General features: G+C 40.0%; 4 protein-coding genes across 7 annotated transcripts; 2 read left to right on the plus strand and 2 right to left on the minus strand.

The window, feature by feature from the left end:
- The first annotated feature begins 3,699 nt into the window (after positions 1 to 3,699).
- znf710a (zinc finger protein 710a) lies at positions 3,700 to 10,704 on the plus strand. 2 transcript variants are annotated; one of them, XM_005928682.3, is made up of 5 exons: positions 3,700 to 3,790; positions 5,805 to 7,331; positions 8,084 to 8,275; positions 8,370 to 8,544; positions 8,947 to 10,704. In XM_005928682.3, exons 1-5 carry the CDS (start codon positions 3,746 to 3,748, stop codon positions 9,114 to 9,116), a joined length of 2,109 nt encoding a protein of 702 aa, XP_005928744.1. In that variant the 5' UTR covers positions 3,700 to 3,745; the 3' UTR covers positions 9,117 to 10,704. The 2 variants fall into 2 exon arrangements, with proteins under 2 accessions (XP_005928744.1, XP_005928745.1); XM_005928683.3 differs by having other exon boundaries at positions 5,805 to 7,301; positions 8,947 to 10,702.
- A 70-nt stretch (positions 10,705 to 10,774) lies between these two features.
- LOC102297907 (isocitrate dehydrogenase (NADP(+)) 2) lies at positions 10,775 to 28,389 on the minus strand. The gene is made up of 11 exons (XM_005928681.2): positions 28,171 to 28,389; positions 23,306 to 23,397; positions 19,975 to 20,140; positions 16,622 to 16,782; positions 16,386 to 16,529; positions 13,728 to 13,864; positions 13,349 to 13,500; positions 13,121 to 13,233; positions 12,812 to 12,909; positions 12,633 to 12,725; positions 10,775 to 11,178 (listed from the first exon to the last, which is right to left on the minus strand). Exons 1-11 carry the CDS (start codon positions 28,286 to 28,288, stop codon positions 11,094 to 11,096), a joined length of 1,359 nt encoding a protein of 452 aa, XP_005928743.1. The 5' UTR covers positions 28,289 to 28,389; the 3' UTR covers positions 10,775 to 11,093.
- A 50-nt stretch (positions 28,390 to 28,439) lies between these two features.
- LOC102296999 (retinol dehydrogenase 13) lies at positions 28,440 to 42,639 on the plus strand. Of its 3 annotated transcripts, none has more exons than XM_005928680.2 (7): positions 28,440 to 28,535; positions 33,683 to 33,823; positions 33,907 to 34,098; positions 34,221 to 34,382; positions 34,528 to 34,644; positions 34,748 to 34,952; positions 38,360 to 39,111. In XM_005928680.2, exons 2-7 carry the CDS (start codon positions 33,712 to 33,714, stop codon positions 38,454 to 38,456), a joined length of 885 nt encoding a protein of 294 aa, XP_005928742.1. In that variant the 5' UTR covers positions 28,440 to 28,535; positions 33,683 to 33,711; the 3' UTR covers positions 38,457 to 39,111. The 3 variants fall into 3 exon arrangements, with proteins under 3 accessions (XP_005928742.1, XP_005928740.1, XP_005928739.1); XM_005928678.3 differs by lacking the exons at positions 28,440 to 28,535; positions 38,360 to 39,111 and adding exons at positions 31,247 to 31,477; positions 42,349 to 42,639; XM_005928677.3 differs by lacking the exon at positions 28,440 to 28,535 and adding an exon at positions 31,247 to 31,477.
- Positions 39,215 to 42,349, minus strand: ankrd34c (ankyrin repeat domain 34C). Its single transcript, XM_005928676.3, has 2 exons — positions 42,216 to 42,349; positions 39,215 to 41,322 (listed from the first exon to the last, which is right to left on the minus strand). Exon 2 carries the CDS (start codon positions 41,270 to 41,272, stop codon positions 39,683 to 39,685), a length of 1,590 nt encoding a protein of 529 aa, XP_005928738.1. The 5' UTR covers positions 41,273 to 41,322; positions 42,216 to 42,349; the 3' UTR covers positions 39,215 to 39,682.
- Positions 42,640 to 67,121: the final 24,482 nt, after the last annotated feature.

The following is a 67,121-nucleotide window of genomic DNA, read 5'->3' on the forward strand; positions in this document are numbered from 1 at the left end:
CAGACTGATAGGCAACAACAATTTCTTCCTAAAGCTCATTGCTGATGTTGTTCTTCCTTGCCATTGTGTTAACACACACATGAATGGTCCATACCAGCAAACCTGCAAAACTACAGCTCTAGTAGAGGTGCTCATACTTCATGATAATCAGTTAATCAAGTACATTTGATTAGTAACTCCTTACGCTCTTTATTTTTTTTAATATGTCATGTTTTTACTTTATCTGAGGTTATTTACCTAATTTTAAGATGTCCTCAAGGACCAGGTGATTTGTTTGATGCCCTGATGTAAATTTTTCAATTTAAAGAAAGCATACTTTTTTTCCCCTCTGGGTCATACTTTATTTTCTTTTCTCACAATAATAAATAAATTAAAAAATGTCTACATAGGAAAAAGGGAAATGTGCTTTTAACAAATTGTTCTACATCTCACTTATTCCCGTATCAACAGTAAGTGGGCGATTAAAATAGGAATAGTGCTTAGTTCTCAGCCTTTACCTTCTGCAGGAGTTAACTCTGGTCACCAGCACCACTGATGTCTTGGTCAAGAATCTGATATCGGGTATCAGTAATACAATCTGTAATTGAAAACACTGACCTTCCAGCTCTAGCAAAGATGCATGTGACAAACAATAATAACTGTATGGGCCAATATGAAAGGCCATTTAATGAGGGAAGACGGCTACGTGAACCGCAGTGTGGGTATGATTTACATTTCATTTCAGCATCACCCTACATGCATGAGTGGTGAGAATGCCAGAGCTGGTGAGTTTATTTTTTACATTGACTCTGTAAAAATAATCAGTACGGGGACAGCTTCATTATGGTCCATCTGTTTATATTATTGAATTAACAATCTGTTGTCTATCTAATGCTATCAGATTATGTGGGCAAGCATTTCAAGTCAAATTATCACGAGTAATTACAAGTACAAACTGTATAATGTCTCAGTGGCTCTCTAGAGCAACATTAGCAGAGCATCAGTAGAGCCTGGGTATAGTAACAGTACTCCTATTATTATTATTTTTTAGATTTATAGCTATTATTGGACCTAATTAGACCTCAAAGCAATATTGAGATATTTTAGTCTTCATTTTTCACATTGGTCGATGACTATTTTTGACCATCAGGCAGATGTTGCAAATTTTCAAAAGGCATCTGCAGGCAGCAAATATTAACCTCAGAACAAAACCACAAGAAGCTGTTTGATGTGTGTTTTGTATTGTGTATTGATTAGCTTTGTGAGTACCCTAAGGCAAGTGTCCCGACAGTGTCCGTGAAAGCTGTTTCTCAGCAAGGCTGTTTCCTTACCAATGATAGCCATGCTGCTTTTGCTCAAATTACACTTTGAGGCACATGCGCATCAAGTACAATGCAGAAAGAAACCAGATTAGTTGTACATGCCAAGAATCATTTGAAAGATTCTCAAGTTACCAAGCTCTGTGTCTTTAATAAGAAAAAATGTCATACAACAAGCAGAATCCTTTTCTAAATAAATAAAATGCTAAATGCAGTATATGTAAAAGAAGAGAATGATAACATACATTGCTGAGCTTCTGCATGTTGGTGATAGTGTATGCACACTAGTCTAAGAGTGATTGTTGAATGTGTTTCCCAGTTAAAGCTACTTTTGTAATGACCTATTTACATAGTAGTGACTTATCTGTTATTTTAAATCAGTCTGTCAAGTCTCAGATGTAACTACATATTTATAGTCCTAAGATGACATCTGCATGGGCATTGTTTGGGAGATTTGATGTGATGTCTAAAAACCATGTGAAAATTGTAGAAACATGCAAGCTGGTGCCTCGATCCTGCTTTTCTTCTTAGAAATTATATTCACATATCTTCAACAGCAAATACTTATTAAACAAAACCATGAAATTGATTACATTTGTTAACATCATGCAGAAAGGTTTTAATGAACAGTGCACAGTGGGCAGTATTTCAAAAGCTCTCCTAAAATATTCAAAATCTTGCGAGCCTCTATGAAGATGGTTATTTCCAAGCTCTGTAGCCTATTCCATCTGCCAATGGGAGGCTGGGTACACCCTGGACAGGTTGCCAGTCTATTGCTGGGGTAACACATATGCAACCATTCACACTTTCATACCTACAGCCAGTTCAGAATCCCCAATTAACCTAATGTGCATGTCTTCAGACAGTGGGAGGAAGTTGGAGTACCCGGAGAGAACCCACAAAGGCACAGGGACAACATTCACCCTGACTACAGTCCTGCTAAATGCATACAATTGTATTTAGACTGCAATTATCTTTACAATCACCAAGTATTTGGACTGCATTTACAGAGCACCACTGTGCCTAATTGTTGCCTTTAGTTTTGCCGAGTATAAGATTAAAAATCCACTCTTGCAAATAGTAAATGCTGAAAACGAGAGTACAATTACCAGTCCTGCCCTGGTGTACTGTTTGTGTCATAGCAGAATTGCCATAATTACCAGTTTCCCACTTACTTGTAATTATGACTGGGGATGTGTCATTTTTCTGAAAACTCTGACATAGTTGAGTTGGTGTTAAAAAGTTCAGAAGTGCAGGCAAAAGCAAGCAAAATGGATGTCTGGAAGTAGTATGACTTTTAATAAAGAGCTAACGTTTGAATCTTTCCGTTTTCTTTGTTAGCGTTTAATGATTGAGGCAGCTGAAATCTGTAGTAATAAGTGACAGACAGTAACACAAGCTAGCTGCCACTTAGAGGTGTCCAGTAACCTGAATGCTCACGACTGATAAATGAGAAAACAGTCATTGTCAAAAAAGGGCTTTTTACAAACTCAAAAAGGTCTCCCAAATCCCCCCCCCCCACCCCCCCAAAAAACAACAAAAAACCAAAGGAAACCAAAAATTTAATAAGTAGGCTAATAAAGGGGGCATATTAGGCATATAGGGGTTTAGTAGAGCAAAATTACACACAAAGGGTAAACAAAAATGAGCTACAATTCATTTAAGATAAATACAATTTCAGGGCATGGTTTGGTACAGCGCTGGGGCTGAATAGCTGGAAAAATATTTGGGAGAATTTTGGGAAAATTTCACGAGGTCGAAGGAAGGAGAATTCATAGGTGCTCCGAGAATCTGTGGAGTGTTTGACTTCAGAGAAATACAGCGTAGAAAGAAATTATTGATGCCGCGTTTCGTACAATGGGAAAAATCTCTTTATGAAGGACAAGAAATATTCACACTGGGTGGAAATTTGAATCATGGGTCGCGAATGAGTAAGAGAATGTACCCGATTATGATGAGGATGCTACCGAGAAAGAGTATAGCTTGGTCGTTGCCTGTATGTTATCCACCACCAGAAAATAGAGCATCCGAGCATAGTACACACGAGGCATGACCTCCCATAGCCGAAGTGTTGAGAGAAATAGCTAGGCAACGGAGGTCAAGGTGAAAGATAATGATTGACGTAGATAAAAAGGCACATCGAACATCCAACCTCATTTTTGTTGTATTAAGTCTTAACGTTTTGTGTTGTTTCATTTAGGCCCTAACGAAATTGATGTTTATAATAAATGTAGAATGAAGAAATGGTTGTGTGGTGGGAATATACCAAGTTGGTTGTTATAGTTAAAAGAAATCGGGCTGGAGGGCTGTTGGAAGTGAGGGGGGGCAGGCACAGTCAGTTCTGATAACAGCAACAGTAGGAGGAGGATGAGCCGTGGGACCGCCCCACTCTCCCACAGATATAAATAGGAGGTGGATTTTTTTACTCCACTCATTTCTCCTGAAGGATGAGATCCCTGAAACACCTTAAACATCACTCAAGGAACAATGTGGTGAGTTTGTAACCGAAAGATAGGGGAAGATTTTAGAGGGGAGAGGGGTGGCGGGGGGGAGGAGGAGGTGGCGATTACTTGTTTTGCAGTTTGTTAGTGAGCTGTTTGCACTCTTGTCTGTCTTTGTGTGTTTTGAGGGGAAGCAAGATTACTTTTCCCCCCTCCACATTCACATGAGTGCTGCAGTAGGAACATCCTTCTTTTTTAAAAAAAAAAATATCATAATAATAGTTGTGTTTCTATCTCTGTGCTGCACGCTTCTGCTTCTGCTCTGTTTGTCCTTAGGTGTCTTTCAGTTGCAACTTTAAATGTGAAAGTACGGACTCTTGCAATTATTACCCTACCTTCTCTGTCTACTTGTCATTTGTCTTTTTCTCTTTCATTTTGTCAGCCTTTCATTTTGCTGTGCTTTTTCTTCTCTCTACAGCTCCCCCCCGCTCCTCCTCCTTCCCCTCTTTCTCTCTCACTCACTCACTCTGTCTTTCTGTCTTTCTCCGGCTCCCCCCTCGCACACACCCCCTCCCTATCCTTTTCCTTTCTCTCTTCCCTCCTCTCACATGCTCACTCAATCTCTCGTTACCCTTCCCTCCCCTCCCTCCCCTCCCCTCTTTCTTTATCTTTCAGCCCCTCCATCTCATTTCTCTCTCTGTCTCCCTCCCTCCACTCCTCCCCCGCCCACAGCTCTTTCTCCTTCTCTTCAAACCTCCCTCCCTCTTTTCTCTCTCTCTTTCACACACACACACACACACACACACACACACACACACACACACACGCGCGCGCTTTCAAATACACACCCAGTCTCTTTCCTTTTCTTTCTCACAAACACACAGTCTGTCTCTGTCTGACTACTTTAAAAGCAGTAATTATAAATGACGTGGTTATCAGGGCATCCAGGTCTACTCCCCTCTCCCAACACACACTCACTCACACATACACCTTTATTCCTGCTCTCTATCTCCTCTTCCTTTCTCCATCCACTCTTTTCTTTTCTCTCAGTATTGTGTCAGGAAAGGAAGCAGCTCTTATTTATATGGCAGTGTGAAGGCTAGAGTGCTGTCTGCAAAGAAACCAGGGGTCAGCTTCTCACTATACATTTTCCTACTCGTCGGAGCCATGCTGAGAAATAACCTGAAACTAGTGGCATGCAATACCCGCTTCTCTTTTACCACAGAGGGCCAATTCTGGTCATACCACAATTTCTTCCCCATAGTTTCACTGTTCTGCTTTTACAGGCGGCAGGATAAACATGCGCGTCTGGGTCTGAAACACATCCGAACCATACAATTAAGTTAGCGAATCTTATGCATTGGTCTGGAATACAGAATGAGCTCTAAGCTCAATCGAATGTCTGTTATGGATATGAGACTGCCTGCCGGCATATATCATCTTGTTAAAGAAGCCCAGTGTGGCAGGCATTATAAAGTTGGGATCTCTTAGTATAGAGTTGAGATACTTTTCACCTTTATGAATGGCAGAGATAGCTCCAGTGATGAGCTAACTTTGGTCAGCAAGGCTGTCCCAGGACCCCACAGGAAGTGCTGAGGACAGTCCACGGAAGTCAACATCCTGGCTGGACCTGCATCCCTTGTTGTGTTCTTTGTTATTCTAAAGCCTGTCAAGGAAGGAAGCCGGGTGCTAACACAGATCTGTCTTATCTCCTCAATCTAATGTTCTCTGGATTCAGAGCAAAGACACAAGGCGTAGTCCGAACGCAGCTTTCACGGAGTAGCACTGAATCCTTCTCTTAATACTCTCCCCTAATTCCCAGCTAAGGAAGACTCTATAGCTGCTGGGGTCAGTCTGACATGCTGAACCTTAAAGGCTAAATTGTATGGTTGCGTTACCTTTGACCTGATAGATTGCAAATGAGGAAGCGAGAATATGCGAGGAGAAATTGTGCAACAGGTTTTGTAACAATGGAATAATAGAAAGCACACAGAGACACAGATGCAGTTTTGCCTCTAGTTCATTTTGACTTATGGTGTATGTCTGTGTGTGTGTTTTCTTCCAGGAGGAGGAGAGTGGCCGCTTGGTGCGGACATACCCAAAGATGACTGAGGGCCAAGTAGATGTGGGCACACAGACGGAGCCTGTGGTTGTGCTATCTCTGGCTCAGGCTGCCGTTCTTGGCCTCATCTCCCAGAATGAAATATTTGGGGCGACTATTGCTCCTAATGGCTTTTACACAGGGGAACCCAGAGAATGCCCCCCTCCACCACCAGAGTCAGTGGAGTATGAGTATGCTGACCAGCTGATAGGGGCCAATGGGGACTACCTGGCTGAGCCTGCTGGGGAGCTAGAGCCGCAGCCCCACTGCAGTGAGAGAAGACGGCCCGGGCCCCGTGGGAGAACCAAAAGGCCCAGGATTGATGGGGAATTAGAGGGTCATCCGCACAATGTACCCAGTCCACAGCCTCAGGTTAAAGGTGAAAGACTTGACTCTGATACCCCTCCTTCGTGTATTCACATGAACAGCAGGGGTAGTCCTGGCAAGTCAGATGATCCAGTCATCCAGCAAGGTACTCTGAAAGAGGAGCAAGCCTGTGGAAACTGTCCTTCATGTGTGAGAGACACATCCAGGCCACAAACAGATGGACAGCCAGAGGCTGAACAAGATGAAAGCTCTGGTAGGGAAAGAGTGAGGAAGGAAGAAGAGTTAGTAGTAGAGGAAGAAGAAGAAGAAGAGGAGGCACTGAACCTTAAGACCACCGGAGAAACAAGCAGTCCTGTGGAGAATCGTTATTATGATTCCAGTGAGGTGGCCTATGAGTCTGCAGATATGGCAATGCCAACAGAGTATGAGGAGAACAACCAAGCCATGCTGTGGTCAGACCCAGAGGGTCTCGCAAGACGAATGCAGATTGACCGACTGGACATCAACGTGCAGATCGACGAGTCTTACTGCGTAGACGTAGGCGAGGGCTTGAAGCGCTGGAAGTGCCGCATGTGCGAGAAGTCATACACATCCAAATACAACCTGGTAACACATATCTTGGGCCACAATGGAATTAAGCCTCATGAATGTATACACTGCGGAAAGCTTTTCAAGCAGCCAAGTCACCTCCAGACTCACCTGCTCACGCACCAGGGAACTCGACCGCACAAGTGTACCGTCTGTGAGAAGGCCTTCACGCAGACGAGCCACCTGAAGAGGCACATGCTGCAACATTCAGACGTGAAACCCTACAGCTGTCGTTTCTGTGGCCGTGGCTTTGCCTACCCCAGTGAACTGAGGACCCACGAGAACAAACACGAGAACGGCCAGTGCCATGTCTGCACTCAGTGCGGCCTCGAGTTTCCAACCTATGCGCACCTGAAGCGTCACCTGACCAGCCATCAGGGACCCACGACGTACCAGTGCACAGAGTGCAACAAGTCCTTCGCCTACCGCAGCCAGCTGCAGAACCACTTGATGAAGCACCAGAACGTGCGGCCTTACGTTTGCCCCGAGTGCGGCATGGAGTTCGTCCAGATCCACCACCTCCGACAGCACGCTCTCACTCACAAGGTACTGGCAGCGCACGCCCTCCCACTTAAGGTACTGAAACCCAATGATGTGCCTTCGTCTACCAGTTGATGCGTTCAAAATACACTCAGGAGTATGCTAGCTTCATGCAGCAACACATCACTATTTAAAAGCAGAAAAATGTGATTATCAACATGAGCACAAAAGAGACTTATGGGTTAAAAGGGAAGTATTTTGGACTCTTTCAATAAGAGTCTGCAGTATGAATTCTCATGGAAAAAAACAGGGTATATGGCATCACATCCTTTTCTCCAAAACCAGTTGCTTTGTAAACACAGCCTTCAAAGACCTTGAGTTTTTGTATGCGTCTCAACCCCCCACTAGCATGTGTTTTGTGTCGTGTGTCATTCGCAAAGCTACTTCCCTTTGTGTCAGATGAATCACTCTAGTCTTTCTCTCCATTTCATTGTATAGTCTACTTTAGACTAAATTTAAAAAAAAAAAAACCTTCTATTCATAAAACACGCTTTGTTGAATATTAAAATAAAAGTCAAAAACATGGTAAAAAACTTTTAGTTTATTCTCCCCATTGCCAGGGTTTTTCATCTTTGTCACTCAACAAGTGGGGGTGGGGAGAAATATAATCTACACGAGTAGGATCAAAAAGCCAGAATACAAATGCTCAATTGCAGCAAACAGGCACACATGTGAGCGCCTTGTGCTTTTTTTTTTTTCTCTCTGTGACTCATTATTTATTTTCCAACCGACCATATATTTAAGCCAAATTAATTAAAAGGACGCAAACACTTTTTTTGTGTCCCCAGGGCATGAAAGAATTCAAGTGTGATGTCTGTGCCAGAGAATTCACCCTGTCTGCCAACCTGAAGAGACACATGTTGATCCACGCCAGCGTGAGGCCCTTCCAGTGCCATGTCTGCTTCAAGACCTTTGTCCAGAAGCAGACCCTGAAAACGCATATGATTGTCCACCTGCCGGTGAAGCCTTTCAAATGCAAGGTGGGGGAAGCAAGTGGCACCTTTCGCAAAATCACCTGGATCTCGCTGGGATGAAGCACGGAGCGATACTCACTGTTGTACTCGTGTCTTTCAGGTATGCGGGAAGTCGTTTAACAGAATGTACAACCTCCTCGGCCACATGCATCTCCACGCTGGCAGCAAGCCCTTCAAGTGCCCTTACTGCACCAGCAAGTTCAACCTGAAGGGCAACCTGAGTCGACACATGAAAGTCAAACACGGCATCATGGACACCACGATAGATGGACACGGTGAGTGGCTTGGTGACTTTAATTAAACTCTGAATTAAAACAGATGCTATTTGAATTTGTTGATGGGTGATGTGTGGCAAATTTCCCAGTGGGACTGTTTGGGGTGAGCTTCATGTCGCATTATTGTCACTCAGTCTGTCCCTAATGCACTTTGACTCAGCATGTACTATAATCTAGTATTCGAGCATTTTGATGTTTCTGTCACTCTCTCCTCGTGTGCTCAGTAAATATAGCAGTGCCTGGATTAGACATGCCCGTCTCTATCAGTAGAGACTGATACCGAGGAGGGGCAATCTACAGGCTGTCCTAAATGTGGCCATATGTCTTTAGGAAGAGCTCCGCGTGTGTGTGTATGTGGTGAAACTAGAATTATATTTGTATCCTCCTTTGTCCCTTCTTCAGAGCCCCCCCAAGAGACAGAAGGCCAGGAGGACTACGAAGAGGAGAGCTTTGAATTCAGTGAGCGAGAAAACCGGGCCAACAACACCAACACACCTGACATCTCTAAACTCTCTCAAATGGAGTATTACAGCACCTTCGGAAAGGGCGCCGGACGCTTCAACACTGCGTGAATTATTAAAAATGACCCAAAATTGAATATAGGTGTGACCTAATGAAAATAGGATTGCTTTTTGTTTTGTTTTATTTTGGTTTTTTGCTGTTAAAGGCAAAGTGCTTGGGCTCCTCTTCAAGGACGTGAAGAAGCCTAGCAAAGCTGCACATCAGTATGCACTGGAATCTAAAAAAAATATATACTTTTTTAATCTAATTACATATTTTTCATCTCTAAAACATTTAAAAATAATTACAGATAAATATATTTGAAAGAAATGGACAGCCTAAAATAGGAGCAAAGGATTTAAAAAATATATATATATCTACACACATTTGTATATGTTGTGAGTTGTTTAACAACAGCTAAACATCATCTGAGCCCAATTTGAAAAGCACAAGCTTAGCTACAGGCATAGGTGCATATGTTGATGTCTCACTGCACGTCCTCATTCAGACAATCCCGGTCCCCCTCTCTGTGGTCAGCTCATGGGTTAAAGAAGGAAACAGGTGTTGCTGTTCATTTCACTTGCCAAAGCTAATAAAGTTGCAGAACTTAATGATTCACTTTGATTTAAACTGTGACAAACTGCAAAACGACTGAAAATGCCACTGGATTTGCAATCTGTGTTTTATTGTATATTATTGTACAGAATGTATCAGCCCTCTAGTACGCTGGCTGGTACTGCAATCAGTGCGTTGCACTGAGGACCACTGTGTCTACTTTTTACATTACTGCATTAACAAGCGTCACCCTGTATTGATCTCTAGTCTATGAATGTAACTGTTTATGTGGAATGTTTTAAGATGCTAATAAAAACGTGAAGAAAAACACTTTTTAAAAAATGGTTGGATCCCTTTTACCAAAGAATTAGATCAAAATCTCAGAGCTACTGGCGCCATTGGATTCCTTTCCTTGCTGCTGTGTTGAGCTGGGACATTGAATTTCTAGGGGTCCAATCACAGACCTCCAGAAATTACATTCAGGTTTCCCTCCCACCCATCTGTAGATCTTTTCAAAAGATTACCACAGAGAACAGACTGTGGTGCAGCATCTCTTTCAGCAAAACCTCACAGTTTTCCCTGATCCAAGCCTTCACAGGACTGCAGCATTTTTCAAAAGCAAGCCCCGCATTTGTATTGCAGTTGTGTGGTTTTTTTTGTTTTTTAAATGGATGAATCTCAACAAGAATTGTCCTCCCAAAAAACTCGGACAGAAATATTAAGTGCCCTAGTGTGTCTACACGAGCATGCCATCCATCATGCTGTACACTGGTCTCGAGTGATGAACGACAACCTCCCAACATGTGACAGGGCCACGGACCTTGTGCAAAATGATTTGGAAATGCTCAATATATTCAGTTTCTCCAGTGTTTAGCTTTTCAAACTTGTAACCTGCGAATAAGGTATCCATTTGCAATGTTGATATAGTGCATTTAAAAGAAGAAGAAAGCTCATTTTTGAGTTTTTCAGCTGCTGTGTTCACTCCATCACTTTTTTGTGATGACACAAGAAAGACACTCATCTTAAATGGCTTTCTGTATTAGACATTAGTGTGGAGATAATGTTGATAGAGTTGTATGTACAATGTTGTGTACCAGGCAATACTGTAAGATAATAAATTTATTTACCTTTAAAGTGGGAGAGCTCTCGTTTGTACAGATGCAAAACACAAACAGTGGTTTAAAAGATTTATTGGCAAATGTGTGTGACACAGGCTTTAGTCTTGCCCAAGGCATTACATAGTACTGAATACTTCACATTACAAAAATAAAACCCTGCAAGTAATGGGACAGACAGTAAGGGAGGCATGAGGTTCAAAGGACAATTCTCAACGATTTAAAAACCTAAGAGAACTACGTAATCCTATAGACAGTACTTTCTTCTCCTTCTGATTAAATTGCGAGTGGATTTATTGACCTTTAAGTTAAAAATGAGGTACAAAAACAGAAGAGTGACATTGCCATCTTCGTGCTTATCATATTCTTTCAAGTCCTTCACTTTCCGAGGGCCTTATCCAGATTTGTCTTGATGGCGTCGAGGAAGTCTGTAGTATTGACGTAATGCTCGTTCAGCTTGACACTGAAAAGACAGGACGCGGCACATCAGAAAAGTCAACAGAAAAACAAAAGCGTAAAAACATGCAAGCAACACAAACAAGATAATGCTGTTGGTTAGTTACACAGGGATTATTAAAATAATACATTTTACATATCATGATTAAACAGACTACAACTGAGTACTACAAGGTTGTGCCCGTTTCATTTTGCATGTAGCTTTTAGACAACAGCGTATTATATGAAGCATTCATTCAGCGGCAGATGAGAAAACCGCAATGCCTTCAAGCAAACAAATGAGTCAATGCAACAAACAGATAAGTATATACACTAAATGTGCACGAAAGCGTGGAGGAACTAGATGACAAGGCTACAGAAGTCTTGAGTAAACATTTTACAAGCTCGATATAAATCATTCTTAAGCAGATGCACTTGGAAAATCCTGCGTTACATGTGAAGTTTATTTTGTTCATTACAAATCAGAAACGTTCACTCAATTAAAACACACTTAATATTCCCTTGATTGACTTTAAAAGCCATCCTAGAAAAAATTAATAAATCTTGCTTTTTGTCAACCTTATAAGTGAAATTTAAATTGTGTTTTTCTTTTTAAATAAGTTGCTGAAAAATATATAGTAATGAACACTGGCAGAGGCCTAAAACCTCGCAAATATTCCGGAAGATGAGGACAAGTTTATATAAAGTGCAGGTCAGAATCAGGGCAAAGATTAAATGCTGTCTTGGGTTTAACTTGAGGTTAAATCCACACGATTATCAATAATTAAAGATTAAAGCCATAGCGTCAAACCTTATTCATTTTCTAGCTGCCATCATAGGCTTAATGTCCCAAAACATAAAGATGCACCAAGGCCTGAATGGCAGCATCCTTCAAAATCAATGCAGCAACTGATGACTTTTTGTATGACTGATGAATCTGCAAATTCTCCTGTGAAAATTTGTGTGTTTTATAAAAATGTCATCCAGCGGTGAAAAATGGATGCCACTAGTTCTCAAAGCTCAAGATGATATCTTCAAATTATTTGATGCAATAATAAAAATAACAAGCAGCAAGTCCTTAGATGCTGAAGATGATACACGTTTGGCATTTTTGATTTAACAAAATTAAAAATGGCTACAGATTACTTTTGTTGATCAACTATTTGTTAGGGTAATCAAGACTTCCTTCAATCCTATTCCGTTGTTACATAATAAATGTAAAGGTTAAGCAGTAAACCCTTAATGTCACAAGGTTAAAGTAAAACTAGTTGATTAGATTGGATGATTTATCAATTAAATGTGTTCTGCAGTGAACGTGGTAATGTTCAAATATATTACTTAATATTTCCAGTGTTCTGAAGCAAAGCAGAACTCCAGCAGCAAAAACTATCTAACAAAATGATTATTGAGTATATATACTGTGATTTCAGTAAGTCTGCAACTACACTGCAAACTAAGGTGTCAGCAGGGAAATAAACTTACTTGGACAGGCCGTGGATGCAACCTGCCAGGTCCTTGGTCATAGTACCACTCTCTACAGTCGCGACACACACCTGCTCCAGTGTCTGGGCGAACCTGCAGAAAAATGCAGACATTTATTAAAAAAGGTCACATTTCACATTAGCATGAGTAAGTTTCCTGAAATATTAAACCTCTCTTACTTTATGAGGTCAGGGTTGCCGTCAAGTTTCCCTCTGTGCTCCAGGCCTCGGGTCCAGGCAAAGATGCTGGCAATGGGGTTAGTGCTGGTTGGCCTACCCTGAAAGCAGAGATGGAGACACTGTGTGCATTAAAAACTACTAAACATATCAACTGCAGCATCAAATATTTAATAGATCTGAGCATCTGCAGACACTTGTCATTACATCCTTCACCACAAGATGGCAATGTAGCTCTACAGATGACACTGCCTATACAAGCAGAAACTTGAGATTACTAACACAGACCCCACAGGGTTGGTGGTTACTAACCTTCTGGTGCTCACGATAGTGCCTGGTCACAGTGCCGTGGGCTGCCTCAGCCTCAATAGTCTTGCCATCAGGACAGACAAGAACTGATGTCATGAGTCCCAGAGAGCCAAAGCCTAAAACAGGAAACACACCATCTTCTTTTAGTGCAACTACCCAAAAACTGGCACGCGCCTCATATGCTTGCAGGTTTCAGTGTTTTATGACAGTGATGTTTTCCGAATATCTCACCCTGCGCAAGGATGTCGGACTGAACGTCTCCGTCATAGTTCTTGCAAGCCCACACAAAGGCTCCGGAAGACTTCAGCACCTGGGCGACCATATCGTCGATAAGCCTGTGCTCATACCAGATCTTCAGTTTGTCAAACTCTGGCTTGTAATTCCTGCAGAAGACAACACAATAAGATAGTTTTTTTCTTTTTCTTAAAAAGAACATTAAAGTGATAAAATGGTTATAAATGTTGGACCAAATACTAATTAGATTAATACTAATTAATTTGAGCTTAAATTAAATGCATTTGTTGATTTAACAATAATTGTGCAAATGACACTGGACAAATGGGTCATTGATAAATGTGCACACATAAGCAGAAAGCTAGAAGACACTCACTTTTCAAAGATATCCTGGAAGATGTCTTTAAATCTGCCGTCGTAGGCTTTAAGAATGGTGTTCTTTGTGCTCATGTACAGGGGCCACTTCTTGCCAATAGCGTACTGGAAGCAGCTGTGTGCAAAGCCTGTAATAGACTGATGAAGGGAATAAAGAAACAAACAGTTCATGACTGCTGAAGGCTTTATCAGTTGAACAGGGGCTAACAACCTTCCCCTTATCAAGTTGAAAGTCATCTGCGATGACCTCTGATGTTGTAAAATCAAACAGAACCATGCTGATGAAGGCAAACAAAACAGTAGCAAAGAGAGTTGAAACGACGATAGAGGACTGCAGAGACTGCGGTGTGCATTTTACAACTCAATAGCAGCTTATTTGAGAGTTCAGACAATATGAGGACAATAATACACACACAACCCAGATGTTAAATAACTATGGCGTAGAATTAAGCAAATCTTTTAACACCATCTGGATGTTGCAATACCAAATTTTATACAAATTCTATTTTTTAAGAAACCAATGGAAAAAAATATTTGAAGCCTACACCAAAGAGCAAGCAAAGTTTAAAAACCAGACCTGTACTCGCATTTGCTTACACGCCACCCTAAATAGACCCGTGTTCTAAGATATCATCCACAATAATGCTGGTATACATTTTTACATCCAATAAAAACATCATGTTGCGATATTATTGTATAACCAGTCAAGCCCAGACAGGTCTGACACGCGAGAGCCACGTGTTAGCCTCCAGTAGCAATTGTGCACCTAAAAGGAGCTACTTTAACAAAGTACAGTACTTTGTTGAAATAGTAGCGTTGCTACCTTTAGGGGGAACACTCTCTTGCATATTTTACAAACGTGTTCCACTACTTGAGGGGAAAAAATCCCCAATATGATCAGTAAGGAGTAACTCGTTTCAACTCGATCAACTTATTGCAGTTGTCGTTTAACCGGTGCGTTAAGCAGGCATCTCACACTACTGCTTACATTTTTCAGGGAAAAACACTACTTCTGCTACTCGTGTGTTTATATTTGACTTGTTTCACTAACATGGTACTATAATGCTGCTTTTTTAAAGAGTCGCACTTCATCAATGAAAGTAGCTCATTAAAAATGCTGCTCATTTAAGCCTACAATGCTTAATTTCAAGAACCAATCAAATGTTGTTCTGTATTTTTTCTCTGTAACGTTAGAAATATTGCTATTGGACACTTTCTTAAAATCTAGTGACATTATTGAGGTTATATTGCCTCCAATTTGAAATACCATCAGCTGTTCTTTTCACTATATGAAAATGTCCATGTATTTACATTGTTTACCTTTTATATTATATTCTTAAAAATAATCAAAGGTTCTCATTTATATGTATATGTTTTATATGTTCCTTTTAGAACTTCTGGGCAAATGTTTAAGAATGTAAAAATATTAAAATGGTAAACATTTCAGTAATATAAAACACTTTACAGGCCAAACATATAATATTGCTTTATAACACCAAATGTAAACATTGTATTTTAAAGTTTATGGTATAGCAGTATTTCTAATATTTTGAACATTTGATGGTTCTACTCTTTCTTTGCATGTCCCCGTGGTTCTCACGTAGGTGTTAGAAGAAGTTCATAGTGTTTAAGCCCATTGTGGAGACCAATGTGCTGTATAATTTACAAAAAATACAGTTTCCAGGTCCGTGCAAGAAGGTTCAAAACCACATTCATGTAACAGAGGCCTTTTTCTAGGAACAAGCTCTTTCCTTTGTCCTTCTTCAGTTTGGACTTTCCTAGTTCTGTCACAACTTCACTCGTCCTGCTGGTATTCACATTTCTGCCTGAACCCATGTGTAAGATTGTAATTGGTCGCCCAAAATATTCAAAAAAAATGTTGCCATAAGCAGTACATTTTGCTAACTAAAAGAGCATAATATGACATTGTATTTTGCCACATAAATCTAATATTTTATAGCTCCAATTTAAATTTCCTGCTCAGTCAAACTCAGGGCACAACGTTTGGTAGCCCCTGGCCATCAACAGCAATGTTTCATTAACAGGCAGGAATTCATTAACACCAAGATCTTACTCACATGAAGAAGCTTTTCTCTTTTGTTACTAGCTATGGACACTTGATCTGTTAAAGTTGTTTGTTGTTGTTGTTGTTGATGATTATTTAGCCACACTGGCACGAGTCGGCTGGGTCATTTTTCAAGATAAATGCGGGAACTGTTGTTTATTGTGAATTTTTTAAACACACAACAGGGTACTACTACTGGGGCAGGGATAGCTCAGTAGGTAGAGTGGTGGCCCCATGATCGGAAGGTCGGGGGTTCGACTCCACTGAACGGCTACCCTGAGGTACCCCTGAGCAAGGTACCGTCCCTACACACTGCTCCCCGGGCGCTGCACTGGTGGCTGCCCACTGCTTCACTGGGTGAATGGGTTAAATGCAGAGGAACTATTTCCCTATGGGGACTAACACGCACACTTTACACTTTACACTGTAAATATTAGCCAGTGGAAAACAGCCCTCAACAAACACTAATGAATAGAAACAAATGTGGGCTCGTACAGACAGGCCGACTACAGTTTTGTTGTGATTTTCTAAGAATTTAAACAACAAAAACAACCAAAATCTGCATGTTTTCTTTAAGTAGAAGTATCTGCTAACCTCATCTGTGTTGTACATGCCCATTCCACAGCCACCCGCCGGGAAGTCAAAGACCTCCCATTCCTTGTTTGAACTGCCATCAGCAGGTGAGAAGATTATCTTGAATTTGCCGGGCTGGTCGACAACAAAGTCTGTTGCCCTGTACTGTAGAAGAAACACAGAAAGTTAGACAGAAAGATATTTAGTACTTCTGGCTCAAAATGTGGGAAAAACAAATAAACAAAATCAAGCCCCACCTGATCACCGAAGGCGTGTCTGCCAATGGTAATGGGCTGTGTCCAGCCAGGAACAAGCCGGGGAATGTTCTTGCAGATGATTGGCTCACGGAAGACTGTGCCGCCCAGGATGTTCCTGATGGTGCCGTTGGGACTCTTCCACATCTTCTTCAGGCTAAACTCTTTATATAAAAAACAAACAAAAATTATAGGCAAGTCAATCATTCACGCATGTGCAGTGTTGGTAAACACCTATTTAGCTTTGCAGTTTACAAGATCATAGCTGCATTCATATGGGGAAAACACCTGTTGCTACCTTTTTACAAAGGGTACTTGTGGAAAACATGCATTAATAAACAATTTAACTGAATTTGTAGCCATCCTGTAGGGGATGATTTTTCTTTTTAATTTTATTAATCCTCTAAAAAGGTATACAGGTATACAAAGTGAAACAAGAGATGCTTGACATCTTAGTCTGTGAAGGCTTTTTTTTTTCAAAGCAATCTGCCTCCTGTCAAAGGAAGGTTTTATTAATCACTTAACGTGCCTTATTAAACAATGTGTGCCCATTCACATTGCTTTTAATCTATATCTACTAAGTCCAAAATTGCCACTTTAAAAAGTCGTCGATGCGGAATTGTATTGTCAATGCATTATACACTAATACCACGTAAATGTGTTTTTGTACACAGGAAGCTATGGGGGCAGTATCACCTATATCATCTGCCAAGACTGCATTCACGGGGCGACCGTGGCTCAGGGGGTTGGGAATCGCATCTTAACCGGAAGGTCGCCGGTTCGATCTGTCCTGGTCGTTGTGTCCTTGGGCAAGACACTTTACCCTACTTGCCTACTGGTGATGGCCAGAGGGGCCGATGGCGCGATATGGCAGCCTCGCTTCTGTCAGTCTGCCCCAGGGCAGCTGTGGCTACAACCCTAGCTGCCTCCACCAGTGTATGAATGTGAGAGTGAATGAATAGTGGTATTGTAAAGCGCTTTGGGTGCCTTGAAAAGCGCTATATAAATCCAATCCATTATTATTACTATTATTCAATACTAACGAAGGAGAATGTAGTGGAACGGCAAAAAACAGGGACAAAAGAAAATGAAAATGGAGATTTTTTTTTTTTTTTTGAACGTGAAAGCATTTCACAGAAAACAAACAAAGTGCAAAGTTTAGCTTTCCTTCCACGACAGCACAACTGCAGTGCACGAGCATTTAGAGCACCAGCACCCTAGAGCTGTTACATTAACACTGAATGGATCAGTTTTAGGGTGTTAAGTGCGTTGGGTTGATACCTTATTTTAATGTTTGTTCAGTAATGCTTGTGTTAGCTTACCTGTCGGAAACTCCTCAGGATGATGCTTGCTAAGCAAACACCGTTTCAGTTTTGTTAGCTAATGAGTGAAATGAGTAAACCATTAAATAGGAGTATCTACACCGTCTTCTAGTCCCCCCACCCGCGTTATATTAGGGTTTATTCCGAGTACTAAACCTCTTCCACTAATGTTAGATTTTTAATCCGTGGGTTGGAGCATATCAATAATTAATTATTTACTTAGTCATTTATTATTTAATTACTTAAACTTTTTGATTGTCATCGAACACGACACCATCTAAGAAACTATGATATAGAACCAAATTTGTGATTAGTAATTTTGCTTTGTTCGGTTTTACTAGTATTAAGGCATACAGATGAGTTTGTGCTGTAAAGACGCTCATGCGCCTCTCAAATGGCTGAAGTCATGACAGAGAGCATTTTTAGCATTGTTATGAACAGCTGATAACATATTCTCAAAGATAAGAGCAAGCTTCACTCCAGAGCATGTCCACTGCAATCATGAATTCATGAACTGAACCATCGGTAAACTTTTTTTTTTTTGACTGGAAAAAAAATATTTTTGATTTCATTTGAAGCTTTATTTGAACTTAGACCTCAGCCAACTTTGCTTTCCTACTATCACATTGTTTTTTGTTTAAAATACTACTAGCACAAATACTACTATTTAATAATATTACTTGATATTTTTTATTATTTCATTTTTATTTTGACAGTCTTATTGAGTGATGTTAAAAACATATCTAATTACTAGGGGATTGAACCGTTCGATACAGTGCTTTTGGTTTGGTATGCATATGTATCGAACAATACAAAATTTTTAATTTACTTTATCAACTTTTCTTCTGAAGATGCTGTCTGTGTTGAGAGCTCAGTGGATCTGCCTTCGACTACTCCGCCTAGGCTGCACTGTCGACCGCAGATCCACTGAGCGCAGGGCAAGCTAGCGAGACAGAAGCTAAGCTCGTTGCAACATGGCAAATTGAACCTCCCCCACCCTCATTCAGATCTGGCCTTTGGAACTATTTTGGTCTTCATGTGAAGCATGACCCTGAAGGTAAGCGCGTCATGGACTAAAGTAAAACAGTATGTTGGATGAGCCACGCAATGCTCAATTACATCGGTGGGAACTACTGCGTTAGCGCAGTTTGCTCGTTAACGTGTTGACACCGTCCAGCCCCATGCTCGTTAAAGGAGATTTGCCATGTTGTGGCGTTAATGTCATTTCAGGTTAACGCTGACAGCACTAGTGGGAACACAATGAATATGACTGCACATTTACGCCGACATCATCCTAGTGCAAGTGGAAGCAGACAAAAATGGTAAATGGCCTGTATTTATATAGCGCTTTACTAGTCCCTAAGGACCCCAAAGCGCTTTACATATCCAGTCATCCGCCCATTCACACACACATTCACACACTGGTGATGGCAAGCTACAAAACAACAAGCACGCATGCTACAAACTTTACCCGAGTCATTTAGACAGCCGTTAGCACATAATTCTCCTTATGGGGACCTGATATGTTTAATATGCTGCTGAGAATATAGCCCAGAAGAAGCGATAGTATAGCTTTTATTTTGGAAAGAGCCATTTCTCTGTAATAAACTCTCTTTTCCAAAATGAGTGATTTCTCGATCAGATAGATTTATTTTTTATCCTTTGTTGTTTCAGCAACATTAAATTTAAAAACTTTTTAATTTGTCATTTTAATAAATGACAAATTAAAAAGAGCATGAACATTTTTTGTATCGAAAAAAATATCGAACCGTGACACCAAAGTATCGAACCAAACCATGAATTTTGTGTATCGTTGCACCCCTACTAATTACTACAACAAACAATTGTTGACTAATCGAAGAAAAATTGGCAGATTAATCGACTACAAAATAATCTTGAGTTGCAGCCCTACAGTGCTGTATTCAAAAATATGCAGAATTAATGTAGCAATCACTTTGAGAGAATGAAAATCTTAAGTCTAAAGTGCTCTGAAACTAGAAATTAATAATTGGCGATTAAAGATTTGGCAAAGACCTTCAACTCTGGCTTCGTCAGGTGTGATGGTGGCACACTTAACCGCTACGCTGTACTTCTTGGTAGCCAGGGCGGAGTCGATGGTGACCTGGTCATCAGTCTGGTCACGGTATGGCAGACCCAGGTCGAAGTACTTCAGCTCAACATCAACATTGGTCAGGATGAGCTAAACAATCAAAAATTAAAATTAATTAATTAAAAGGCACTGACCACTTTTCACACACGGTTGCTGTAGCTCACAGCCCGACATATACCAACAGCAGCAGAGAGAGCGCAGATGTTAAAGGTGTCAAGGCGTGATTGCGGGTGCCGCTCAGGTGCTTCCGCCTCCCCTGCAGCACCGCTGCAGACCACGCCCCGCCACACACATTAACCTGGTAAAATACATATTTAGGCAGAATTTTGCAAATATCTACTTTTCATTTTTTAGCAACATAGTGCTTTTTTTCAATTATTTTTTAAAAGTCAGGTCAAGGCTCCAAAAGCCCAAAAGCGATATAAGGGTGGCAGCTCAAAACAGTTTTTGTTTGCTACATGGATCATTTTAGTTCAGCTGGGGGTCTTTCCTTTTGTTATATTTCTTTAAGAGTTCAAAATGTGTTAATTACATAAATAAAATGTAATTTTCTCAGTAGCACTTCATGGATTTCATAAGCAACACACCTTAGTTGTTCACACAAAGCATAAAGGTAAAAAACAATATATACAGTGTTATCTTCATTTAAGATGTCAAAAAGTATTTGAGGCTCCCAGTGTTTTCTTTTGCGTGGAAACCAGGTCCAAATGGCTCTTTGGGTGTTAAATGTTGCTGACCCCTGGCATTAGGTGTTCAAGACTTCAAAATTTTCAGACCACTAAAAGCATATACAAGTTAGAGGTGGGAATCACGAGGTACTCCACAATACGATATCGCAATACTTCACTCACAATATGATAGTAATGTTTAACATTTTGCAATATGCAAAATATTGTGGAATGTTAAAAATCACAAAGTATTGCAACAACATATCAAAGTTAAACATTGTCAGTATCAGTTTTATCCAATAAGATTATATCAGTTATTTTTTTCCTGCAAAATGAGATCATCAAGCACACCAACACTGTCACTAAAACCTGCAAAATGCAAAATAAGAAAGAGTCAGTCTGCCATCAATCTATAACTGAATGGGGTCATGTTTCTGATAATACAGCAGCTAATTGTAAATACACAGCTAATACTGTGAAAACTGCAATTAACTGTAAATAACTATTCACCAGTAAAATCACCAGGCAGCCACCAATTTATTTATTTTTTATAGAAGCAAGGAGTTTGCTCATGTGACTGAGCCATTGCACTAATTTAGAAGGTAGCTTTGTCAAGCAAAGCGTGCTCAGTGTTGGATGGGTTTTCAGTTGAGCCAATTTAATGCAAGTTTGGTCAGCTAACATTGTGTCAGGGTGGTGCTGCATGAGATGAGCCCGCTTGTTTTGTAGTCTTGCCAGAGTATTTTAATTTAGTCAATAAAATATAAATCTTATCAAGTATGAAATATCAATTTGGTGCCCCTGTAGCAATACAATATTGTCTCAAAAAAAGCAATATCACGCTGTATCAATTCCCCAAGCCTAATTGAAATTATTATGTTCCAGGGTGTGTTTGTTTTCTCTAGATAGTGAAAACTGCTGTACAAACATAGCCCTGTTTGCTATATTAATAAAGTGATCAGAATGAAATCAGCAAACTATCAGGCAGCCTTAAGAACATATTTAACGTGGAAATCATCCATGTTACTTGACAGAAAAGATTCTTTGAATCTTAGAAAGAACCCATTAAAAAAAAAAAAAAAAAAAAAAGATAGGCTTGGGAGCCAGTAAATGGAAGCATCATCATATAACAGGCTCCTATCACAAAGTTTTACAGCCTCCTCCAGAGTAAATAGACGCAGACACCTGGCATATTGACAACCGACATAAACACCAGATTGCCAGGCTCCACTCCCTATAGTTAAAGTGTAGACAGACTTGTTTGTCCTACCATAGCTAGGATTATGCATTTGAATTGAAGAAGACAGAATTCAGATTTCTAGTGGCGATATTTTACACACTGAACCAGCAACAGTTTTCTGTCATAGGATCGGATCCGGAGGGCAAAACACTGTTACAACACACCAGCCAATCGTGGGCATGCCAGAGAACTAAAGCACAATCCTATAAAATTTCCATCAATTTCTAGCCATGGATATTTAGAGCACCTTCCAAGAAAAAGAAATATATGCGGACAAACTGCAAGTTGTGGGAAACTGTAATCCATATTCAACACTCACTGCAGTGAGTCTTCTCACACTGCGCCTAGGATGACAGTGTACAGAGATGCATACAGTTAAATTCACTTTAAACCTGGACGGGTCGTTTGTGCTGCTGTGTTGGAGGTCAATGATATTGTCAGAGCAAAGGTGAGGGCAAATAAGCCAATGTTTGCTGACAAACATCAATCTGTGACATTCTGGTTAGCTAAGATAAACAATATTTAATGGCATTAATATATATCTCATAACTTGAATCAAATGGCAGGTAAACCTGTCCTGTAGCTAACATCAACTACAATTAACAACCTGGGGTGCTGTTGATGAAGGTGGGTTTGGTGTGGCTGACTGCATGCATGTATGGCATGGTGAGACAAGGTTTGCTTGCAAGCATTGCCATTCACATGAGCAACTACCCATCAGTTTGGCTACACAAATGCAGTAAAACTGAGTCGCATTAACCCTGGTTTTGCAATCCAGACAGATATTTCTGCAAGTATGTGACATCTTTTAGAAACTATGAATAGAATTGGCTTTGATTGGACCAAACAGCCAATTAACTGTCATATTCAGCACCCCATCAAAATCTTAAAAGACAACTTGACAAGCAAGCGAGCGTTGTGTAAACAGCCAGAAATGTTCTGCCCCGAAGATATTTTTTCACCAGCATTTTAAAGATCCCCTAGCCTGTATCACAAAGACCTGAGTTTTAATTTGCATGACTTTAGGGAATAATTAAATGTACCATTTTCCCTTTGAGAGTACCTAAAAAACCGATAAAATGTACTTTGGGATCACTGATTGTTAACAAGACAAAACTGCTCATCAGCTGTCAAAAACATTCAATGATTGAACCTCATGCTATTCTGCGTTTTCTTCCTGAGCCAACAACATCTGCTCTCTCTGGAGAAAATCAGCCACTGAATTACCAAAGCCCCTCCCCAACACACATACATAATCCTCTACATAACACTTCCCACACAGCCACCTGCCAGTCAGGCTGCATGGGCTCAGTTTTCCCCCTTCAACCTTTGATGCCACTTTATCACCTTCTCTTTAATGAACTCCCAGATGATCCTGGTCATCTCGTCTCCGTCCATCTCCACCACTGGGTTCGCCACTTTGATGCGTTTGTCGGCATCTGTCAAAAATAAAACGTGAAGTACAAAAAACATGAGACTGCTGTGTGCCAATCATAGAATAAATGCATTGATTAAGGGGGAAAAAGAAAAGGAAATGAATTATGCTCAAGAGGATGAAAACCCATCTGGTCAGACCAACATTTAAAAATTTAATGTTTAATCCTAAATGTGTTCAAAAGCTACAAAAAGCTGAAATCAATTTGGACCCAAGGCTATTTCTATTTTGCATCCACAAGAGCAGACTCCTTGCACCAACCACAGCTCAAATTTCCATCCAAAACATGCATGAAGAGAGTCCCTGGATCTGGAAGCATGACATCTCTCATTTGTGCTTATTTAGATTTGGTATGTTATGTTGAAGGTTATTTCTAAATATCCATGGCTCCAGATTTATACTGACTCTAAAATCAACTCCCTTCTAAACTGGGCCAAGTGAACCACAAAAAGGAACTTTTTTTTTTAAGTTAAAAATGTAACTGGCAATTTCTGGCAAGAAAACTTATAGAAAATCTTTGCATGTAACAGAGTGTGAATCTAAACTGTTTATTTTAAACTAGAGCATAAGGTTCGGTGTATCTTTTGTATCGATGAGATTTTTTTAGTTTAATGTTTAGTTTGCTATATAGATAATATATAAAGATTATATAGGAAGTCATCCAGGAGCCTGGTTCTGCTGGAGGTTTCTTCCTGTTAAAAGGGAGGTTTCCCTTCCCACTGTTGTCAAGTGCTTGCTCAAAGGGCGTCATTTGATTCTTGGAGTTTTCTCGCATTATTGTAGCATCATTACCTTATGATATAAAGCGCCTTAGGGTGACTACTGTGATTTGGGGCTATGTAAATAAAACAAAATTACTGAAAAATTTGGACATTTTATTTTCTATGAGCTAATCACTACAGCTCCATTCAATACTTCTTGACACATCCTTGTTTGTAGTTAGCATGAATAGCCAACTGACCACACGGTAAATAGCCATTTTAGAGAAACACCACTTCAATAAAAGACCAAATATTATTGATTAGAGCAAGTTTTGGTTTACTCTAAAGCCATTCTTTATTTTGAGAAATGCATATGTTCTTACAGGTAAAAATAATAATTTATTTGTAGGTTTTCTTAAAACCATCAAACCTCATTAGAAAACAAAGTGCTTTATTTTTACACTGACTTTTTAAGACTGTCTCTTTACTTCTTTTCTGTCCACTAGGACTGATATGGATTAGTATGTTTAATCATATCTCCTCTCAGCCTACTCAGTGTGCGAGTGCTGCCAGCAGGAACATTTCAGTGAATAGGAAAGTACAGGGGGGAGGTGCAGAGGATCAAGTGACTCAAATTTCCCAAGCCAAGCTTATGCTCCCCCACTGCCCTAAGAGTACGGTAATTCAAGTAAACACAAGGTGTCCTATGGAAACAGGGTACAGCCAACATTTTTAAGAGTGGAAGATATTATATCCATTTAAAACTCAAGCATTAGTCTGAGACTGAAGACATCTGATGTAGCTGGGATTTTGAAGCCATGGTAGCACCTGTCAAAACAGCTTCTGCTCTTATCCTCCGCACCCTGCTGACTACAGAAACATGGCGACCGTGCACTGAAAATGACCTCTAAGGAAGAACAGTTGTGGCTTTGTGTTATGTTACAACTATGTTTATAGGATAGCATATTACACAGACAGAAACGAATGCAATATCTGTAAAAGAATGGTGAAAAAGTGATTATGTTCTGCTAACTTGCTGTTGTTTTGGCTCTGACACACAACTGTATCACACAATCCTTAACCTATTGGAAATTGAAGAAGGAAATATGTTCAGTTTTGGCACATAACAAAGGAAACTAGGATGATGACTTGTCAGCAGTTTTATTTTAAAACAAATCCATCAATATGACTTCGGTTACTTCCCAACAATAAGCTGGCAGCGATGTTAAAACGAACAGAAAAGCTTTTTATGGATTTCCAAGTTCTGTTTGAAAATTGCATGCCGGAAATTACTTTTACAGCAATTTGAACTGAAACAGTCTGCTGGCAAAATAAACAAGCTATTGCAATAAATCACTTAAGTGATTCTTTCAGAAAAATGGGGAAAACTATAGGCTGTATATGAGAAAGAGCTGCTTTCTTTCCAAGAGACAGAGGGCACAGTCAAGTAATCTGATGTCTTAATGGTTGGTTAGGAAATTGCAAATAATTTAACCATTTTCTCACATTTCATAAGCAAATCAAGATTTGATTTTTTAAAAAAATCAATTCCATAACAGACTTTACCCTCCTCCATCTGCTTTTGGAAGAGTACAGACTCTTCCAGCATTGTTTCGTTAACACATTAACTACTGTCAGGCATAATTTCTGACTTGTTCAACCTAAAACTGCAATATCAAGACTTTCCTCTCACAATGCGGAGGGAGGGGAGCCCAGGAGAGAGCTGAGCAGGTTATGTAATTTATGAGCGTATCAACAAACTGGAGGCTGAAGGGCGAGCTGAAGCACAGTCATGTGGGCCTGCATGCCACATCACTCGCGCATGCATCGGGGACAGATCTGCAGGATTTGTTCGACCACTTGTAGCTAAAGTCAAAGGCAGGTGTTTGGAGAAATATGCAACCAAGATAATCATTTGAAAACGTGCACAATGACTTGGCTCTTCTGTCGATTCAAAATAAGCACATAAGGCTTTTTTAATGTTAAAAATGCACTTGAGAAGGCTCAGAGTTTTTTTTTATTATTTCTCTTTCTTGAAGGACAAAGAAATCAGTTGGAGAAGAATTTGTTTACAGGTGATAAAAGAAATCTTTAAACTGTGACTTTGAACCAGAAGACGTTCAATAGTGGAAAGGAGGGAAACAATAAGACTAATGACCTCACCTAGCCTGCAGTGTGGGACTGGAGTATTTAGAGCTTTTAAATACCCTTCATTTTTAGCACAGTGTACTAATTTTAAATTGAACTGTGAGGTGCCTTGTGGAAATTACGGTCAAGCAGTCAAGGACAATCCAAAATGATGTGTGTCTTAAGGAGATCAACAGAATAAGCATTGATTAGGTGTCCCGCCTGGTTAACTTTCAACACAGTAGGACAAGCCTTAGCCCACATCAAGTTTTAATCCAATACTTGGAAAAGGCATTTACGAGGCTCGGGTAATGAACTTTTCATTCACTATCACGATAGTAGACAGTGGTCAATGCAAAAGCTTTGAAGCTTACAAATAAAGCAGCATTACACTGGATTGTGAAATTCAAATCAAGTTTAACGACATGTTGGGTCAGCTTTATAAGAGCTGTTAAAATTTTAAAAAGTGCATACCAGCAAAGAGGTGCTACTAAACCACAATGCAACTTGTGGCTGGAACAAAAGAAACCAATCAACACTGTCAATCTTCCACTTTTAGTGTGTCACGCAGGTTTTACACCTCGGAAAAACGAAACACGATTCTATCATACTGTGGAAGTGTTATCAAATCATGCGATCACTTTATAAGAATCCTCGTGATAAAGAGCGTTTGGAGGCGTTGCTGTAACAAACAGTCCTGGGGTATGATCCCTAACCACCATCAAAGAGGTACATGCCGGTGATTCAATCGGATCTGAGCCACAGCGTCCTTCAGCTGACCCACTATTTTATGAACGGTAGCTGGTCATGCTAGTGCGTTTTTGTTCTTTTATCTTATATATCTTATAATTTCAGCCCCATTTAATCTGGGATTGCTGCAGAGCGCACGTCATAAAACAGGATTCCTCTCCGAATCGCAAAACACAAATCCATTCAGCCTGATCTCCCTTTTTATTTATTTTTAGAATCTTGTTTGTTAACATTTAGAGGGAACATAAAAGTAACAAGCCGCACAGTGTTTTACAGTATAAATAGCAGGGTGAGATGTGGTCTTTATGAGCAGCAGCCTGGATGCAACCCAGATGAGAAGCGTAATGTAGGACAGAGAGCGCCATACGGCAGCAGCGGCGGCAGCCATTGCTCTCCATAGCGGAGACTCGTATGCGGTAACTGACCTTGGGAAAAGTTTCACCCAAGTAAATCACGCACTGACGATCTCACGGCTGACGGGCAGCTCATCCTTTTGAACAACAGAATTTAACCGGGTTCCTCTCGTGGTTATTTTATTATCCACCTCAGAGATTAGCACCTTTGGAAAAAAATAAATAAATCCGCAAACACGGCTAAAAACGGAAGATTCGCTTAATTCATCAACTGCCAGCTTTTGCACTGCACCGCCACTTTTATTATGAATCTTATATTCTAGGTCAGAGTAGAAGGTATGCAAGCCTGCCAGGGTTTATCCGTTTTAATTCATTCGAGTCCGCATATCTTTACATTGTCCTCCACGGTTCCTCAAAGTTTGAATGGAGGAAGACAAAGACGGGTCGTCTCGCTGAGGCTGCACGCATCTTTTTTTCGACGTTTACATTTTTTTATCATTAAACAGCCTCCGTTAACTCAAACATGTTAACGGCCATTTAACGGTCGTGGGCATTTAAAGTATCGGTGCCCTGCGCTCAGGAAACCATTAAAGGTATTAACCGCATCCTACTTGGCTAGCAGCACAGTCAGCTAGCACGGCTACGTTAGCTCCGTAAGAATAGCCGGCTAACCTGATATCGGCTTTTTCTATGTACGCTGACATTGCATTAGCTCACCTAAATGCAACCAGAGCTACATGTTTTTTGTTTTTTTTTAAGAGGCCACGTTAACACCAGGCCAGGTCAAGCTGCAGTTAACGGTCAACATAATGATGCTCGGGATCAACCGGCTATCTCTCCACTTACAGTTTCTTTGTTGCAAAGTCTGGCAATTTGCAGCCGGCGCAAGCACCGCCGGGTTTCTGGAAAAAGCAGCTCCAGCAGATCTCGAAAGGGAGCTGAGGACTTTCAAGTATCCAGCCATGTCTTCCCGGGACCGAAAACACTTTGCGGTAAACGCTCGACGAAACAGAGCTAAAGAGGGGGGCAAACGCTCCGCGGCTCGCTGCAATATAGTCACCAGCAGCAGCACCGCCCTTCTCCCCTCCCCGGCGGGAGACGCTGAGTGCTACGTCAGAGTCACACATACCCAGAGGAGGGACCGCAACAAAACGGCGGTTAAACACCACAGAGGCTCGTTATAGAGACCGGATAACCCCGACCGAATCAAGGTGAACTACGGGGTAATCCACACAAAGGTCACAGCCTGCAAGCAAGATAAATATTGAGTATATGCGGGCTTTCTTTTCTGTACAAACCATAATAACCCAAACAAAGTCATCAGGCTCATTTACTCAAAGCTTAATGCGGAGTTTAAAAGTTTTTTACAGTTGTTACAAAATAGTTCCAATCTAATGGTCATTGTAGAAATATTACCTGTTTGTTTTCTAAATATATTAAATTAATTTCTGAAGCTCTGCGCATTTACAGTCACCCAATATTCATTAAGGTCTAGCTAATGTAGGCCTGTAATTTATTATGTAGAATACATGCTGGATCATATCTTCATATTAGAGGAAACCCACTGAAATAATCAGCAACAATGTAATGTCCTAATAACTAAATCAGAATAAATCTGCTTGGTTTTAAGGCAAAAGTACTACGTCATTAACACAAATCGCAATGACTGAGATATATAATGCTTTAAACAAACTCAATCATAACAGATTTATCTTTGATATTTTCTATTTGACAATTTTCATGACAAATCATTGGTAATTTAGCAGTCACGACATAAGGTAAAAACACAGTCATTATGAAAATTTATTAAGGTCCTGATTTGTCTCCAGGATGGGTACAGAAAAGATACATTCCACAATGTCTCAGCAGAGGGCCCTCTAATTTTAGCAGGGGAAGGTTACCATACTCGGAGATAGGTCTGCAGAGGAGTCACATGACGGGCTTAGTAGTGAGCCAGTAAAAGAGACAGCCAGGTCACCTCTAAAGTGCTCTTCAGATTATAGCAGGCCTCCGCTGGTTGAAAAAACCTCTAAAGCCTTAACAATAATGTATTTACCCAAGCAGCATGGCTTAAACTGTGTGTAATAACAATGTCGAGAAGGTAAGTGCAATAAGAATGTCATTCAGTCGTCCCTGAAATACAAAACTTTGACCTGCATATTCAATGAGAGGCTGCAATAAAGAGCATGGTCACTGCAGTCAGGTGGCTGTTAGCTAATCCTCTTACTTTATACAGCCACTTCAGAACACCTCTAGGTTTTCACATGTACTTTGTGGCCTGTGCTTCCACGATTTACAGACACTCCGCAGCTCTCCACAGTGAAAACATTCACTCTCAGGTGTCACAAGAATTACAAGGTCAAATCTCTCTATATTGTCCCTGTCTAGACTCATTGTGTTATGCTTTAAAGTTCAGAGAAAGCACGCCTTATTGATCTGACACAGTAAAATTTTATTCCAGAGTCAGTTGCTCCACTGCAGCTCTGATTAGGCTTTAATTGAGATCTGATAGTGTAGGCTGATGCTGTTATTACTGTCATCGCGGTGCTTCTGGTGGGTTTCCTCTTTTGTCTGCTCACTCAACAGCACAGACAGTTCTTAATGTGCTCGTAGGAGTTTGGGATATCATGTGATTCTTAAGTGTTTTATATAGCTTCAAAACACGTTTTGTTGTGCTTGACTGGCAACTGTGACTAAAACAGAAATGAAATATAGGCCTAGTTTAAGGGCTAATGTGATGTATGTGTCTCATCTGCTAGAATCACGTAAAAATACACCAAGACAGCGTTGATGAGCCTACAGCGACATCTGCTGTACAATTTATGAGTATTCCTTGTAGATGATAGATTTATCTGTTTATTAAGCTTAAATCACGAGTGGTTTATTGCATACCAGCTGTGCTTTACTGCATAATAACTGCACATATTATATCTTGAGCTCAGCATACATTGACCTTGCATATTTTATGAGTTGATGATACCTAAATAAAGCTGAAATGGAAATGCAGCTTTAAGAGATGCAGTTGGCTTTATTTTAGAACAAAAATGTATTTTGTAAAAACAAAACAAAACAAAAAACAGCTGACATTCAGTGTAAAAAAAACCCCATCTTATTTACACCTTATTTATTTTTATTTGATTATTAAATTTTATTACTGCCATAGAAAGATGTGGATCATCATGTCTGATTTACACCCTTTTTGATTTTTACACCCTTTCAGGAAAGAGATTCCATGGACTATGATATTCACAAATGACACTGAGAAAAAGAAATAAAGTTCAAGTAAGACATAATACATGCGTGTGAATGAGAGGGAGACCGGTGGAAAGGTAAAGATGCAAGGAGCAGAAGTAGTGAAAGTAGATGAGTTTAAATACCTGGTGTGGCAGTGGTCAGTGCACGAGAGGTGGAGAAGAGAGTGTGGGCAGGGTGGGTGTCGGTGGAGACAAGTGTCTGAGGGGATGTGAGAGAGAAAGATAGCAGCAAGATTGAAGAGGATGTTTAACAGCCTGTTATGATACAGATATGTAGAAGGTTGGTGTCAAAGGAGGATGCTGGCAGGGTGAGATGGAGGCAGATGATCCACTGTGGTGACCTCTAGAGGGAGCAGATGAAACGAGAAGATGGAAAGTTGTGAGATGATAATAGTTTCAGCAAAGATGTTTTTACTAAATCCTAAAGATACCACTACAGTTTGATTGCATTTTGTTATATTGGAGTTTGTTTGTTTTTAGTTTAATAGCATTGAACTTTTTCAGATTTGTTAAAAATCTAAAAAAAAAAAATTCTAAAATAGCCAAAATGTACTTTACTAGCTGCTTTCTTTGGCAATAGCTTTAAAAAAAATGCTTAAAAATATTATTAACACTATTGACAAAAATGAACCAATAGGATTCCCGTGTAGGGCGGCGATGGGCGGTACTTCCTGGGCAAAGGCTCCGCTTGTTATGTAGCTGTTATTGACGCGGTTTACTTTGTAGCAGGCAGTAAGGTCTCGCTTGCAGGAAAGTTCGCCGGCGTTTCTCCAACCGGACTTTAAGAGAAGCAGATTCATAAACAGTAACAGGGTCAGCAGGGACAATGCGGACCTCCTCGGCTGCACGCTCATTTGTTTCCCAGTATCCTAAAACTACTGCATTGGTCACAGTAGCAGGTATGAAGTGACCCGACGCAGGCTCTTTTTCACAAAAGCAGGTGTTGTGTGTTAAAAGAAAAACAAAGTAACTCATATAATAGCTAATCACTGATTTACATTAATGGTCTGATCATACGTGTAGACTGTAAACAGCACACGGATGGCTGTCTTAGCTCATGCTCTTTTACAGACTCTGTGACGTTTACTTGACGTTGCATGAGCATGTAGGCCTTTTGCGCACGGACCCACGTGCTCGTTAAAATGACAAGTGCCTTTGATTTTGCATCACGTTTATAAGAATATAGTTAAAGTGAATTTGTTAACACTTAAACCCCCAAAATAATGTTGCGTGGGGGTTTAAGTGTTAAGCTACAGCTTATTAACATCTTAACTAAATATTCACTAACACACTGTTCTAGGTGTGCCTGGTGCTTTACAGTGCAGTTTGAATGAGCTTTCACACGTTTGATGTGCCTATATTGTTTATATTTGTTTTTTAGGTGGTTTGCTAGCTTGTTTTATTTATTACAAAAAAAGGTAGGGAACCTGATATTTTCACAGTCACCTTTGATGCCAGTAAGTTTACATCCTAATCTATAATATGCATATCAGTATTTAATGTTTTATAATACCAGATTTTTTCATTTGAACTCTAGCTGCTTCAAAGATCACGACTGAAGATCTCCACCAGTAAACTTTAGGTCCAAACAGAGTTATCATAGCTTTATAGTTACTAATTTGTTTTTATTTTTTATTTCGTTTTGACTTTTGCTTTTAATTCTGTTTAATTTCAGTTCGTTTCCAGTAGGTTTGCTCATTTCAGTTTAGTTTGTAAATGCTTCAAATTAATAACATAGGTGCATCTACTAAATACCTCGGATGAGTTTAAATCTCAGTGAACTCAACCTAAAGGTTAGCGGAATAGTTTTCTGAAAATGTCATTAATTTGAGAAGGAAGTCACCTAGGATTCTCAAATTGATGTTATAGGTGTGTCTACTGGTTTGCCGGTATTTTTATTGTTTGAAAGTGTTGACTTTTATTTGAGTTTTTATTAGTTTCAATTTATGAAGGACATATCTTTAAGACAAGATTTAGACAATTCAGCTCATTTATTACCATTAAAAAGCATCACTTCTTGAAGACAGTGGACTCACAATCTTATAAACATCATCAAGTAAGCCTAGTGATAACATATTTTTACCAAACTAACAAAGACTAAAATGAGGATATTTCCTCTGTTTTTGCAGTTTGGTTAGTTTAGTTTTCCATGTTCACAAAATAGTTTCAGCATTTTTTTCAAAAGCTTGTTTTTATTATTATTTAACTAAAATGTTTTCCCACATCGTGATTTAGCTTTCCGTTTAGTTTTGGGGCCTCCGTCATAATACCTAACATCACAGACACACTGCCAAAAACCAATCAAGACAGAAAAGAGAAAGAAGAAAATTTATTATTTAAAAAAGAAAAAACAAGAACGGTGAAAGAAATAATGGTAAATTAATACCAATGACAAGAACTTTAGGCCCACTCTATCTGTGTTAATGAGACCTGAGTAAAAGTGCCATCCTGTGCCATCAGTAGGAAGAAAGTTTGCCAGCCCTTTTCAGTTACCACAGTATCTGTACTAATTAGTCAAAGACTGGAAGTTATTAGCACGGAAACCCACTTAGTTTTTTTAGTAAGTGGGTTCATTGTGTGGTCAGACATAAAAATCTATCTCTTTTCTGTTTTGCTAGTTTACTGAGTTTGTATTTGTCTCTCATTCTGACCTAAATAAAGATCAGACCACATTTTGTGAGTATTTCAGAATTTAGAATCCTGGTGACTCAAAGAGGCTCACAATGATTTTAACATGCTTTTTTACACAATCACCATCCCAAAACCCAAACTTGTTCAATTTGTAGTTATGTAAAATAGAGAGACAATGTTTTAAAAAATATTTATGCACATTTGGACAAAGAAAAAAGCAGTTTTAATTATTTCTCAGATTATTTTAAGGCACTTTAAGGCTTTTTCTGTTAAACTCATTCAAGTGTATTATCTTCAGGGTGTGGAAGAAGGGGTCAGAAATTTATATTTGAGAAAATCTTGGTCCTAAAACATCTGTTGAATCTGTGCAGTTGTGTTTTGTTTTGGGTGGGTGGGGGTTTCCTTTTCTAGAAGGTGAAGATGGCTCTGATCAGTGGAGATTTAGAGCTGTCACTGTGCGGACATTTTTACAGGAGTGGGACTGTTTGGTTTGAAGAAGTGGATGGCAGGTGGTGTGTGTCACAGCAAAGCCCGCTTAGATGGAAAAACAGTCCTGATCACTGGAGCCAACACTGGGATTGGCAAAGAAACTGCTGTTGACATGGCTAGAAGAGGTTGGTGATTTGCCTGGATTTATATATCCAATTTTATAATCTAATATCTGTTCAGGTGTAATGACTTTACTCCCGCATTGCAGGCGCAAGGGTTATTCTGGCTTGTAGGGACATGGAAAGAGCTAATAAAGCTGCAGAAGAAGTGAAAAAGAGAAGCGGAAATGACAGCGTGATTGTCAGAAAGTTGGATTTGGCATCTCTACAGTCAATACGCCAACTTGCCAAAGATGTCCTAGCAAGTGAGGAGCGCCTGGATGTTCTCATCAATAATGCAGGTGGATGTATAAATCACATCAGACCCACTATGGTGTGATGTAGCATATTATGCCAGCTTTGTGACTGTGCATTCGTGTTTAACAGGCGGTAAATACATTTCCTTTGATATTCCTACCTTTAGGCATAATGAGCTGTCCAAAATGGAAGACTGAAGATGGCTTTGAAATGCAATTTGGTGTGAACCACCTGGGCCACTTCCTTTTAACGAACTGTCTGTTAGATCTCCTGAAGAAGTCAGCGCCGAGCCGCATTGTGAATGTCTCCAGCTTAGCGCATGAGAGAGGTGCAGTTTTTCCTCTTTTTTTCTAGTTCATATAAAGAGAATTAGTTGTTTTGTTTTTAAATCTCTCAGGAATGTCATCCTTTTATATTCATTTAATGTTAAATACCACATCTGTGAATAAGGATGAAGTGCTTTCTCTCAACAGGTCAAATCCATTTTGATGACATAAATCAGGACAAAGATTACCGGCCTTGGAGAAGCTACGCTCAAAGTAAACTAGCTAATGTCCTCTTTACAAAAGAGCTGGCCAACAGGCTGCAAGGTGCTGCGTCTGTTTTATATCTATATTTCTATGTGTCGTTACACATTGAATGGGATTTCATGTCCTTGTAATGACTTGTGTCCTGCATCTTGTCATTTTGCAGGTACTGGCGTAACAGCATATAGCCTCCACCCTGGAGTCATCCGCACCGAGCTTGGCCGACACTTCTGGCCCACAGTGCCCCTGTGGAAGAGGGTTTTGTATGTGCCCTTCGTGTTTTTCATCAAGAATCCAACAGAAGGAGCTCAGACCACCATCTACTGCGCTGTGGAGGAAAGCCTGCAAAATGAGAGTGGACTCTATTACAGGTCAGTCTGTGTAATTCAACAGATGGGCTCTTTATTGATAGACAACCAAAAGGGATATTGCTCGGCTCACCCATGTGGGGGAAATGGATCATATTGAGAACAACACTAACATACTCTACTGAGACTGGTATTGTGAATGTGTAATGAAGCATATTAGCAATGAAACAGCTGGACTCTTCTTTCTCAGTGCAGTCTAATGCAATATCTTCCCTCAGTGGATGTGCAGACACAGGAAATGAATCTGATACCAGTTCTTTATTTTCTTCAAAATTATACTCTGAATACGTCATTGCACGGGAGTCATTGGATTCATTTTGATGATAGGGAACGTGAGTTAGGGATTGCTTTTGCACTTTAAAAAACTACAAGTAGCTGATAGTAAAAGCAGAAAATGTTTCTAATAACACTGATAAAGAAACTACTTAGTGCCAGTCAGTCATGTCTAGTAGGATTCTCCAACCTCTCAATGGGCCTTTTAAAGGTGACAACAGGGAACACAGTTGATCTGCGTACAGTAAAATAAATGTTCTTGTGATTTGTTGAATATAATTAAGTCCAGTTAACACAACTGTTTAAAAACCTAATGTGTTAACATGCTGTGGGTTTTTCCACAGCATGATAATTCCTCTATGCATGAAAAATGTTGTCCAAGTCCAGTAAATGATGTCAGCATGAACACTGATTGAAATCCAGTGAATTAGACGGACACATCTAAAACATAACGAGCAGACACATTAACGTTCATTTGGGGTCGTGTACTTAACCTTTTCGTGAATGTTAAATAATTATTCACTCTCATTTTAACTCTGGTCTTACTCCTGGGGGACAATTCTGTGTTTTTAGCTGCTGAATCCTAAATTCTGAACACCATCTAATCTGGTCTATTAACTGTCATCTGTTTGTTTCTGGGCTGGTAGAGCAGTGTAGAGCAGGCTCATCGAGGCTTTTATGCAGGAAATAGCTGTGTGCTACAGGTGAAAGCTTAGCTGATGAGACCAGAATTGTGGGTTGGAAAATCAGAGCAATTATCTAAGGAGACTTAAAGGCTTTGTAGAGGTGAGGGGTGTTTGGTGAGTGACTCATTTGCAACTACAAGCGACCCCTTTTACATTGTAAGCATACTACAGTAGCAATTTAGCACTAATATAAAAATGTGGATTAGCACAATATAAAATGAGATTTTGATACAAGGAATCTTTTTGAGACAGAAAGTCAAGATCATATGATAAATAAAGGAATCATCATGTCAGCAGGGTCGCTGCGTCAGTGTGCATGCCCAGAAAAAAAATGCCTAGACAAAATCACAGTCAAAATAAATGCCACCAACCAGCTGCAATACACTGACAGCTTTCCACCTTTTGCAGATTTCCAGTATTTCATTACTGCTGACATTATCTTATCAGGCATTTACCAGTGAATGACTGACATTTAAGTGGTGCTGCATGTGTTCAAGATTTTAAAAATGGCAAGAGCTGATTGCATGCTCACACACACACACACATATTTATAGATAGATAGATAGATAGATAGATAGATAGATAGATAGATAGATAGATAGATAGATAGATAGATAGATAGATAGATAGATAGATAGATAGATAGACCAGAGGCCTGGGGCTTGAGGGTCCTGCGCAGTATCTTAGCTGTTCCTAGGACTGCGCTCTTCTGAGACAGAGAATCTGGATGTTGTTCCCGGGATCTGCTGGAGCCACTCGCCTAGCTTGGGAGTCACCTGCACCTAGTCTCCGATTACCACGGGGACCACGTTACCTTCACTCACTCTCTCTGAGACTTATATACATATATATATATATATATATATATATATATTTAAATATTAAAATCCACCAAACACACAGATTACAGAATGCAATCAGGTTTACAGAGATATTTAATATATATTTTTTTTATATATATATATATATTATATATATATAATATATATATAATTATATGGAAGGGTATATATAAATGCTGGCAGCACATTTTAAAGTATCTGAGGCCTGATGAGGATCACTTTCCATTAACTCTTCACATCACAATGACCAGATCATTCTATTCATTTATTGTGTACCTAACACTGTACCTAACGCACTGTGTAACAAACAGTTTAGCATTTATCTACTAAAGAGCCATGCTCACATCTAGAACTGTTTTGCTAAAATCTTTCCCTAAAAATAGATTGTCTTGATGTTTTTCCACAGTCTGTGTATTTATTAATTCTCCCCCTGATGTGAGCGAGTCTGTAATCTGTTCTGTTTGTTTGTTTGTCTGTCTGTTTGTTAGCAGTCTACAACAGCTCGAGCTGATTTAATTTAGGTGAAAATCGAGTCAATGTCGTACCAAATGTGAAAGTCAGTAAAAACTTTATATTACCCCCAATGTTTTATGGATCAACTTCAAACAATATACAAAGTCTTGGTGGGCATGAGTACCTGGGTTGGCTAAACATTTGACCTTGACCTTTATTGTTGGTGCCCAAGGTCAAAGTTGACCTTGGAAAAAAATACAATATAATAAGTATTATGTTCCATATGAAAGGGAACATGAAGAGTGCTCTACAACACACCTCTTTTTTTTTCCACTATGACACCCTATGATGTCAGAATGAACCCATAACAGGCTGAGATCAGGATGTTGTAATAAAATAATAATAATAATAATAATAATAATAATAATAATAATAATAATAATAATAATAATAAAAACATCAAAGTTTTAGTATAGCCTTTGCCCTTTAAAGGAAGTCCCGTTTTCTGAGTGTTCTTGTTTGAAATTAGAACATTTTAAGATTTTCCTTAATAGTTTTTTTTAGCAATTACAAAGCATATGATTTAATCTTAATTTAAACTGCTGATACTAGAACCTGACTGATATTGGACTTTTACGACCAATACCCATATTTGGAATGTTGTCACCACAAGTTGTCACCACAAGTCATGGGTTACTCATTTACACTTCTCCTATCGATGCCAACAGGGAAGTTGCAGAGTGCCATCTGGTGGAATATCTGTGTAACATCAACATTTATAACATAATTGAAGGTTTTAGTTGTCAACCATACCGATATATCGCCACATAACAAATATCGGTTTGGCTCTACTTGATGTTATTTTTGTATATAAAGTGAAAACTGACTCTTTTGGTCTTTGGACCAAAAGAGTCAGTTGGAAATTATATGGGAAATTATATGGGTAATAACATAACTAATAAATATCTAAATTCCTATAATTATCTTTAAGAAAACAGTATAAAATATTAAGACATTGTTGCCTTGTAAATTATCCTTTGATTTGATTTGATCTTGCCTTTTTTATCTGACTGATTAACTTGTTCTTGTGACTTAATCAACTCAGTATGAACAGATCAAGTTGTGTGTTTAACACTAAAGTCTGCACTGATTACAGCGACTGCGCCCCTAAAACAGCAGCCCCTCAGGGTCTGGATGATGAAGCTGCCAAGAAGCTGTGGGAGCTGAGTGCCTCTGTGGTCGGTCTGACATAGTCACAGCGACGATGATGATGATTTTGATGATGATTGTCATCATCACGGTGCCACTGGACTGCCAGGTGGCCTGAGGAAAGAACTGGTACTCTTTCTAGTGAACATCTGCGCGGCTAGTAGCAGCTGAGCTCCTGCTTAAGGACAACAAATGAACAAAAGACAGAAATTCACAAGTGATAGACATTTATTTAGAATATACAACAAACTAATTGGAAAAATACTATGAATTAAATTAAGTTTTTTCTTAAACAGAAGCAATGCTTCACAGGTCAGTTACATGGAAGCTGTATGATCTTTAGCATTGATTGCCTTTAGCTTGAAATGACATTTTAATTGATGGGTTTCACCAATATCTGTGTGGACTAAGGGTTAAAATGTCATTTATTGTTGCTTGGGTTTATCATATAAGAATTATATATGAATGTGCTTTAGCTTTTTGTAACACTGCTAATAGTGGTATTCAATTTCTTTCTCGTGGGCATTAAAGTGCTCTTATACATAGCCCATTGTTATACCTGTCTTTTAAGGCATACTGTTTATCCACATCCTATGTATTCATCACGAGTCTTCATTTTGATCCATGTGAGACCAGCAGTGCTGAGACAAAACACATGTTGGTTACATCACCATGAATTAAAGTTTTCTTTATACAAAATTTGTATCTGCTCATCACTTTTTTCGGTTTCTTTTTAAAGGCACTTTGTACAGAATTGCTACAAACAGTCCAATTTCATCTTATCCAAAGCTACATCTCAGACAAATGCATCACTTTTTTTTTTCTTTTTTTCTTTTTTTTCGTGAGACAGAATGTCCATTATGGTGCTAATTACATATGCACAAAGTGCACCCTATCTGCCACCAGCTACAAATGTACCCTGTGTGTTCCTTTAATGTTACATGATCAGCTAGTTCAGAGGAAAAGTACCATATCTTGGCATTTACATTCAAAACTGTAAAACATATACAGCAGATGTTGTGAAGTCAAAAGATAGTTATCCTTAAGGTTGAGTGTGACACGGGGAGGAAATCTACCTATATTGCTCAGTTTTAATGTATCTATATATTCTATCTATATTTTTTAATTACACATAATTCAACAACTAGATGGCTCTGAGTCTACACAAATGACACAAATGACTCGTGTAGACTATGGACGTACTTCCTCACAATCTATGGTGTTAACATCTCTACTTCCACAATATTTGCTGCATAAACTTCATAACTAACTAATGCTCTTCAAAATCAGAAAGCTGTTTCATCTGTTCCACTTGCATAGAGTGCCTTCTCACAAGTTTCTTCTTCAACTTGAGGCCACCTCTCTTTGGTGTGTTTGGTGCTACTGGAGCTATAGATCTAATACCTGTGGCCAGAGGTGAGGAGGGTTTGTTACTAGCCCCGATATCGGGAATGGGAGGGTTTGGGTTTATGTTAAGAGGGGGGAGGTGGCCAGGCCTGGTGTGGGAGATGTGATCCAGCAGAAGTGTGCCTGAGCCTCTTCTCTCCAGGAGGCCAGGTGCACGCCTGCGTGCTGTGCTGGGAGAGGATGTGCTGGCATTGCTGTCTAGAGATTCTCTGGAGCTGGTTAACATCACAAGTGGAGAGGTGTTTAGTTTCCTGCGCTCCACCGGGACCTTAGGAGAATCTAACATGGCAGAGTCTGAATAGAGCTGTGAGTCTGAGTCATAGTGATCATTCCCCAGGTGTCTCCTATGCATTGTGTCTCTCAGACTGGCTAGTCCACTGCTGCAGCTGCTGCTCTCCTGCTCTGTAGGCACCGTGCTGCGGCGTGCCAGTGGCTGGTGTTGGCCTAGCGTTCTCTCATATGATGGTTTAGATGTTGGAGGAACTGATAATGAGGTGGTCATTTTGCAGGGCTGTTCTCCCACTAGTGGGAATAAGCTGTCCTTCCCGTCTACACTGTTCTGTCGAGATAAAGCCGACCTCTTACTCAGAGAGAGTCCGTTTACCCCTGCAACAACATCCTCATCAGAACTAGCTTTCTTACTCTCATCATGGGTGGCGGCGGCAGCAGCAGCCAGGACAGAGGGTGCAATCAACCCCCAAGGCTCTGATTGCAGCCGCTTCAGCTGAGGCAAACGTGCACGTTTGGGGTTTGCAGGCCGCCGCGTCGGCGACGTGGGCCCATTGGCAAGTTTCGAAGCTGAGCTGGAGGTTTTTAGCTTTGTCTGGAAACTGAAGACTGTGTTTTGTTGCTCTTGCTCAGGTGAGGGCGATGCTGTGACATTAATATCAGAGGGAGAGGTGCAGTACGCCGGGGAAGATCTCTCAACCAGCTCTGGTGATGGAGGGACATTTAGATACTGTTTGGTAGTCTTAGTGCCAGATGGTGACTTGTCTGTGGTGATTATGATCACCTCCTTGCCTTTAGCTTTGCATGCATCCAAGAGCAGTTTAAGTGTCTCCTTGTCATCTGCGTTTATGGCGTAGACCAGCGCTGAGGCCCCGCTCCTGTCTTCCAGGCTGGGATCAGCACCGTTGCTAAGTAGGTGATCCACCACTTTGTGTCCAGCCTTGTGAATGCAGGCGTGCATTAAAGCTGTCCGACCTCCTTTGTCCTGTATGTTGGGGTCCGCTTGGTTGTCCAGCAGATATTTTACGAGCTTTGCCTTACTTACACTCTGCTGGTCGGTGTGTGTGGACATGCAGGCCACCATGAGAGGTGTTTCCCCACGTTCATTGCTCTCGTTGATGTAGGCACCTCCTTCCAACAAGAGCCTGGTGAGTCTCAAGCGTCTGAGCCACACTGCCTTCAGGAGTGAGTTTCCATCTGTCCGCAGTTCCAGAATATCTGCCATTACCCAGCCAATCACAGATCTTCTCAGTACTGAACTCACAGCTCGCAGCCCTTTGAACAAATTTGTGGAATTAGTTCAGCTTACATAGTAAAATGAGTGATTAATACCCACTTTGTTTGTCTGCTTTTCTATTTGTTATCACTGCCAGCAGGTGGCAGTCTGTTACAACCTAAAGAAAATAAAAATAAAACTTACTCTTATAGATCTGTGAAATATAGTGGATATATTGTTTGTTTAATTATTGAAATTGAATCAGTGTTGTACAAAAAATTGGCAGTTTTCCTAAAATGCTCATGCACGTCCTCAAAGATCACGTATATCCATGCAGAAGTCAGCGTGGTAACACACCTGTTAGAGTCATAAACACTACTGATAGATGTGTCATGATGTCATAATCAAAGTTGATTTTTTTTTTTTAAACCTCTATCTAGACAGCAGTGCCCCCCACCCCCCACCCAACATACTGATACTGACACAAAAGCCTCCAGTATTCACTACAAGTAAGCATAAACATCATTTTTCCTCCTTTCTGGGACGAATATACGAGAGACTGCGCGTAAATGCGATGTTTGTTATATAAATTTCAAATAGTGATCCAAACATCTGTTCAAGCTTTTTAACTGGCGACATTAAATAACGTCAAGCTAAGCTCAAAGAGTCGCTGTCCGCGGTTCTCATTTTGGGTAACTTGGCTCGAAAGACGCGCTCCATTACACGTTGCGGTGTTCGTCGTCTTATTCTGCTTCAAATCCCAAATGTAAACATTTTATCTGCAGTTTGAATATTAATTTGCCAACATTAGACATACATTTGATTTCACATGCAACACAAGCTGTCGATCTAATTTAACAGCCTCCGCCTTCACCGATACAAGATAGCGAGGTAAAGTTGAATTAATTAACCTTCACGTGTAATATTGTTTGTGTGACAGTTGTTTCCTTACCTGGTCAAAGAGGAGATTTTCCATGTTCAAAGTAACCAGTGCTCTGCCATCTGCGAGGGCGAAATTAAAGATTCAAAACAGAAAGTTTGTTGAAGTTCTCCACAATAATCCTATTTTCTTTTTTGTTTTGCAGCCGTGACTGTTCCCATCAATGCGTCTTGGTTTAGGTTACAGTGTGCCGTGCCTCTCTGGCACCATAACGCATGAGCTGTGTGGCTTTTGTTATGGAGGCACACCACATCAGTCCAATGGGGAGTATTCCTTTCACTGCGCACTCAAGGATCACAACCTGGAGATGCTGCGGGTTATAAATAACTTACTTTCTTGCTGGTTGAATGAAACGTGTATTCTCTTGACGTCAGAGTCGACCAAAATAAATTGCGTCTGATGAAAAACCTCTGTCTCGGTCTTTATATCTGCTGGACACAAACAAAACGAGTGCTGCCTCCTAAAGACATGCAAATGATCTGCGCGCGCGTGTTATTTTAATTATGTCAAAAGAGCAGTATGAAAATGAAAACGGTGGGCACAGTTTGGCCTACACGTGATGAAGATGAGAAGGCTGCTTTTTCTCCTAGAGCCTAGTGCTTAGGCTGCTTTTTGAATTTTCTTCAGATAGTAAGTCTGCGCTATAAATACGATTTAATCTTTCTGCAGGGTGGAACAGGAATAAAGGCAGGTTGTCTGTCTGCCATGTATGAAAGGGCACAGAGAAAACAATTCAGTTGTAAAATGTGCCTGGACCACCATCACGCTGCTTCTTGCAGGGAATTCCAATAGGATATATTCATCAGCTATCTTTCTTTTCTTATTTTTATTAAAAAAAAAAAAAAGCAGAAATCATATTTTTAAGCAGTGACACTTTGATACAAAGCATTAGTTAATATTTAATGTTTATGCATATCTGCAGCGCTTCTTTCTCTCATTGTCATGTACGCAACAAATTATGAGAGAGAGCAAAAATATTTTGCACCTATATATTTACAGTACAATTAAAGAAGCCAAAACTTGTAGCAGCCATTGCAGCTATACAGCCTAATAGGGACATTTCTATTTTTAGGTTGCTATGAGACAGCACAGAAGCAGTTTCTAATGAGAACAGTGATGTTCTCAGCCCTGCAAAGAACAGGTAAATCAGACACATTCCTCCACGGACAGACAGGATTATATGGCATTTTTTATGCAGTTATTTTTGGATCTATTTTCCACTCATGAGTAAGTCACCACCACCACAATCAATCATTAATCCTTTGACCCCTGCTCCTTTTTTTCTTTTCTTTTTTTCTGACTCTAAGACTAATCACTTTATTACCTATCCAAAGGCTTGACGTCTCAGGACTTCAGCTGTCAATGTTGGCAGTGATTTCTCACCTGTGATTGCCTTCTCAGTCCCAAAGGAAGTGTTGTTTACAAGGCACATGGAGAAGGCAGTTTCATAAAGCAGCTCATGCTGTAGTCACCACCTCAAAAGAGTATGCTCCTCCTGTTCAAGAGGCATTAACAGTCTGGCTAAATATTGTCATTTCTTCACCAGAAATGACTAAAAGAGTTGTGTAAAATATTGGTTTATATGTAGATGAGTAAAAACTGTTCTTCTAAGTGTCAAACTTGATTCTAAGAATAGGAAGTTCTAAGAAGTTTGTTTTTTTTGTCAAACACAAACTGAAATTGTTATTCAGATGCTATTATGTATATTTCACATTTTATACTGTTGAGTAAAAATTATATGGGTCTGTATTATAGACAGACTTCAGAGAATCATGATGATCCAAGGATCAAAGGCCAAAACTGACTAGTTTAGACACATTCATTATCACTGGGAGCCAAAAGGACGTCAGTGGCCCTCACAGAGGGTGATCTTTGCCCCGATGATGCTGTCGTCTGCAGTATATAGAGGAGAAATAAATAATTAAAGTGAAGAGAATAAGCGCCATCACCCCTGGGAGCACTTTCCATTTTCAGATATCTTACACCACAGCTGCTGCTCTCCCTCCCCTCCGTTCTAAATATAACCTTTTCTTCTGTCTGAATTGTGACATTTTTTACTCATCAGACTACAGTAGCTCAAAAACTATTTATATATTCTGACAAACGACACATAAAAGTTATCAGCAGTTTTCAAATTTAGAGTCTGATCACAATTTTTCCAGGATATGGGAAGAACAGAGCACTTCATGTCTAACCTTAATTTCAAATAATGCCTCAGTTTTGAGAAAACAAGAAAGGAAATTGTTTTTGTAAACTGCAAATAGAAATATGCTCAGTTTTTTTTTATTGCACTGAAAAAGAAAGTTGCTGTTGTCAAAGCCAGTAAAATTTGAAAGTCAGATACAGCCAAGTGATACAGGAAAGTCTAAAAAATATATAGTGCAACATGTCAGCACATATTTATTCTTTGCTGTGATTACTGTTTAATTTTCATCCTCCTCTGAAATGTCAGGTGACAACTCATTGCAGAACACTAATTTAAATAATTGAGCAAATCTTGGTATTGTGGCAAAGATATGTAATTTTAACAAATAAATATTCTTAAGTGTTGTTAAAGTTACATTTATTCTGTTTAAAGTGTCTTTTATAATTTCATCACTTTCATGAGTTCAGCACATAGACTGTAAACAGGTTACAAATGTCTCATAACCATACACTGTATATAAAAGATGGCTGGAACTAGCCAACGCATTTAACCTGCACTTTCTCTGACTTCTAGCAGAGCTACTGAGCTGCCATATCTGTGACCTCGGTAAACAAATTCCTGATCTCAGTCACTGGTTTTCTTCTTGTACATAAATATGGTCACATTACATTAAAATAACAACAAGAACAACAAAGCAAAAACAAGGATAAAGCAGGGCATGCTTTACTGTGTTACTGACAAGCTGCTAGGCAAGAAATATGTGTGGGGCAGCACGGTGGCACGGTGGTTAGCACTGTTGCCGCACAGCAAGAAGGTCCTGAGTTCAATTCCACCATCAGGCCGGGGTCTTTCTGTGTGGAGTTTGCATGTTCTCCCCGTGTTTGCGTGGGTTCTCTCCGGGTACTCCGGCTTCCTCCCACCGTCCAAAGACATGCAGCTTGTGGGGATAGGTTAATTGATAATCCAAATTGTCACTAGGTGTGAATGTGCGAGTGAATGTGAGTGGAATGGTTGTCTGTCCCTGTGTGTTGGCCCTGCGACAGACTGGCGACCTGTCCAGGGTGTACCCTGCCTCTCGCCCTATGACAGCTGGGATAGGCTCCAGCGCCCCCCGCGACCCTGAAAAGGATAAGCGGAAGCGAATGGATGGATGGATGGATGAACCCAGATTGTTCAAGAGAATCTGATTGGACTGCTTTTAAGCACATCACTTGAAGAACATTATATCTTTTTATGTATACATAAGTAATCTTAAACACTAGCATTAGCCAACTAATGCCAACTATAACGTGAGTTAAATTTAAGGTTAGCATTAGGGTGTGAATTGTTTTGGATAATTGGGGAAATGGGGAAAGCACTTAAGGAGACCGGGATATTATGGCTGTTATGGGAGTCAAAGAAAATTCCTGGACCCCCATAACAGCCTGTTAATTATGTAAATAAATAATTAACTGAACACAGTTTACCTGGCGCTCTCCAGTGGCAACAAACGTCACATCTGAGAAGCTGCTAGTTTCTTTACAAATACCTAATTGTAAAAAAAAAAAAAAAAAAAAGCAAACTGCTGTTTTATTGGGAATACTTGGTTGGGAACAATAATCTCCCGGAGTCACCACTGGTTGCTGGGAAACTGCTCAGCCAAGAAATAGTCTGATACATAACACCCTCCAAAACTGTTGATTTGCTGTTTTCGCACTTTGATTTGTGTAGCTGTTTGATCCTGTTTTTAGTCTTTGTGGAAGACTAAGTTAGCCAGCTGCAGATGAACGCATCACATTTTGCATATGGACACATAAACAATAAAGGAAATGACATAAAGGATACAGATACGATTGGAGAGCTGCCTCTACAGAAATTTCAATTAAGCCCAAAGTCACAACAATTCTGCCATAACAATTACATCCACGGTCTGAACACAGAAATTCTGAATAAGATTTGCCTTTTCTAAAATAAACCCATAAATCCCATAAATCTATATATGTTTTTTTAAAACTATATATACTATATATATATATTATTACTATATATATATATATAATATATATATATATATATATATAAGTTATATATACTATATCTCACTTATCCATTCCTTCCTGATAACTCAATTTGCATTTAGACACTGAAGCCTGCATGTGTGTTTTTTTCTAGCACATATATCGCCTGTTGTTGTGCTGATGTTGTGCTTCTAGCTCTGTGGTGGTTGTCTCTTTAAAGACTGAGTTTGACATTCTCATGGCATTTGGTGTCTCAGCGATTGTATCAAGCGAATGTGTGGGCTGCGACAGCATTAACTCGCACGAACCCTGCTGCAGCTTTGGACTGGACTGCTCCTTGTCTCCCTCCTACCTTGGCAGATTTAAGGAAATGCCTCCAGTGCAGCTTAAAAACCTGCCACCCCTCACATATGCTGCGAGTGATTTTTTTTTTCTTTCCCCTCGTCCACTCATGATTATAGCCCGTGAAGTATAACACATTTTCAGACACTTTGATCTTTTCATATTGAAAAGTGCTACTTTCTCATAGTTGAAATCTTGAAATGGTTCCACTCCTCCTCTGCCTCCTTCTCCTTCACCAGTCCTTCTGTTCTTTCTCATCTCGCATTGCAAACCAACACCTGCCCTTCTGGCAAGCAGTAATTGAGTTGAGCATTATTCAAGAGCATTATACAGGCAACAATTTTGCTGGGTGATCATTGTGTACGTTGGCTGTATCCTAGGAGATTGGTGCATATCTAATAAGGAGTTTGTTACTCATTTTGCAGAGTGGGCACTTTGATGTCCGCCGTGTTGAATTTTCTATTTTAGCTCAACATCCTCCTAATGAAGCAGAGGGCTTGAAGCTTCAGAATTGGTTGCTTATCAACTCTACACTCCACTTATTAGTAGTTGTTGTGAAGCCTTTAATTGGATACTGGAACAGGAGGCACCTTAATGGTCTGTCAGTAAAAAGTGGTCATGATATATAGCTACGGATGACAGTTTTGTTAACATGGTTAAAAATGTGAAAGGCGAACGCTCGCAAAAAACTCTCACTTTCCCCTCGTGTTTCGTGGCTTTCTTTCCTTTCGCCCTCTAAATCAACAAGTGTTAGGAGAATTTCATTAGGTGCAGTTTCAGGTGGAGTTTCAAATTCTGTGTAGCTGCCTCACTAACTACAAAAGTAATTAGTGGCAAAATTGATGTTTTGGTAGGATCTGTCACACCTCTCTTAACACCACCAAATCAAAAGCTTAACAGTGTGTCTTGCCTCCCACTGGGTAGAGAGCAGAAACTCTTCCTGCCATAAGTTATCTAATGAAAGACAACAGAAAAATACAGCCATCAATAGAAGTCCAGGAATATGGCCTACCTATCATTACACTGAGGTAATCGTGTCTTAAATATCTTTTCTAATCTTTAGTATCATGTACAGTGTTTTACTTTTGTAGGAGTATCTTTATCCTTCTCAGAATAAGGTAAAAGCAAATATTGATATGGGGTTAAATGAATTTCTGTGAAAAACTGAGTTTTCCACTACGAATTCATCACAGACTGTTTCATAGCTGCATCTGTCAGAGGTTTGGGCTCGTCAGAGTATGTGGGTACATCAGTGTGGATGAGTGGATGTTCTGACAGTGACTTAGAGAACTTCACTCTGCTCGCAGTTCACACCCCTGAGACTGTGACGTCTTTGACACCATGAGGCACTCTGACCAAAATACACCTCCTCTGCAGCACAAGGTGAAGAAAGAGCTTTTTCTGTCTATGTTGTCTGTAGTGACGTCAGATCCCTCCTTTCTATCCTTGAGGGTGTCTGCAGATGAGCAGAATCAGACATGACAGGACCCAACAGGATCAGCCTGGCCTCAGTTAAAAAAAAAGAAAAGAAAGATAATTGTCAGGTCACAGATCTTAGAGTAGATTAAGAAGCCTTAGAAACATGGCGGAAACGCAGGACGACCGCCTCCTTTATTGAAGAGTCAATCCAGGGGTTCACCCATGACTAATGTGGATGAATTTGAAGACTATAAATCCAGAACAACATAGCAGGATAAAGGTGGTGGAAAGAGATGCACCATTTGTTTGACTGTTTGCTTCTCCGTTTACACAAAAAACTAAAGACCAGCTTCCTGAAACTTTTCCCAGGCCTTTGTTGGAGCTGCAGATTCGTTTTAGAAAAAAATCCAAAATAGTGTGTGAACTTTTCAAAGGATGCACTTTTCACAAAATCCTATACTGTGTAAAGAATTTGTGCTTAGCCTTAATCTTTGTCCAGCAATAAAAGGCTAATTGAGTTTCATTTTTAAATAGCTAACTGTCCTTTTAGTTCTGCTACAAGAATCTGGCAAGTCTAAGATGGCACAAGCTTGTTGCAGCTGGGTTTAATCAGCTGTGCTAGAAGGTGGGATGAGCTGGCAATATATGAGCTGGCAGTATATGAGGACAAACACAAGTCAGTAATTATTGCTGGGTGCTGTGAAAAAAAAGGAGCTGTAAGACAATGAAAACTGTCAGATGTAATACTTTAAAACTCCTTAGAAAGTTTGGCAAACAGATACTCTAATTTGAAAATGTCTGAGAAGGTGATGCCACGATTACAAAAAAATGTACAGATGAGAGAGGAAAGTTCTGCAGGTGATCTACTAACAATGCTGTAATTTGGAAGAACAGATGCGACCAGTTGATTTCATTAATGACTAACGCAATCTACCAAGAGGAGCACAAATTAGCCTGTCGCAAACAAGCAGACATGATGAGGGAGCATGTTATCTACTAAAAAAAATAAACACTACATGTACAGGTTTTACACATGTATTTTCACCCCCAGAAACAGCATGGCAATTAAGCTCAATCAGAGGTAGCAACATGTGAACAGATATGTTCTGGTACAAGAGTGTGTGTGGAGAATGAGTCGGTATCAGATTGTTCTTTTCTGCAAGGCTATTTTTTAATAGGGACTTCCTGCAAAATCCTGAATTACGATCAGTAATTCACTGTCGATCTTATACAGCAGGGGTCCCCAATCCCAGTCCGCAAGGGCCGGTGTCCCTGCAGGTTTTAGATCTCACCCTGGGTCAACACACCTGAATCACATGATTAGTTCATTACCAGGCCTCTGAAGAACTTCAAGACATGTTGAGAAGGTAATTTATCCATTTAAATCATCTGTGATGGATCAAGGACACATCTAAAATCTGCAGGGACACCGGCCCTCGTGGACTGGGATTGGGGACCCTGTTATACAGTATAAGTAAACAAATCTAAATCTAAAGGTATAAAACAAAAAAGAAATGTTGAATATATAGAATATAGGAAAAATTGCATTTATATTTATTAGTAAAAGAAAAGCTATTCAGAATCTTGGAACTTCTATATGATCTGGAACAGGATGTTGCAGAGCTCTGTGTGTAAACTGCTGAGTAATTGCAAGATGAGGTTTTTGGATGTCATGCAGTTGTAATTTTGCACCAGTGTATTGAGAGCACAAAGCTTGAAACACTGAAAACAGGTGTGCTTACATCCACTGTAAGTTTGGCAGTTATGCAGGCACAATTTGTTGGGATGTTTACATTCAGATCAGCATTACAAAATAGATGTTTATCATGGTAGATTTGTTGGTATTTTGTGACGAATGTGCGGTTACTATGGACAAAATTCCTCACAGCAAGAGGATCTTCACCACCTTTCCAGCTGATGTATATAACCAGGAGGTCCCCCCCCCCCGCCCCTACCTGCTGGGACAAAACGGCCCCCAACCCTCTGTTCAAGGCATCCATCCAAGGTGTCCAGGTGTCACTATGGATGATGACATCATCCAAGTAGGCAGTAGCAAATCAAATGCAGACGCTGCATCTGCACCCTGCACCCACTTTCCATGAGGCTTTGGAAAGTGGCTGGGGCTCCAAACAAGCTGAACGATAGGGTGACAAATTGGTACAACCCTTACGAAGTGGAGAAGGCCGTTTTTCCTTGGATTCTGCAGAGAAGGAAATCTGCCCGTAGCCCTTGGTAAAATCCATTGTCATGAAAAAATGAGCACTGTCTAACCAGTCAAGAAGCTGGTTGACCCAGGGTATGGGATAAGCTCACTGTGACACCTCATTCACCTTGTGGTAGTCAACCAGGGTTTGGTGGACCAGGGTCTGTGTGTAGCCTGAGTTCACCATTGCCTGGCATACACCCCCTTGGTACCTTACTGGTAAGCTATACATCCCTCCTGGACCGGGGTAAGAGGTCGGACCTCCGTCAGCGGGCACTCCTGATGCCAGTGTCCCAGCCTACCGCACCTCCAACGCACCTGCCTCCTGCCTCAGCATTTGCACGGCTGCCTTACCAGGGGGTTCTTGGCCAGTGATGCAGCCACGTCAAGGCTCACTGACCGGGGGCAGCAGACCTGTTCCACCGCTCAAGGATGATCAGATGCAGCAGCCAATCCTCTGCCTTTGTGTGGCCAGGCTGTAGCCACCTGGCCGCTATATTGCTAGGCCACCTGGCGTAGGCAAAGAGCCAAATCCCCCCCATTCAGAACTCCTGAAAGAGTCAGTGGTACTCCTCGGAGCCCAGGCAGTCCATGTTCGACAGTCATGCGTCCTCAAAATGACAACAGAGGCAGTAGCCACAGCTTCCATTCATCTTCAGGCCACCGGCATGCCTCTGCTGTGTCCCAGAGGACCTGTAGGAATGCCCTGGGGTCATCTCCCTCCACCATCTGGTGGAACATCACTACAGGGGGAGCTGCAGCGGTGCGGTGGGGAAGGCAGACAGAGCAACCAAGTACTCCAACACTCTCGTCTGGCTCACAGACAGTAGCCATTGATCTTGATCCACTGACGCCTGCTCCTGGTTCATGGCGGCCATCTCCGGCAGCATCATTGCGGCGCACATTTGTTAACATCTGCTTGCACTGACTCAGCTTTCACTGAAACATGAATGGTAACCAACTAACTCAGAGGCTGAGAGGCCACCAGGGTGTTTTTGATGCCCCAAATCATTATTGTCTCTTCATTAACAGAAATAAGAATAGCTTGGCGTGCACTGGCTGCACTGATTGAGGTACTTTATGTTTTATTTGCCCCACCACTCCTTTGTAGCGGAGCTACAAACCACACCCCCACCACACGCCTAGCTTCCTATTTTAATGCAATGAAAGCTAATAAAATATAAATATTTCAGTGATCTATTTATTGCAATTTGTTGTGTGATTAATACCACTAATAGCTGACACACTGATCTTATAGCACTTCTTACATTTTTCTAGTCATTGGGAATTATTTCTGCTTATACATACTTATCGCTCTTGACCCATCTATCCCTCCTGTCTAACATTAAAAGATAACATCCTGCATTTGAAGCCTACTTCCTGCACACTGGACATTCTGCTTCCATGCCTCTATAAAGAGGCCTTTGATACAATCAGGCCAAATATTGTTGCAGTAATCAATAGTAATCTTGGTTCAGGAAATGTCCCAAGTGCCTTAAAACATGCCATAGTGCAGCCTTTTCATAAAAACCAAACCTAATCTGTCTGTCTCATCTAACTTTAGGTCCATTTTCAAGATATATTTTTATCTAAAATCATAGAGAAAGTTGTTTTCCACCTACTAGGACAAATTTCAATGACCATGGGACCAAGTCTGTCCTTTTCAGGGTTTTAATTGAATTTATGTTCAGTGACAATGAATCCATTGTCATATATACACGTGTTCTTTTTATACAAAGTAGGGCTACTACTGTTGCTTACATCGAAAGAACTGGTGCTCACTACTGCTTTAACACTGCCTCTCACCCTCTTGCTCATCGGTTGGTCATGAAAGTACACAGAAAAAAAGATGCAATTCAAAGGTTTTACACATGAATGTGCTATAATCATCCTCCAAACAAGTTTGTCATCTGTCTGTGCTTTCTTGGTGTCTGCTTTAAACGCTGTGATGTATCTTCCACTGTGCAGACGGTCATCAGAATAGCCAGACAAGCATGCTGGCTTGCAAACTGCAAAGTGCTACTGGATGCAATAGGACATCATGGTGTTTTTGTCATACTCTACTTGACATAGCTGTTAATGGTGCACAATAAATCTTTATCTGGCAGGCTAGTTGACCGTTTAACAGACAACAGTGAAGTTTTTTTAAGCTAGGTGTTATTTTTCATGCGGATCATTTTCTATCATGATGCTACCAATCTATAATTCTATATAATATGATATATTCAATATTCTATACTCATTATTATCATTCACCCTATCATTTTACAGTTGTTGTTGTTTTTTAAATCATCTACCTAATGGGAAATCGACTTGTCAAGCTATGTTCTCAAGTTAAATACAAAATGTAGTTTTCTACTATTTTTAAGGGTGATTTTATCTAGATTTTTGTGATTGCTTAATTGGTATTGTTTCTAAAGTGTTGTGTCATTCTCTTGCATGTGTACCAGCTCAAAAGCATAAAGCATATCGATTTAGCTTTACTACGCTCACATTTTTCTGATTTGCCAGATCTCCATCTGATCTGGACCCACCCTGACTAACCAGATTTAGCTGAACACAGTCGTGTGAACTGTAGTTATTACATTCAGCTTAACTCCTTCTGTACCAAGAACAATGTATGGCGGTATCGTAAAGGTAAGTTCACCTTCATGATAGTTATATATATATAAATGACTACGTAACCCTGCAAACAAGAAGTCTTGTTAAAGTATTAGATCAGCATAACTGTGCTGAAAGCATAGTGCCACCTGTGCATCTCTCACTTTCTGAATCCGACTGATTTAGCTGACACACTTGGCTGAGCTGCCCGTGTTTGTGTCCTGCTGTTTACTCACACAGACTAGGCAGGACTTGTATCAGAGGAGGCACAGTGAGTGAGGCTCTCTCTGCTTGAATCACAACTGTGCAGGTAATAATCAGTTTTCCTGTCTGATTTCAATTCAAAACAGGCATGACTATAATACGCCACCAGGGTGATCTGGCTGCCAGCCTGCTTGTAAGAAAGACTGACGATACTCAATATAAATATAATGCTCGACTCTCTCTTAAAGGTAAGGAAAATTCATCTGCATTCTGGTTCCCACTGTGCTCGTGAGACCCATTGCTAGTGTTCCCCTGGGCCAGGAGCTCTCATACCTGACTGAGCAGATCGAGATAAGAACCAGTTATCTTTGCCTCACAGCACTCCACATCCCAGAGGGAGATCACCTCTCTAAGCAGACGCAGCAGCCTGGGATTCAGTGAAACCAGAATATCACCATTTACTGTGTCTTTCCAACTTCCACCTACAAGGACTTCAAAAGCATAAAATGCAATTAATAGTTAACCATTTTCAATGCTCCCTGCTTAAATCTTAAGTTGGCCTAAATCAATTGAATGTATGATCTGTAATGTTAAACTAAGTGAAGCACACTTGTCAATCGAGGGCTTTGACTCCTTTTTCAGAGGATCAGAAAGTGTACAATTATCGTGCAGCGATGCGATGTAAAGAAAGCATATTCAGATATCTTGAGCTCAGTTAGACCAGTGACTCACTGGTGCACAGGAAGATTTCTCTAGATTCTCTAAATCTTTAAATGATTTTATGTACTGGATGAGGAGATTTTCAAAGTCTTCCCAATTTTATGTTGAGGCTCCTTATTCTGAAATTGTTCCACAATTTGTACTCATCTCTACTCTGCCTCTCTAAGAGGCTCCTTTTCTATCCAATCATGCTACCGACCTGTTGCTAATTAACCTAACGAGTTGCAAAATGCTCCTCCAGCTGTTTCTATTTAGTACCACTTACTTTTCCAGCCTTTTGTTGCCCCCTTCCCAACTTTCATTTATTATGTGCACTGCTGCCATCAAATTCAAAATCATCAAAATGAGCTAAATGTTTTTCATGAAATAGTAAAGCTTCACCAATCACTGCTTTTTCCTTGTTCAGTGACAGTTCACCTGTCTGCATGTAAATAAATCATGATATATAGTCATTTGTCTCACCCATAGCTTCTGTTTCATCCTTGTCACTCTATATTCTCTGTTTTGATGCCTGCCTCTTCATGTGCCTGGTTCTGCCAGAGGTTTCTTCCTGTTTACAAGGAGTTTTTTCTTCCCACTGTCACCACGTGCTGCCCATAGGGGATCAGGGTTTTCTCTAATATTGTAGGGTACGTAACTTACATTATGAATAAGTTGAAGTGATGGTTGTTGTCAGTTTGCACTGTGTTAATAAAACTAAACTGAGTGAACTCTATTTGATTCAATGTCAATAAAAATATTGATCTCTGTAGGTTTATATTTGTTTTAATGACTCAGTCTTTGAGCAGCTGGAGGATGAACCGGTGTAAGCCCTTTTTATTGCTCCAGGCGCTCCCAGCCTTTGTGTAAAGTGGATTCAGTTTAGTTTGGCTGCGAACTCAAAGACGGCACTCCAGCTGGCACATTTTGAGAACAATATCTTGTGTGGTAGGATGACGGAATTATATCTTGGTTTGGAAGGCTTTCAGAGGTGCAACTGTCCAGATAAAGACTTCCTGTGTGCTCAGTGTGGAGTACTGCCTCGGTCTGCAGGGTAAGACAGGGCAAGTGTTGGATCAGCCTCTTCTCTGCTTTGACATCAAAACTAGCAAAAGGAGAGAAGGAGAAATGTAAAATGAAGATATTCTTCTCAAATAAAGGTCTCGTCGATATCATACGCATCTCTGTCTGTTCTGCTTTTTTCACGTTATATCCTTTATGACTCATCAAATTCTGATTTTAAACATAACAAAGACGCACTTATTTTGGGGGATTCCCAATCTCCTTTTTCTTCTAAGCCACACTGCAAATGGCACACATCCCTTGGAGCTGGAGACGCCCAGGATGCTGCTGGGATGTTTTCCATGGCACGATTGTGTCAGTATCACAATGTAGTGAGTCATGTTTATCATCTTCTCGCCTGTTGTGCCTCCTCCTCGTGTGAGTTTTGAAGAACATGGCCAAAATCATGAGTGTACATGTCAATATCTTTGTCAGTGTTTGTGTTTACGTTAGAACTCTGTGTCTTTAATCAGTCCATTTTAATAAAAATTGAATGTCATGATCTTTTCACTGCTGGGAACACATTAGCTGTGTGCTGTCCTCTGACTAAGCCTGCGATGTTGTTCTCTATTCAGTAGGACTCGATGAACGCTAAATGGAGAGGGAACCTGATTTAATTAGTGCTGATCAAAGGTTTCATTTCATCGCATTTCATTGTGCGAGTGTGCCTTGACAAAATGGTCACAGAGCATAATCGGTAGCAGCTGTGATATCACAGCAACAGATCTGATCTGAGTGAGAGGACAATGAACTGTGTTTCCAAGGAAATGATGCAGCAGTTAAGACATTACTGAACACAGAAGATAATCTTCGTCATTTATTTAGCCTTGCATACACTCCTGTACGTCCAAAATATCTCCACAAGCATGCATGCACAGGCATTTAAACTAAGCACAGTTCTGAGAGGTGTACATCTGGACAAAGCATCGGGGTTTTAGTAGATATAAGGGAGTACATTTGGGGGCAGTGACAACAAAACAGCTTCCAACCTGTGATTTATCACATCATAGGAGCTCCACTTTGGTGCTACTGCAGAATTAACTGGATTCACATCTGCTGTGATTTTGAGTGCTGCACTATGTACACCAGAAGGTTGGCAAAATTGGCAGAAAAACCCCCCATAAATGTTTTGATGCATCACTGGTTAAAAGCTGTTTTATGTGTCAGCTTAAAATCTGTATCATAAGTGTTGCTCCTTGACGGCAACGAGATATGTCTGTTCCTGTCACCGGTTTACAGTGTCCATGTTAATACAGGCACAGATGAAGGGGATGTGCCCTAAATAAATATGTAAGTAGCCATGCTGGGTTCCTGCTCCTCCTGCTGCTTCTGCTGATGCTATTGATCTAATTGCTCATTTAAAGCCCAAATGCCTCAATTGAAATGTTCCTAGTGCAAACTAGTCAGCACAAAGAGGTTTCTGGTGCGAGCTGCGAACAGTTCATGTATTTCAATGCACAACTCTTCTCTCCAGCACGCAACTGTCCTCGCAGGCAAAGGAAGAAGCTGCTGAAACATGAAGTTAGAAAGAAAAGGGGGCTCATATTCATTCTTCACTCAAAATAAAAAATAAATACATAAAAATCAGGTCCACAGAGTTGGGTGTATTTGTGCTGATTACAAAAATAACTTTTCACACCAGCAGAAGGAACACCAGCAAGAGTAATGTCTTTGTGTATTTTTAGGGATGATTAATGTGATTCCCAATCCAGGACAGCCGACTAGAGAACACAATCCTTAAGGGACTGTGGCTAGAACTGAATGGGGTCATCCAAAAGAAAAAATCGTGTGTTTGGTGAATATGCGTTTATGTTTTTAGATTTTAAATGAATCAAATATGTTTGTCTTTTATTTTTTTCCTTATGTAAATTTTAAGGGTTACAGTTAAGGTTAGAGACTGTCACCGCTGGTAAGTCGTGAATTAATTATTTATTTTTGCTGTTGTTTTTCCTCTCCACTAGCTCCAAAGGGAAATATAAGGCACTTTAGCTACTCAGTGCTCCAATATGTTAACCCGTAGTGTCTGCGTCTGTCTTCTTTTTGGTGCTGAGCAGGCTGCTTAACAGCGTTAACTCAGAAAACAGCTGCCTGCTGACACCAAAAACTATGCTATAAATAAACTGAACAAGATGTATAAATAAACCAAGCTGAAACTTAGCTTACCTTGTTAGAGTTGCGCGATCACAGGTTTTCTGTGGAACAAACCATCTGGTGCATCAGATGTGAAGCTCTGTAATAAAGTTGCAGAATCAGTGGACAGCTGTGTCTAGGATTATAAGTATGGCCTGTGACTTTCACTTATCTACTGAAACTTCCATAATCCAAATTTTCACAAACAGTATTATGCATCTTGTTTCCATTTGAGCAGTCAGTGGTGTTTAGATGAGTAACTGCCTATGTTTTGTTGCCTATCCCACCTCTCTCTGATCATTTTGTAGCTCTTTGATGTCACCAAACTTCACCTTTGCTGTTTTTTCTTCCCCCTCTGGCTCTGACAGTCAGACAGAAACCTGCTGCGTGTTATCGTGCACTTCAGGAAACAATGGATGCAGCTAAAATAAAAGAATCACACCTTCCCCTTGGTTTTGGTTTTTACAACACGTTTTTACCTGGACCCATAATTTAGTGGAAGTTAAAGGAAATCCTGTAGCTTCCTTCCAGACGAGTTCTTCTAGAGCTGCGGGACAGTCTGGATTTGGCCAAAAATGTGGCCTGGCATATAACACTCAAGAAATGTCCCACTGACATTTTTAATAAACAGCTATTATTGACGTTTTGTGTGCAGACATATAAAAAAAAGAAATAAGACGCTGGATTTGAAGTGCTCGGTGTATGCTGCTGGTGCTGCTGTTGTTGTTTAGTGCTCGTTCTTATTAGAGGTTTGACTTGATCAATGTGATCAGCCATGCACAGCCAGGTGTGTGGCGAAGCTCAGTGAGGCACAGGGACAGGGTTTATAAATAAACCAAATAAAGAAACGGTTGTGTCAGTGACCCCTGAGATGTGGCTTTGGAAAGGCTGGAAAGGCAGACGTTTATCCTGAAGAAACTAATAAAGCACTGTCTGTCAACTGGGAGGTGAGTCAGCCCAGCATCATTAGAGAGAAGCATCGTTCTGATCATGTCTCTGAGGGGAGATGACCATGCAGCCCCACGCATCCAGGCAAGACCACCAAGAAACACACAGAGCCAGCAGCCAAGCAAAACAATCTGTTTCTGCAAACAGAAACCCGGGCGTGTATGCAGGCTTTAAAATAGGAAAAAAAACAAAAAAACACTTACTGTATTGTGTTACAGTCAATTGTCATGGTGACAATCTCAGGAAAAAAAGAGAAAAAAAACATCTATCAGCCATCTATTGTTGGTTAATGATGTGTTAGCTTGCCAAAGCTATCATTACCCCTCTCTCGCACAAATAGTCATCTAGAGCCATTTTACACAAGGATATTACAGCATCCACGATAACTGTTGGATCAGAAAACGCAACAAATCATTAGCTATTATTGATTTGGACAATGTCTGTGTTCATACATAATCACAACAGAATTTTCAAAATTGTAAATTGGGAAATTAAAAGAAACCGGTGTTTAATGTTTAATATGAAATACTTTGATATTTCTGTAATTTTTTTTCATTGAGATTCCTGCCAAGCATCAGATTTGTAGATGCATACCTCTCTTATGTCTATATGGTAAGTTTCAAGCTCCCAGCAGTTAGTGTTCTTCATTTCAGCCTCTCGCAACTGGGAAAAGTCAATTGCGATTGCAAGTAGCTGCAGCATCCACTTGCGAAATCGTAGCCCAACTAGGCCTGTTGATTGGTGAAGGTCTGCAGATGATTTTTATGTAATTTAAAAAATAGACAGACTGCCAACATGTTGCAATCAGTGTGGGTCAGTCTGCACTGATGTTATACATTGTGCTAGACATTTCGCAGTTAAATCCTGCAGCAACTACGTCGATATTTGTGGAGGAATTTCTGAAGTTCTGTTTCAAATTTATGAGGTTCTGGCTGGACTCTGACTGTAAGTAGTTTATGTGAATTTCTGTGTTTTTAAACAACAGATTTGCAGAAAAGAGCAACAAACTGCATGTCAAATACCAACATGAACTCATTCAGCCACACATTGACTGCAGACTGGTAGCAGACTGATTCTGTGTTGTTGCAGTTTTATCTCCATCTTTGCAGATGGAAGTTTTTTGAAAGGAGAAAATAACTGCACCACGTAGAGGGCATAAATGAGAGCAATTACAACTTAACATAATCATCCATCTATCCATTCTCCTCCACTTACCCAATTCAGGGTTGCAGGAGGCTGGAGCCTATCCCAGGTACCATAGGGTGAGAGGCAAGGTACACATAGCATACATACATATCTATTTCCAAATGATTTTTTATCAATGATTTTACAAAGGAAAAACCTTCATAGAGGAAAACTGCTGTCTGTTTCTCTGCATATGTCAGCAATCTATCGGCTCCGATAGACAATGCTCATTTTTCCAAAATGTAAAAAAAAAAATCCTTAAAAAGACAAGAGATTTTTTTTAGTTTTTTTCAATCATTGCTGTTTTTTGTGTGCAAGTCTGCCGTTTTTCCAAGTTTTTTTTATCCACAATCATTGAGTGTCGATATATTTTTCAGAGCTGATGATCATGTTTTTGTGCTACCGCAGGTATTGGGTAAAAAAAAAAGTAAAAACAGGAGCATTAAGAATGCAGGGCTGTAGATCTAAGATCCAGAAAGGATTATTAACAGCAGGACTTTAAATGCTGCAAAAATTGAACACATGCTACTTTATTGATGAGATGCATTAGTCAGTATTGACTAAAAGAAATGAGAGTCTTTTAGACCTGATGGTAAATTATGGAGAATCTATATTTATAGGCTAGTTAATGTTGAGAAGCGAGAGAGGTGGCGGCCCTGTGTTGTGCTGACACTGATCCCTCAGAGATGCTTCACACCCAGCTGTGACATCAAGCACTTTCGTTACTGGAACTGCAGCTGATTTCCTTCTAATCAGCTCATTTTTGGTTAAATTAAACACAAAGTCGTTGTGCTCTTTTATTGTTGGTGTAAAACAGACTATATAGACAATAACACAGGACAGCAAGCTGTAGCAAGCTAAGGATATGAATGGAATTTAATATGAGTTTGGGTGCTTTGGTAATATACTGTAGTCATAAACATCCAGTTGTACATTTCTGATGCAGTTTTAGTGCTTTTCACTATTCTCGTGCTTTTTTTTAACGAAACATCTATATTTAATATCTTAGACATGTTTTTGGCTGATAGGAATGCATCCTATAAAAAGCAAAGAACCTGTTTTAAATAAAACAACTGGAGTAGTATTATACCGCTGGCCTCCTCCTGCTGCAATTACCGTGCTTCTTCACTGTGTCATAACAGCAACCTTAAAACTTGAACTCCAACAATCTGACCAGAGGACCCAAGTGACCAAAAAAGAAAAAACAACAACAACGATACAAATGTAGTGAAAATTCCCATGAATCCCAACTGAGCGTCTAACAGTGATGCCTTCACTATGAAGACTTGGTCTCTGGGTCATAGCCATAGTTCAACTCTTATCATCAGTCATAAAGATTTGGTCACCTCAGAGATGTTGACTGACATTCTAACAAACACTTCTGTTCTTTAATGCAAATTACACCAAGTCCTGTATAACGTACACTTAGGTTGGGATGGGACTCAAGAAACCAGTTCATGCAGAGGTCATTAGCCTAGTTGCCTATCAGTCGGTTCCACTTGCGCATGTGCTACAATCAGCTGATGTACAATCAGCTGTGGAGGAAAATGGTGGTGCAGTCTACATTGTAAATATTGACATTACTTTTATTTTTATTGCACAAATGGATAAGAGAATGATGGTAAAGTGCAAACTGCATCCAAGACAGAGACAACTATTCTTATACTGCTAACACAACTTCAGCTCTTTGCAAGCACCTGCGCAGAAAGCATGCTAATGCTAAGCTAGCCAAGAACCCAGGGTGATGCTGATCCCAGGCCAGCAGCCAGACCCTGAACGTCAACAGGTGAGAAACAGATGATTAGTCAGGTGTCTCTGTTTCTACCTGTTCATGTTTCTAAAGCACTGTGCTGATCATTTTGTCTTTTTTAAATGGTTTTTATTTATGCTTTGTGTTCATACCTAAATACTAAGAGAAAGATTGTAAAGGTGACCTTATTAGGATGAGGGTTTGTGTGGGTGTGTGGCAGAGGTGGGAATAATGAAGTACAAGTACTCTGTTACTGTATGTTTTGGTATCTGTACTTTACTTAAGCATTTATTTTTCTGACAACTTTTACTTTTACTCCCTACGTTTTAAAACAAATATCTGTACTTTCTACTCCACAACTGTGTCATCTGTAGCATTTATACCCGGGGGTTAAAATTGGCCAGAATGAGTGCAGAAGAGGAATGAGTATAACAGGAGTAAGAGTTTGTGTACAGTTTGTGGCACAGTGTGTTGCTAGCTAAAGATCCAACTGCTGTATTTCACAGGGAGAGAAAAGAAAGAGGGAAAGTAAGATGGAATCTTACTTTCAGTTGCATTCTTTTGAGTGTGAATAGAAGTCGATTGAAAACACTTAGGTGTCGAGAGAGTGCTTGTATGAATGGGTCAATGAGGCAAGTTGAGTAGAAAAATGCTATAGAAGAATTAATTTAACCTGTTTTCATTATTCATTTATTCATTGTTGCCAGTTGTTATCAGTAAATGTCATCAGCAAACTGCCTTTTTAAACAGCTAGTAGGTTCAGTGTGCTGTTATCACCTCATCTAGTCATGATCAGTTCTGCGTTACTAAAAATAATAATTCAGAAGTGTTTCTACATCCAGACCTATCAAAGATCTCTATGAGGACTGAAGCCTCCAACCTTCACCCAGGAGACTTAAGACATCTCAACTCTTACTTTTTTGGTTTTAAGTTTAGGCATAAAACTAAAAACTAGTTAGACGAGAAAAAGATCTTAGCCTGGATTCACATAAATACTTTCATATTCACCACATTTTAGAAACTACGTTATATTTTTCTGGCTACCAGAGGTCGTTGCAGATTTTCCATGAACTTATTTACACTACTGTAAGATGTGTGGAGTGAATATCTATGAGAGTGACTTCACTGATAACAGATACTAAAGGGGGGTAACATTCAAAGCAAGTGCACAGCATGAAGCGTGGTCATCATTTTTACACAGCTGGGTTTGAAATGCCATTCATTAAATAACTTTATGGTTTGGAGCGAGTGTGCACGTGACAGCCATGTTCCTACACGTTAAGTGTTTATAACAACTGCGTCCTTTTAGTGACCATGAGGCTGCCTGTTTTTTTTGATGTCTGTAAAAGAGGTTGTGACTCATGTCCTGTTATGAATCTCTAATTGACTCTAACGAACAGTAAATGGTCTGCTCTTATGTGGCACCTTTTAACCCTAGCTAGGTTCAGGAAAGTGCTTTGCAAAAAAATTTTCATTCACACGCATGCATTTACACACAAGAGCAGCTTAGGGTTCAGTGTCTTTGTCAATCACGTAGAGGGACCGTGGAGCTGGCACCACCAACCCAGTGGACAGCCTGCCTTAGAGTGCAGTTTGCCAGTTCGAATCATTATAACTAATTAAACTAAGACTATGCGCTGAAACTATGCTTCTTCTTCCAGATATAAGGTTAGCAAAGCGTGTTCGCTGACATCAGGGGCAGACTGCTTTGTAATGTGTGACAACTTTACTACTCTGCTTCACTCTCAAATGATGTTACAGCATTCCTCATTATCTGTGGCAGGCGTGAAAGGAAAGCCTGAATTCTGTTTACCTAAATTCAGTTTGCTAATTACAGCAAACACACACCTCTGTAGCACTACAGAAATGGTATATTTCACATTTTTTGTGTTGTGTTACACTGTGAGAATTTTGCCAGTTTGCAGACTTACAGAACTTCACCTGTGCCGTGTATGTCATATGGAGCTGTGGTTTTAGAAAGGTCATGAAGATAAATGGCAAATGCCCTGCATCCTGGTTTGTTTCCTTAACTAGTGGGAATCAGAGAGAACTGCCGTTTCAGTAGGGCCTTTGTGCTGGCTCATCATTGGGTGTGAATTTGTTTTCATTGCCTTATCACAGCTCATGGGCTTGTGGCAAACAGCAATATATAATAAGAACATCATTTGGCACTGTTTGTACAGCACCATATGTGGTGATAGACTCATGGTATGTCATAAACCACCTTTTTACATCTTGTCAGCAGAGTCACGAGCCAACAGGGGACCACTGCGTGCATCCAGAAGAAACTGGAACAAATCACAGAAATGAATATGGAGCTACACGGGCCTCCAATTGTATTTAAAGTGAATAAAGTCATTCTAGTCTGGTGTTTATTCTACTCTCAGTTTGATTGCTCTGCAGATTCGTCTTCATCTTCATAGATCACCATCAGGAGCTCACGGCAATTAGTGTCGCCAGTCGCTTTGCTCCATGTCAAGCCGTAGTAACTGCTGAGCTCCTTATCAAGCACATGGAAACAAACTAGTCCTAACATGCAGTGTGGCACGCCAAGACAAAGCTGCCGGGCTCCTTCACCCAGGTGTCCTGAACCCATTTTGTTTCAAGGAGGCCCGTCAGTCAGCCGGTCCCCCGTGGTTTGCCGGTGTACAGATGGTGCAGGTCTGAGAAGCATCTGAGGTGCTGGATGCCTTGGTAAACAGTTGCCACATGGCAACAGATGGTGGCGTGGAGGTCCAAACAGGTCAGCTGTTAGTTTGGGCTGTGCGTTTCTCACTTCAGTCGCTTAGAGGTGTGCTTCATCTCTCTCCTGCTCTCTCTCTCTCCTCTTTTTCTCCACATGAAAATTGTGAGCAGGCTATTTTTCAGCTCTTCTATATCCCAGACATAATCATGTCTCATTAGCTGTTTTACATCTTCACTAAGGGAGAACAGTCAACTATTCAAACCGACGTCAAGTGTCACGCTGAGCCCACAGACGATTTCACGTCTAAAATACATTAGCAGCAAATCTAAAAAAATGAAGCCGAGTTTGAAAAGAAAAATATATAGCCTGATGTATGGCAATATGCAGTGCCCTTTCTGCTTCTTAGAGACCAACCCGTCTTCATTCGCCTCTATCTCTTCATTGTGTCGTCATGGTGATGGGTTTTCGTCTTTGTGTCTAATTAAAGAGAGAGCTTTAGATGTATTGACTATTTCAGATCACAGAACACCTCTCTCCCAATAACTTTCCCCATGTCGTCGTCAAACGGTTAATCTTTAATTAGAAGCAAGCATGCAGCTACAACATACTGAGAGCATGCAGATGGAATAGAAGAGCATCAGAAACAGGGGCGGTCACATGCTGGCATTTATTCAAACTACTCTTGATTTGTTGCTTTCAGGGAAGATTCTTTGTCTTGTGATAAACTCTTTCATAGAGAAACTCTGCGTGACCCTTGCTGGCACATGCTGGCGTCAGTAAACAGTTTATTTATTTATTTTTAGCAATATAAATCTTTTTGGAAGTGTTAAAAAATACAAGGCTTTCCCAGATCATGTCAGCATAAGTCTCCACAGCTAGCAGGAAAATTGGAAATTGTATGGGAGTACTTCCCAGCCTTTCATGATTTCAATGAGTTCTATTTCATTTTCATAACATGTTACTGTTTTTCATGACATAGCACTTTTTTATTTTTTATTTGAGCCTACGCTTTTATTAGTTTTTAATACAATACAACAATTTGGAGAAACTTCACAATCCAAACTTGAGCTATAATTATGCAACTATAAACACAGTCCAAAAATAAAGTGTAGAAAATATAATATTTCATAACGTAAGCAGAGACGTCATCTTTGTTTCTCCCATTAGAAGGGGTCTCACACTTTAATTATCGCTCTGCGGAGCTCACAGAGATGACATGAAAACACCCAAAAGCCGTGTCTTGACCATCGAGAATGACTGTTCCTTTAAAGATTTGTCAAACCAATCAGGTTGAACAGGCAACACAAAAGCAGAAGGGTCCTTTACGTGACAGGTGAAGATGCTTGAAACACGGATTAATAATCTGTGTGTCTAAAGTCTGCACAGCTCCACAGATCAGCTTCAGGCAGCATTTGCTGACCTTCACATTTGACATGCTCGATAGTCATTTTGTTAGGTTTGGCTAATCTGATGCTGATTGCTTTCTCTCTTCTCAGGGATGTCATTACATGTAGAGGTGTGGGTGTATCATCGGTGTGTCCTGCGTGTAGAAGATTCCCTCCACAGATATGTGACAACTGCAGCTGCTCAGCAAAAGTAGAGCAAGAATACCCTCTTGTGTTGGCTCATGCAGTCGCACTCTTTGTAATCTACACTGCAACACAAGTGCGATCGTGTTCTTTAAAATCAAAAGTGTCACACAGACTCACAACTCACTGAACGTGATGTTAGAAGTGATATTTGTTCTGTCTTATTTGTGTATCCCATCTTATCCCAGTATTTCAGTTCCTGAGAGTAACGTATGCCTGAAATACGTTAATAATAATGATAATATTTACATGTGTTATTACACATTGTTATGACACAGTTGTTTTCGAATTCAAAGAAAAGTTTGGGGAATAAAATCAAAACTTCTTATTTGGCTTCTCTTTTTAGGGATCCTCCTTTCCGTAGCATCTTCCATGAAAACTGAACTCAGTATTTGAAAACAAAACAAAGAATTTTAAAAAAGTAAAAGCCTCAGAGAGTGATTTTGAACATATGAGGCCACACAGGGGATTTATGTATTGCTTTTCTAGTCTTTTCAGCCCTTCAGAGTGCTTTATGTTGCATTCACACCTTTTTTTAATCACACAAATACATGAAACACCAGAGGAAAATTTGGGTTTCGGTATCTAGACAAAGAGAAAAACGTTCACTTTTTTAAAACAAGCAACTATTTCAGCCTTTTTTCCCTTCAATCTGTTAAAATCATTACACTTTGTTATTATTATATCTACAACATTTGTGCTCTGCTTGACAAACCTGCCAAGCCTGATAGACAATATGCCTCCACAAAATTAAACATTTTTTTGTAAACCCTCGCAGTTTGGAAAAGAAAACTGCATTTGCACATTTTTCTTGAGAAAAAAAATTAATCCAGTAGAAACTTTTTAAAAAAGAAGAAAAAGCATAAAATTAATATCATAGCACTGGTTAGAAATAGTGAAATATTAAAGAAATCATAAAAAATAATGCAAGACAGCCATAAAGATGTGGTCAAAATACATTTTCGATTCTTAAAGCATATTTTGGCTGAAGGTTAAAATCTGCGAGGAACTTTTTGGCCCCAGTGGCAGCATATTGCTTCCACTTATCAGTGATGGAAAGTGTCAGACTCATACCCTTATCAGTTCTCCGTCCAACAAACATTTAATAGATAGCTGGGCTGGAAAAGTGATAAGGATATGTGCTTGACAATGTTAAAGCCTTTTTTGTAATAAAACAACACGATCGCATGAAAAAGTAAAGCAAAAGCAACTTAAACCTCAAGAAGGACTTACAAATGAAAAGAAGTGTGAAAGCAACAAAAAGGTCTCACATTGTTCCCTTATTGCCACGTAACTGTAATCCAGAGCTGTTATGAATTTTTTTTTTGTCCACAGTTTAACGCAGAAAATCACAAACGTCTCCAGGGGGGAAAGCTGAGAGCTGCGTCACTGCATCAGAACCAAACCAGCAGTCCAACTTCAACTACTCCTGTTACCACTCTGTCCGTTTAGCATTCATCTGCATCCAACCGCTGAAGTAACTTTGAGAACATCGCTCATCAGCAGTTTTAACGCCCGTCTGGCTCCACCTCATCCCTGGTGCTGTCCTGTTAAAAGTGAATACCCAGATTATCTTTGTAATCCCTAATTTTGTGCCTTCTCAGTCATTATCAGATAGTGTTGTGGAAGGGGACTGGCCTCAGGTTCACACAAAAAAAGATCACAACTAATGTACAACTGAGTGTAGAGGTGCAGTAGTTATTCATCACTCTGTAATCTGAGGTTCAGGATGTCGGACTTTTGGGTAATTTAATGCCATCTATGTTTAAATGATTTTTTCCTAATACTTACACAGAAATGTGATCAGTTGTAGGTATATGAGTAAAATTGCAGGTATAAAAAGTTGAAAAAAACCTACCCATTTCATACATGAAAGTTTTAACTCCATAACTTTAAGAGGACACTAAGTGTGTTGAGGTCATGTATAGCAGTGCACTGCTGGCAGTTCATCTGTGTT

The sequence above is a fragment of the Haplochromis burtoni genome, unplaced genomic scaffold (genome assembly GCF_018398535.1).
Source record: "Haplochromis burtoni strain Fernald_Lab_line unplaced genomic scaffold, NCSU_Asbu1 Contig_114, whole genome shotgun sequence".
In the NCBI taxonomy this organism is placed as follows: Eukaryota; Metazoa; Chordata; class Actinopteri; order Cichliformes; family Cichlidae; genus Haplochromis; species Haplochromis burtoni.

What these genes read in the sequence shown, in the direction of transcription:
- znf710a (XM_005928682.3), top strand. Translation starts at nt 3,746, where the DNA reads ATGAGATCCCTGAAACACCTTAAACATCACTCAAGGAACAATGTG. An exon ending in TGAAGCCTTTCAAATGCAAG is followed by an intron (nt 8,276 to 8,369) that starts GTGGGGGAAGCA and finishes CGTGTCTTTCAG; the next exon opens with GTATGCGGGAAGTCGTTTAA. An exon ending in CACCACGATAGATGGACACG is followed by an intron (nt 8,545 to 8,946) that starts GTGAGTGGCTTG and finishes TCCCTTCTTCAG; the next exon opens with AGCCCCCCCAAGAGACAGAA.
- LOC102297907 (XM_005928681.2), bottom strand. Translation starts at nt 28,288, where the DNA reads ATGGCTGGATACTTGAAAGTCCTCAGCTCCCTTTCGAGATCTGCTGGA. An exon ending in GGCAACCCTGACCTCATAAA is followed by an intron (nt 12,726 to 12,811) that starts GTAAGAGAGGTT and finishes ATTTTTCTGCAG; the next exon opens with GTTCGCCCAGACACTGGAGC. An exon ending in TGCATCCACGGCCTGTCCAA is followed by an intron (nt 11,179 to 12,632) that starts GTAAGTTTATTT and finishes CTGTCTTTTCAG; the next exon opens with TGTCAAGCTGAACGAGCATT.
- LOC102296999 (XM_005928677.3), top strand. Translation starts at nt 31,405, where the DNA reads ATGCGGACCTCCTCGGCTGCACGCTCATTTGTTTCCCAGTATCCTAAA. An exon ending in TGTTGACATGGCTAGAAGAG is followed by an intron (nt 33,824 to 33,906) that starts GTTGGTGATTTG and finishes CCCGCATTGCAG; the next exon opens with GCGCAAGGGTTATTCTGGCT. An exon ending in CAGCTTAGCGCATGAGAGAG is followed by an intron (nt 34,383 to 34,527) that starts GTGCAGTTTTTC and finishes TTCTCTCAACAG; the next exon opens with GTCAAATCCATTTTGATGAC.
- ankrd34c (XM_005928676.3), bottom strand. Translation starts at nt 41,272, where the DNA reads ATGGCAGATATTCTGGAACTGCGGACAGATGGAAACTCACTCCTGAAG.